Below are 72,089 nucleotides of genomic sequence, written 5' to 3'. Positions count from 1 at the left end.
TATGATGGTAAGTAAAATGTGGCTACAGAAGTGGTGTTATAGTTTGAAATTCATATGTGTTTTTATTCACCCAGCACAAATCAAGAAGTTTAGAAGTTTAAGTTCAAACAAATTCAACATTGTTTAATACGAATGATGCGTATGATCAATTATTTATATAAACTATATCTATAAAAACTTGTATGATATAACTTGTTTTTCATTTAATGTCGTTATTATTAACTGACATGTTTAATGTCAAAATTTCCTTACATAAATCAACATGATTTTCTAAAAAATCGCTTTGTTCAATGTACAGATTTTAATAATTTTTTAGAAAGTTTTGCGTTCATGTATATGCAGGAAGGAAATTACGTCTTTGCCGGTTATTTAAATAAAATTGTTGTTTCAACTTGTTCGGTTGATTTCGATAAGTCTCTCTGTTCGCGTAACCACGATCTAACGAACCCAACAAATGAATTTTCGGAAAACAGCACAAATTACGTTTTATGACTTCTCTTTCTTAAGAAAGTCAATTAAAATCGTGTGAGAAAAAACATGTTACCGAATCTCCATGACAAAAGATCATAAGCCCGTTTGTGTTATATGGTCAGTAAAGCTGATACGTTCTTTGACTCAAAATCTGTATAAAGCAAACGTTAGCAAAGTGGTTATTGTATTTTCTTTAATTATTAATGCATGCATGACATCTTTAACTCATTCATTCATTCGTCCATTCACTAATGACTTCATTCATTCATTCCTTGATAAAGACCTAAACGGCGACCATCCTCAAAACAAAGGCATGAAATGGAGTATTTTTGTGAATTCGTGTTGCTAACTTACCTGCGAATGCACATATATTTTTTATGAATTTCTTCATACTGCGAAAACATCATTCAAATGGTTCTAGATTGTGAAGATACATATTTTCTGATTATTACACGCTCGTATTTACAAAGATGTGTAACTGAGGACGTAAGCTTACGATAACGAAAATGTTTACGGAATCGTAAATAGAACAAACAACTAGCAGACAAACAAACCGATGACGTGGCAAAAATATATGCACGAAAACAATGCCGAATGGACATACAAGTTAATATATTCGGCAAAAATCTTGCAACATATTTAAGAAAGTCTTGCAAACGGTGCTTGATTGCAAATTACATACCGTAATTACTCTATGTTTTCGGACACCCCCTTTTTAAGCAAAAACAATTATTTTTCGTGACCCTTAATTTTCGGACACACGAGTTTTCGTCCATAATCAATGTCACTAAGTTTTCGGACAGTATATTTTACAGCGCTATTTTACCAAATTTCGGTCCTGTTTTCGATATCTATTGACACTTCGATCATGGGGTTTTACAACCATATTAACATCATAAAACATGACAGGTGCAAGCCTGAGGGCAACGGACTATTACCTATTGGGTGAATAACCTTGTAAACCGGTATTAAACAATGGTTTCGCCCGATAGCATAAGCTTTATGACAATTACCAGGGATATTGCCAATTAACAGTTCCATGTTCTACCGCAATGGTACAACCCCATCTCAGTAATATAATTGTGACAAATACTAAACGCTTCAAAGTGTGATGCACCCTATTGCAAGTTTCACGAACAATTGAAGGTGTTAGACAACAAATATCGGAAATGAACACACAAAGAATTCATAGTTTGCTTTTGTATTGCGTTAATTACAGGTTCATACCAGCGTGTATCGGTACATCACATGCTCATCTTTGAACACGTTGGTCAAAGAACAACCTTGTAGTAACTTTCTGTCACATAAATGAAGCATTTAAAATAATTTAAAATGCAGTGCAAACATATATAACTGTAATTTATACTTTGCGGTATGGTATTTTACAAGCACGTGCTATTACCGGTAGTCGTTGATACAATTGATGCTATTTTCGGACACTTCAATTTTGGACTCTAAGTTTTCGGACACCTGTATTTTGTGAATAAATTCGTATCTAAGTTTTCGGACACGAAAATAAATAATTATTTTTACGTGTCCAAAAACATAGAGTAATGACGGTAAGCGCTAATTTACATGATTGCTTCTGAATGTATTAAAATTCTATTGAAACGGTCATTTATACACTGGTTTACTAGTACATTTTTTGGAATCTATCCTCTCTTTTAGGACAAGAAAAGTTACATATAACAATGTTTTACACTTTAGAAAATATTATTTTTAAATGCAAGTCAATCTATTCCTGCATGCATGCCTCGATGTTTGTCCATCTTCAATTTTAATTAACTAATTATTTAAATTGATAAAACTTAAAATTACAATATAGTATGTTAGTGTCATCTGCGTTTATCTATTAACAACATATAAATTCGTCCAATTGTCCAAAGTAAGTACCTTCAATTCAAGAACAAAGTGTATCATTATCTGTTTTTGCGCTCCGAAGTAAGTATTACTTTTTACAGTATGCTGAGACAAAGATTTTAAAGGTAAGGCAAAATAAGGACATGAATTGTACTAAAGCTTTCTTCGACATGAACTTTTTACATTTGTTGCTTACCGATTACTGTTTCCTGTTGATACAATCGTTATGTTTTTAAAATTACCCAATTGATATATTTATATTTCTTGTTTGTGTTTCTGTAATGAAACTGATTTTCCGATGGGCGTTAAATTATGAAATCAAGTTTAAATTCTCAATTCAATTAGATACTTGCAATCATTTGTAAAACCTTTAAAGACATAGTTCATAATGCCCTCAACGAACAAAGCACGCGATAAATGCAAATATGTAGTTAGCTACATTTTGCGTACAAGAAATGAATCAATTTTATCATCGAGCACTGACTTTATCATCAACATGCTGGGTGAATCAATTCGAATGTCTGCAATAATACAACATTGTGACGAAACAGTTAAGGGAGAAACCTTCATTTTCACTTCCGATGTGTAGATCAACTAAATCTGACCTGAGCTCGCTGGGATAACGAAATGCTCGTCGTATGTCTGTGTGTGCGTGTGTTTTTGTCGTAGGTCCGTCCGTTATGTTTACTTCACACGGCATCTCCTATTGAAAGGCTGGGCTGATATTGACCAAACTTCATAGTCATGTTCCTTGTATAAAAACTTGGTTGTTCCTGTATGAAAGCTTTTCAAATGGTTCCGGTTGGTTGATTGACCAGGGGCGTTTTAAAATTGAATAAAAATCGCAAAATAGTCCTGAACCAAGGTTGTTCAAATCATGAATATGGTCAAAATTGGCCCCATCCCGGCGGTTACCTATATAGACTTATTTTGCATATTATGTTTAATGTTTTGTAAGTGATATCCCCCCCTGTCGTCAAAAGTAGACCAAAACCAGAGATCTTGAACATTATATCATTTAGCTACAGGTTCACGGTTGATTTAACAAGGATTCTCGCGGTTCTCTTGTTACTCACTTGTGTTTTTATTTAAGTCATACAGTTCTTCTATTATGCTGTTTATTTAACCCGTCGTTTAATCTTAGAAAATACAGGTGATTATGTTGTCGAGATATTGTTAATATGTAAGGAATTATTTCATCTTCAGACCTACGAAGTTTGCCCTCATTATTACTCTGCTTAAACGTGCGCTGAAACAGTTATTAGAGACAATCAGAATAACTCTCTGCGTTGTACTTAACGTGTATTTATCGGCACTTTGTTTTGACAAGAACTGAAATAATGTCGATTGTAAGAACGTCGTTAATAGCGTAAAAAATATCGTATTGCCAAACACTCGTTATTTAGGTCATAAAGTCGAACCTTATTCGCTAAAAGCTTTCCAAGACGTTAATATTTTTATTGTGAATTTTTGTAATAGAACATGTTGTGAAACATTTAAGTCGGTCATGTTTCCTTAAAGAATATTGCATAGCTGCGGTCAATTATTGATTTAATTGGCTTGTGATAAAACTAAGTTGACCTCAGCTAAAAAGCTTTAAAGTCAAAATAGTTAAGAACTTAACAAATAGCACTGATTGCAGAGCTGTTGCGATGCGGTAAGTCGACATTGCTTTGAACATTGTCACATCGTAACAAACCAAATTTACAGCTGCATCAGCAGAAGAGAGATGCTAGTGACTCTAGAATAAAGAAGTGGACACATAACAACCCGCAGCTTAAACACAAACGAAATAAGCATAGTGTTTAAAACCTCGAATGCAGCTGATGTCAAGTATTAACACGGTTCATGTTCGATAATGGTCATCGAACAGTCTTCAAGAAGCACACATCTATGACTTTTCGATTGGGTCCTCGCTTTACAACGCGTCATCAAGATTGTTTCAATTGTAAACAATCGTTGACAAAATCGTGACATTAGCATCGCCAATGTCCACCGTGTTTTAGCAAAATCATTTAAACTTATGGTTTAAATTTTGGAAGATGTAGTCGTGCGAAGAAAATGAACCACGCATCAACAGCTACTCAAGCATAAGTTGGTGACTAACTCAATGAGAAAACTGAAATAGTTATATCCTTGTAACATGGTATTTTTGTCTTTAAAATCGTTAACAACATATATGCAAATGCATGATACGCAAAAAAGAAATAGTTAATACATATTCGCAAGTCTTTCTCGATATACAATATTCATATTTCAAACGACAAATGTCTTTTGAAACGTTATAATGTGTACATTTATGTACATTATTCAACTTTTACAAAATGTAGAAAATAATGTTTAAAATAACGCGTATTATATGTTTGATTTATAATAATGTCTTGTTTGTACTGAAGAATTTATGTGTAAGTTAACGCGTTTGACAAATGCTACACCTGACAAGGTCCGTGTATAAACTGTCTTTTCCTTTTTCGTTTTGCATTCGACACAATGAAAAACAAGAATCAACGTATATAAGTTCATATTCCGATTTTCTTATAACCGGAACAAAAACAACAACAAAAAATTGAGTTCTTTGTATCGTTTTTCGGTTTACTAATAACAAAACCTTTTCATATTTCGTTTTAATTTTAATTATACAAAAATCAATAGATGACATTTAGAACACAGTGCCTCATCCCAGGAAATCCGAAACCTTGTGATCAGTGTAAAACCTTTAGAGTAGTGTTCGCGGTATTTTACCATGGTATCCATGTTTTTCCATCATGGTCATTAACAACGCAAATTTCTTCACAGGAAATTCTGGAGAAACCCTGCTGAGAGGTTATGGCAGACATGTGTAAGTTGGTTTAAATCCTTTAATAATGGTAGTGACTTGCAAATTAAAGCAGTTTTTCTCCCCTAAATGCCTGAACATGGCCCATTTTGCCACATCATCTACTTCAGGGAGCCATATTTCGCTCATCTTTTAAGAAAATTTGTCAGGATTTTTCTACATGTAGGCCAATACCTTTGTTATCAATGTTAGTACACAGTTGTTTCAAATTGGACTTGGAAAAATTATTTTTTCCAATTTACTTACCCTATGTAAGTTCATGGTAAAATACCGAACACTGCTCCAATGGTTTTACATTGCTCACAAGGTTTCGGGTTTTCTGGTTTGTGCCTTTTTCCATTTACCGTTCTTGAATTGATAAAACGGTATAAGGTAAACGAGGGGCACTCTGCTGTTTTGGTGAGATAAGTCGTGATTGATCTGTTTGCGCAGTTTTCTCCCTTAGGTCTTATTATTTTGAATATATAAATGAAAACAATTATAGAGGAAGAATAGTGGAGTCTTTGGACAGCTATTAATGGCTACTATAATTAGAAAATGAATAGATCTAGTAATATTAAATTATTATAGAAATGTACATGTCTGCTTTTGTTTTAATATTTGAATTTGAGTTCATGTATAACATGCATTTCGATAATCATGGCACAATAAACATCTTTTTTAAGCGTAGCTTTTCCCTTAAAGTATTTAAAACAATTGAATTATTTACTACATTTTATTACAATCTGTTTAACAAATGAAAAAGCCCCACAATATTGCTAAACGTATTAATTAGATTAGAATGGTGAACAATTCCCCTGAGAGCAGAGATTGCCTTGTGAAGCCCTGTCACGGCACTTCGTGTGCCGTCCTGGTGGACTCTCATACCGCGCAGGGCTTGCATCCAACCAGTGATTTACAACAAGTTGCAAAAAATAGGGTGAGACACTGGTCCTTAATTGCACACTAAATAGTGTTATAAAATGCAGAGCATTTGCTTTAATGCCTTCAGCAATGGCTTCATGAACTGTGTTCTTTTAAAAGTGTTTCAGAATGATTGTCTTTGGTGCTTCCTTTATTGGATAAAGAAAATTTGCTTATAACAATTATAAAATTACTTCAAAACTCTTTACAAGACCATTGCATTATAATAATAGAAAAATAAACAATAATTAAAGTCGATAATTCAAAATACCATATCAGTTAAACTATGACATTTAATTGTTACGAATAATTAATTTTTAAATAACGTTTTTGTTTTTGTATGATTTTTCCACTTTTGGAATTACTGTTAAAATAAACCGAATGTGTATAAAAGGAATACAATAAGCTTAGTCCTGTAAAGTTCGCAAACGTGTGCATATTTAATAGCAAGGGTAATTCTCATGTTTTGAAAGTTTATATAATACAGAATTAAAATACCCAAATAAGTTTATTCGGAATCTGATACGTTGTGATCAATCCAATAACTTTATAAACACATGATGCTAAACTACATAATAGTGTCCGAATCATAAAATTAATTTATTTCAACATTGACACATGACGAATAGCAAACAAATTGTTTTTGTCTTTCTTACCCCGTTTTTACACAAATATCAGTAAAACAAGAACCGATTGTAACGACACTGGCACACATTCCTAATTAACCATTACCGTATAACTGGCGCACCACTTACTTGGTTTTATTATTCCTATATTCATTATAATCTTCAGTTGGGACTGATGTTGTTGTCGATTTTTACATTTGTATACCCCACTCTTCAGAAAAGTATAAAACATTAAAGCAACCATAATTTTTAATAACTGAGTTGTATGCAAAAGGTAACAAACAACAGGGACCTATACATAGGTTCCTGGCTTGATTAACCAGATACAACTGAACCTACACAACTTTTCAGAAGACCGTGGACTCGTGTTATTCCCAGAGGCGGCGTAAGCACTGAAAGGGCGACAATAAAGATGACCTTTTGATTTTACACTTACTACTTATCACGAATAACTTTCGCTGATATAAAATTGTAAGCACTGGACTTAATTTCATTGTGACAAGTGGAAATATTGCATAAATGAGAACATTTATTTTGTTCGAAGATATCTCTTTGTTTCCGGAGTATTACTGTTTAAAAGACGAGCAAAAGAATTCCAACTTTCTTAAATAGCAACCGATTAGCCCCGTGGCGTCTCAGGCTGGAGTTATGACACTTGTTTTGCCACGATTTTACCATCTCTATATCGCTCGCCGTCTTTGGCTCGTTGCCTAACGGCTTATGGAACTTCCACATCCATGCCCTTCCAGTTTTTCGAATTTCGTAGTTAATTATATAAAACACAACAGTACACACACATACGTTAAGTAAATGTCTTCTTGACAAAACAATGCCCACGTAGTATAAAAAATTGCACACACACGGGGATAAACGGTGGGAGGGGGGCAAAAGCCTCCGCCCCTAAACTGATCCCAAAACTTATGTCCTGAATATATGTATATACTTTTCAATTTAAACTTTATTTTGAGTATATATTTACCACAAATATGCGGTGCCCATAGTCTGATCAGTATTGCTAGTTCATGCCCAACGCCTAAAGACAATCTTAAGAGTTGGGGAGGATGAAGGTACGCGTGCTTCCAGCTGATTCAAAATGGCATACGTGGACAAGTGTGTTGCTCATTATCTGATCATTAACCAAAAAAGGTATATGCATGGTCCATTGAGCTTAAGGGCAATAGACGGCTTGGAGATTTAAGAATTTCAGTCGACACAGAAAATCAATTAAGAGAATTTGTTAAAGCGCTTTAGAACCGTATCGAGACATTGAAGGCACTAAGGATGCCTGCATCTGGCATTCGTGTATCCCTTTTTCGCATTAATGTTCTGCTTTAGGAAATCCACAGTACTGACGTTTTTGTGATGCATAATTAGGCACTTTAAAATGGTACTATATGCTTATTTACATCAAATGTCGTAAAACCCTAATCCCCAACACAATCACAATGCGCTTACGAAGCCAACATATGTCCTTCAGACATATGCAACCCCATATATTCAACGATTCCTCGCACCATGTTTTCAACGTTCGATAAGGGACACACTTACTTGACAAATAATAATAAACAGTTAACAAATTAAAATATATAGTTATTCTCGAAAGCTCGTCATGCGATTATGGTTAATATTTTTTTAACGAGTTAGAACTCATTTTTATAATTTAAAAAGATTGTTTTAAATTGCCTTTTGGAGTATATCTGGGTCGGCATATGCACAGACAAGACGAAGGATAAAAAAAGACAACGTTTTATGCGTTTGTTTTGATATTGTTCGATATGGCATAATAATGAACGGTAGAACAAATCAAGGCACTACCGTGTGTTGTATGCTAGCATATATGTTTACTTTAACGTTCCACTCCCTCTCTCCAGGGGCCTAAACAAAAATATCTCCCTGTTCCATCCAACTAGTCCCGCCTTCCTCAAAACAGGCACGTCCGGATTCTGCTGATGTACATGCTGTTTGCAGTCAGACACTCGCGCGCATGAATTGAGTTCGTATAACTTTGAGTAACTTACTGATACATATCACTAGACACTAAATTCCATCAGAAAAAAACTGAAACAAAAGTAATATATATATATATATATATTTTTGTTAAACATTTGTTGCACAAATTCAAATAAAGATTATTTTAAACATTTTTAAAAGTGTCTCATAATGGAGCATGTTTGTATGGAATTAATTTGACGTTAGGTTAATGAATCTGCTGTAAAATGTATCTTCGTCATTTAGACTTGCATTTATGTGATGTTTCGGCAAATTGGACAGCTTATTGTAATAGATTGTGTTTCAATAGCATAAATTATTCCACTGTTTTCCAGTAGATATAACAAGGCAATGCGTATTTTTCTGTTTTACTCGGTGGAACAGAGGCGACAACCGCAATTCTTTATTTATAGTGTGGCCTCAACTTAGTAACTTGTGGGAACAAATTACAAAGTTGAGGGAACAACATCATAAGTTGTGGCTTCAACTTAATAACTTGTGGAAACAACTTTTAAAATAACTTGTGTAAAAAACAACTTAATTAGTACGTTGTCCCCACAACTTATTAAGTTGAGACCTCAGCTTAGTAACTTGTGGCAAAAACTTGATAATTTGTTCCCAAAACTTATGAGGTTGTGGCCTCAACTTAGTAATGTGTTCATTTAACCTATTTCGTTATTCCTTCAACTAAATAACTTGTGGGAACAACTTATTAAGTTGAGGCATCAGCTTAGAAAATTGTGGCGACAACTTTATAACTTGTTCTTACAACTTATTAGTTGTTGCCTCAACTAAATAACTTGTGGGACCAACTTACTAAGTTGAGGCCACTAATTTAAGTTTAACCAATAAGATCGGCCGTTTCATCTTTTTCGTTTTATCACAATAAGTACCCCTTATTTTACTAGGTGCTCGGGTTCGAGCACTATCCCGGTTAGCTATAGATCCCCCGTTCGAGCCCTGTCTGAGCATTTGCCATGTAAGCCATGGATTTCAGATTTGAGCCCCTATCTGAGCAATCGCCAAGTTATGAACTTGGTTCAGGGTTCGAACCCTGGTGTGAAAACTAGCCACATAAGCGACGGATTCTGGATGCGAATCCAGGTCTGATACCTCCCTTTTTACAAGATAGGTCTTTGGGTTTTAGCCCCAGTCTAAGGACTTTCCCTGTAAGCGACTTGGACCTCAGTCTGAGCATTCACTACCTACGTAACGGATCCGGTTTGGAGGCCCTGCTTGAGCACTCACCCTGTATGCTATGGGCTCCGGTCTCAAATCCCGGTTTAAGTATTTACCATTTAAGCGAACGGACCATGATCCAAGTCCTAGTCTTAGCGCCGGACCCGAAAAAATGCGGAATTTATACCTTACAGGGCTAGTGCTCAGACCGGTGCTCGAACCCGAACACCCGTAACTTGCGAGGCTATCTCTCATTTCGGGACTCGAAAGCAGAAAATGTTGCTTACGGAGCTAGTGCTCATTTCGGCAACCGGTCGCTTAAAAGGCGATTGTTAGTATGGTATGTTAGCGACGGCTGTTTGGTTCGAGTCCCTGTGTGAACCCGTAGCTTTCGGTGCAAAGGCTCAGACTGAGGTTCGCAACCGGGATCCTTCCCTTACTGGGCAAGTGCTAAGACACAGGCTTGACCTCGGGATCCATAGCTTTCATGGCTAGACTGGGGTTCGAACCCGGGACCTGTCACTGTTGTTGCGAATTCTCACATCGGAATTCGATCCGTCGCTTAAAGGGTAAGTCCTCAAACCGAGGCTCGATCTAGAGACTCAAAGCTCGTACCGTCGAAAACTTAGGCATTTAGCACTCGCCTCGTAAGCAATGGTTCCCGGGATCGAGCCCCGGTCAGAGCAATCGCCCTTTACAAGAAGGGTCCCGGGTTTAAATCCAAAAACCATGGACCACTCTCTTATGAAGCGAGTGCGTCGGGACTCGAAACTGGGATCCGACGCTTATACGTTGCTAGTGCTCAGACTGGGGATGGAACCCTTAACCCAGTCGCTTACAAGGCAAGTGCTCAGACAGGGGCTCAATCCCGGGATTCATAGCTTACAGGGATAGTGTTCAAACCCGAACACACAATAGTAAGAGTATAAGGGTATTTACGGTGATAAAACGGTTAAGATGAAACGGTCTATCTGATTGGTTAAACTATGTTGTGGTCCAAACTTAGTAAGTTGTTCCCACAACTTATTAAGATGTGGTCTTAACTTAGTAACTTGCGGCCAGAAGTTATTAAGTTGAAGGAACAACTTACTATGTTGAGACCTCAACTTAATAAGTTGTAGAAACAATTAAGCTATTAGTTGTGGCCAAAAGTTATTAAGTTAAGACTTCCACATTTTATATTATTTTGATCTCATTTTGCGTTCATCAGTGCTATAAAATGTACATCATTTAATTATTCTATACGCAAAAGTTAACGTTCCGTCAATTTACCTTATAAATACATTGCTATATTGATACTTTAATAAATTAAATAGCGCGCAAAATGCCGAAGTTACAATTTCTTTCAGCTTCGTCATTTTGACTTCAAGCAATTGCGGTTCGTCATTACATCACGTGACTTAATTGAGCTGTTGCGATTGGTTAACTTTTTTGTTTTTTGGGGGTATATATATATATATATATATATATATATATATATATATATATATATATATATATATATATATATATTGTGTGCAATATGACCTCGTGAAGAGGCCGGTAGGACCTGTAAATAAACTCTGATTTAAAAAAAAGCAATAAGTGCCATTTACAAGATATTGACATTTATATAACAACTGTGCATTGTTTCACAGCACCTAATAATATTGTGCGCTGTTTCACAGCACCTAATATTTGCAAAATAAACGAGTTTTCGCAATCGGGTAAAATTCAAATCAAGGCAATACAAGCTTATGCGGCAAATGCACTCTTTCAAAATCAAAAACATGCAGGGAAAAAAAGTCGTGAAAAAAACGAAAGAGATAATTAAGTTAGTTTTTGGTGATCCAACATTTCACTGGATTGTAGCCGCCGAAATTTCTGTTCGGAGTAATTTTTATGTACTCACCGCAAACACATGCCCACGGAAGCGGCCATATTCGCAACGTTACCGGCTGATTTTGTTTCTTGTTGTCTAAAAGAACGTTCGATTAAAAAATAAATTAAGGTAAATTTACTCTTTTTTTTTAATCTGTGATTTCTATGTTGGTAAGGTCTTTTTAGTAACAGCCTTCTCATTTTGATTGTCAGAAACATATGTCAAAATGTTTTGGCTCTGCTCCGGTGGGTGGGGTAAGTATTGTGCAACACCATCAATTAAGAATCTAGAAAAATGAAAAATTATTGATTGAAAGGATTAGCATGATATGTTTAAGTATATAGTACTTATACAGAAGACATTTATTGTAATACTAATTGGATAAATACCATTTGCATGTATTACACCACAAAAATAAGTTAAAAAACAACGGTATCATATGAACTGATAGGTGCATACACGGAGTGTATATTGACAGGAGATGAATCGAGTATTTGACCCTTACTGTAGTAAATTCAATCTTATGCAAAAACTATTCATCCGATTTTATTGGTTTATACGTTATCTTGTTGCTTATTAATTCCACTTAAAAAAAAATATAACTTTTAGTATATTCCCGTTGTTATTAATGGATTTATAGCGAGTTAAACACAAGAAATACACATTTTATGTTTTACCACCGCGCGTTTTAACGTGTTGTGGCTATCGATCTTTTACGATTAGCGTACAGCGAAGCGCCAAGGTTATACATTTTGATGTACCCACTCACGTCTTTTGTTAAATTATAGTTTCATTTCTCGGCCGATTTTGACAAATTATATATCATTAGAAAGCTTACGTTACGTAGTAAACAGATATATCAATATATACAGGGTTTTTTTCCACTTTTTGGGAAGATAGCCCATGGCTTTGGAATTGGGAATTTTATCGGCATTTTCATGAAATTGGGAAAATAAATTCATTAGCCTTTTTTTCCACACAAAAAGTCCACTGATTAGGGAAATGCTAAATTTGATTTAACTCTTTATAATCATTCAAATTACAAGAAAATCATATAATACTTTGTAAATGTAATTGAATTAAAATTGAGATAAAATACACATAAGACTTCTTTCTAAAAAAAAAAAAAATATAAAAAAATTTTTTTTTTTTTTTTTTTTAAATTGGGAATTTTTGGCCACATTTTGGGAAAAAAGTATACTTTTTGGGATTGGGAACATAGCCGAATTTCGGCTATAAAATCGGGCCAAAAAAAACCCTGATATATTAAGTTTTTCTTCTGATTTCAACAGCCCGGCGAGTTATAACTTTAACTTTTGCAAATATCATACCGTTTTGGAGTTTTAGAATCTAGATTTACGGTTGACATGTTCGTACTTAATACCAATTTGTAGCGTTTATATTTGGAGTTCAGTTTTAAAAATTACATCTTGCTTAGGAGAATAGAATTCTGTATACTATAGAAAAAAAAATTGTTTAAAAACGAAAGTAATTAAGGAATGAAGGCGGGAAAATGTAGCGCGCGTTCCTAACGCACTGAACTGATGCTACGGTCTTGGCGATTATGCTTTTGTTTAGAAACCGGCCATTGAATTTCTTTTGCCATCTTATTATATTTTTTATGGAATATATTGTAGTATTTTGTTCACGAAACATATCAATAAAGCTTATTATAAATGAATCTTAATAAATTAACGATTTCAGCTCTTGTTTATAACACAGAAAGGGTGTAAAATTTATGATGAAACAGCGTATATAGCGGACCCTCTCGATATTATTCGGCTTTGCATGCATACTTGAAATAAAATGGGTGTCAAAAACATTCATCGTTTGCTATTTATTATCAACAAGGTAATTATGTATAATTATTTGAAATGTTATTTACCTTAAATTATCAATTTATTAAAGATTCTTGAAAATCACGGTCCGTGTTACGCGGGTCATTTCGTATTTTGACATCAGGGCATCATGTCCAACTATTGAAAATCAGATTTTTTTCACCGGGACGATGACGGCTTGGATTTAGACAGACAGACAGATAGTTTATTCAGACTTAAACAACAGTACATCGTCTTCAACTCAAATATATAAATTATTTTTAGATGAATTGTTAGGTGATTACACATATAGCAGTGATGATTCTGAGAATGTTGCCATGTTTCTTATCCGTGTAATCTAGAGTCCATGGTTTGAGCATTTTTATCGCGGTGTTCAAAAAAAGATATCTCAATAATCTTGTTTATTGATAGATCTGTGGTTTTATTGCCCCTGTGTTCAGCACAAACCAATTATCTCGTTATGATCAGAAACTGTGCCGACCAATACTAAATAACACTATGGTGTCATACGCCACAGCAGGGACCTATACTTGTATATTGGTCCCTAACCACAGGTGGCAATGTCTGGTCAGATTACACTTTTTATGATACCTCCATGTCTTCTCGTGGTATTAGTGGTCATTTCTTGGAGTAATGTAACGCCAAATACTCAATTTTGCGTTTATAAGATATGTAGCGTATTGAAAACATTTATAGTCATCTGCCCATACAGATTGCCATAAACTAAATACTGTATAGATGTCAGCCAGCTAAATCACAATAATTATAAGTGCTTAATACCTATACATGTACATTTTAAACATTTAAAAAATCTAATACTTAACATTTAACGTATTTAGCGGGTACCGGTAAAAAAACTCCGTCATTTCGTAGTCCTATAAAGAGTGTATGGTAGTGTACGGAACAACATAATTAAAAACAGCATTCTCATTTGACCACAACGGGGTTTATATAATCTTTCCGAAAAATACAAATAATACAGAGTTTTAATTTAGAATTCTATATATTTATAACTCTGTTAACTTATAAAGATATTTCAATATACATGCATAGACAGTTGACCGTGATTTTCAAGAATCTTTAAATAATTTTAATTAATTGATAATTTATGGTTAATAACCTTTCATATAATTTTACATAATTACCTTTTTGATAATAAACAACAAACGATGAATGTTTTGACACCCATTATATTTGAAGTATGCAAAGCCGAAAAATATCAAGAGGGTCCGCTATACATTTGTATACGCTGTTTCATCATAAAATTAACACCCTTTCTGTGTTATAATCAAGAGCTGAAATCGTAAATTTATTAAGCTTCATTAATACTTAGCTTTATGGATATGTCTCTAGAACAAAATATTTCAATATATTCCATAAAAAATATAATAATCGTGGCAAAGGAAATTCAATGGCCGGTATCTAAACAAAAGCATAATCGCCATCAGTTCGGTTCGTTAGGACCGCGCGCTACTTATTTCCGCCTTCATTCCTTACTTGCTTTCATTTTTAAACCAATTTTTTTTCTATCATATACAGAATTCTATTCTCCTAAGCAAGATGTTATTTTTTAAACTGAACTCCAAATATAAACGCTACAAATCGGTATAAAGTACGAACATGTCAACCGTAAATCTAGATTCTAAAACTCCAAAACGGTATGATATTTGCAAAAGTTAAAGTTATAACTCGCCGAGCTGCCAAAATCAGAAGAGAAACTTAATATATATTTATATATCTGAAAACTACATTACGTAAGCTTTCTAATGATATATAATTTGTCAAAATCGGCCTAGAAATGAAACTATAATTTAACAAAATACGTGAGTGGGTACATCAAATGTATAACATCGGCGCTTCGATAAAAGATCGACAGATACGACATGGTCACGTGACTTAGACACAACAAGATATTTGGCGTAACGGTCCCGTTTCATATCCGTGTAATCTAGAGTCCGTGGTGCATACAATCACCAAATAGCACCTAAAAGAACCAAAAAGCACTCAATTTCTCTCTATATATATGCAATATATCGTTTCTAGTGCGTGATAATAGGTTTAATTAGTTATTAATGGTTATATGATTGTTAGTCAATATAAATTGCCGCCTAAGAGTCTTTTGATGATTTTTGCTTTGGCAGACTCTTGGCGTCAATAGTCCACTCTATCTTTTTAATAGCGAGAGTTTTCCTTCTTTGTCTATATTGATGCGCAAGGAATTTGGTGCGCAACATTCAAGCCCCGATATCAGACAGTAAATATCAACGGATTGCAATAATATTTACATACCTGTGTAGATAATTCATTTCTCAATAATGTTCCGTAAGAATTATGTAATGACTCTTTCAATTTTGTACGCCTGACCAATTTAAATCAACACACTACTCACATTTTCTATTCCAATCGCTGTGCCCGCTGTATACCGTAGGTAGATTTTAATCGATAACGCAGCCTATCACACCGTAATGCCTTCTTCTGATTGGTTGATATTTAAATATTTCATAACATGGCGAGAGGTCAGTGATTGTATTGCGATTTAAGCAGAAGTTTAACTGAAACAAATTATGCCTGTTAACTTCAATTCGACGCTATTTGAGGTAAAAATGGACTAATTAACTAAAACTTTATGAGTTGTTAATGTTATTTTGCAATTTTAATCATATTGATATAATAATATTATATTTATTTTTCGTTATGGTTTTGACAGACCTGAGTTTCAGCGTTCAGATTTATTCTGAACGCGAATTATTTCAGCTAATATGATTGTATGTCTATGCTACATTTTGCCCAAAATGTTAAATATCTGCAATATACCAACCGAAAAGCATTTCATGTGAAGACCGAAAAGCACTCAATTTCTCTCTATATATATGAAAAATTGCTATTTATTGTGTGTACACAGATTAAATTAGTTTTAAATGGTTATATTTCATGCATATTTATACTAACTTGTGTTTATTATGAGGTATTAATGGCCAAAATTGGATAAATATCGGCAATATACCGACACTTCATGTGAAGACAAAAAAGCACTAAATTTTTTCTGTACAGTCCAACCCCTACTTCCGGTCACCGTCACCCCTCATCGCCGGTCGCCCGGTGTAGGCGGCAGGTCTGTGCCGCGACCGTCGATAAACACTATAAAATGCACCTAAAGCGGTAACCCCGTTTCTCCGGCCAGCGGCCAGCAATTTTGCATCCCAAATGTAAAATTCCCCTCAGTGTTTTTTTTCACTTATAGGGGAATGGTGGCGGGGCCCATCCAAAGGGGAAAAAGTGCGTCATTTTTTAGGAAAAGGGGAAAATTAAAAATTCACTTGTTTATATGTAATGATATTTATTAAATTAATACACATGTTTGTATGAATATAATATTCACAGCTGAATGTCTTTGTCCTGTTGCTTAAAATTAAAATATATTTATCAAGGATATTTTCAACATTAGTTTCAGACAGTTCAGCCTTCATGCACAGTCTCAGTTTTCTTAGCCATTTTGAGTCTAATTGGGATCTTTTAAATCGATAAAATGGCAACTTTGAGCATTTTATATCAATAAATGGACCAAATTGGAATGATTTTATCAACAAATATTGAAACAATATAGATACATCAGGCCTTTTCTTGGCCATTTTGGGAGAAAAATGCAATTAATGTGGAAAGTCCACTGATTTGGGGAAAACTATTTAATACTACTCTTTAAAATAATTCTAAATAATATAAATCATAGTTATATACTTTGTTAGTTTTTTATGAAATAAATTTGAGATATATTTATCATGATTATGAGACAGTTCTTTCTATAAAAAAAATTAAACCTCTGGAGGGGATTATTATACAAAATGGGGCAAAAATATATACTCTTTTTTTAGGGGAATGGGGCCGATATGAATGGGGCCGAATATCGGCCCCGAAATTGCAATGAAAAAAAAAACACTGCCCCCACTCATAAATTTCCCCCATATGAGGGGTCACGCGGGAGTAAGTCAGTCATGTACATTGGCAAAAGTACACCAATGCAACGGCGAAAAAAATCGATACATACTTCCAGTCTGCGGATTAGGCTGTGTAGTACTGAAGCGTATAGTGTGATAAACATTTTGACAGCCAGTTTGCAAATTGCAATTAATTAGCGGCGGATTATCAGGTTATCGAGTTTAAAGCAATATGCGACCGTTTGATCTTTTTGTTTCCGCACGTGCGAATATCACCTATTATAACTGGGAAAGAGATTCTTAATTTATAATTTATTATTTGTAGCTGTTGAATCATACTATTTCAAGCACACATTTATGACAATTATCAGCTAATTAAAAGTTAATAAGAACAATGAAACTTTTAACCGAAATCAACTGATGTACATGTTCTCTGTGCTACAAAGTTTATCCAAAAATCAATACACCCACGCTTTCCATGGGTATGGTGTGCAGGGTTTTTTTTGGCCCGATTTTATGGCCGAAATTCGGCTATGTTCCCAATCCCAAAAAGTATACTTTTTTCCCAAAATGTGGCAAAAAATTCCCAATTTCCAAAAAAAAAAAAAAAAAAATTTTTTTTTTTTTTTTAGAAAGAAGTCTAATGCGTATTTTATCTCAATTTCAATTCAATTACATCTAACAAAGTATTATATGGTTTTGTTATTTTAATTTGAATGATTATAAAGAGTTATATCATATTTAGTATTTCCCTAATCAATGGACTTTTCATGTGGAAAAAAAGGCTAATTAATTTATTTTCCCAATTTCATGAAAATGCCGATAAAATTCCCAATTCCAAAGCCATGGGCTATCTTCCCAAAAAGTGGAAAAAAACCCTGGCGTGATATTGTACATTGGTGCATAATTTTTGCGCGCTTTTGTCGGAACAAAGGAAATACATGAGGACTTGTTTTTGCTAGAATTTGTAAACGTTTCGTTAACATAAAACAATCGGGAGTGTGTTTTGGATTACAAATTATTATTCTCATTTGGGAATTTAAAAAAACATTTATATTTGTTTTATATTTACATTGATTTCCATATTAATTTTGATAAAACCTTTACGTGGCGAAAAAATGTTTTTATAAAATTATGCATGAAAAGCTTGAAAACCTTTTACGTGGCGAAAAAATGTTTTTATAATATTATACATGAAAAGCACAAATAACAGGAGGATTACACCCGGTTTCTATTATCAGTCTCTTAAGTATCTGGCCGCAATTTTATCGTGGAGGAGATCACTGACGGGACCAATTCGTGCGGTAGGTATTACAAAGCCATAAAACTGCAATTAACCAATTAAATTATCGATTGATAGTGACACGGGAGTTATTCACGCATAACTGATTCACAACTGTTCTCATCTTAAGTGCATTGGGGCCATACAACGCGCATGGTGTAAACAATGAATCATGAGAATGATTCTTTTTGGCTCATACATGCCAGTCATGTTTCAGCAAAATGCTGACTGAAAAATAAAGCCAGGCATTGGGACGTTATTTTTCATTGACTTGATTCTGATGATGATGATATTGATGATTATTAGAAAGATGGATATAATATTTTTTTCTAATGATAATGTTGTATTATAGCTGATTTTAGAAAGGAAGAAATAAAATTATTTTAAGTCTATACATTGTTTAGTACATGTACACATATTTACCATTTTTTTCATAAACAAATTGAACAGTTGGCCACTCATCAACTCCAGACTACCTATGACCCAACCCCCTCTTACCCCTCTTAAGAGGCCACCCCGCTTAAGCAGCCAATTTGGCTGTTTCCCTTGACTGGCTGCTTAAGATGGGTTGGACTGTATATATATGAACAATTGCGTTTCTTTTGTGTGTAAACGGATTAAATTAATTATAAATGGTTATATTTCATGCATATTTATACATCCTTTTGTTTATTATGAGGTATTAATGTCCAAAATTGGATAAATCAGGGCCCTCAATCAATTTTAGGGGAAGCTACCCATAGCAGGGGGAATTTTTGCGGCGTTTCCCTTTTTGGGGGATTTTTAACTTACTCTCTAATTATAACATTTGTACATGTTTGCACTATATTCATTGCTTATTTCATAATTTAGTATGTTTGACAAGATTAAATTAAAATAGAATTGAGATATAATAATCATGAGACACCTATCTATAAAAAAAAAAGAAACATCAAAAAGCACTCAATTTATCTTTATATACATGAAAGTAAACTATAAGGGCTGATTTTAATGGATTGAACAGATGTACATATTTAATGACTTCGTTAAATATTGATTTAAGTTTTAAAATAAAGCACAATAGTATTTTTATTGGCCACCGAAAAGCAGTCTCACGCCAGCACAGAATCACCAAAAAGCACTCAATTTCTCTATATATACATGAAAGTAGGCTATAAGGATAGATGTTAATGGATTGAAAAGATGTATACACTGTAACTCCAATATAACGCGCTCCATTATAACGCTGAATCCAATATAACGCGGACGGTACTTGGATCCCATTTTTTCTCCAACCTTCCATTTGATTTCTGATTCAAATCCGTAATATGCAACTTCATGTATTTTCAGACAATTCAAAGATGGCGGCAATCACATGTTGATTGCTTTATTCAACCGTCCGTTGAACCGATTATAATCGCCTCGAGGTTGAACAACACCGACAGCTAATTGGTGTTAATCTGTTGTGTAATGTCAATAAAGGTGTGAAAAACTCGAGTGTCAGTGTTTATTACATGTATTCCTCATCAGAGCGGCTCAGTGCGATAATTTCCATAAGTTAAGTGCAAGCGGGATAGTTATACAATTAAAGTAATTCAAAACGATTGAAACATTCTTACTTTGATAAGGTTGCAGTTTGACAATATTAAATGAGCGGCCGTGAAATATACTGCATACTGTATAAAACAACTTTTTTCTGTCATTTCATTATTATTCTAGTATTATGTCATTTAATCTTTCAGTCCGTGTATAAGAAATTAAATAATGCAGACGATTTATTTACATGCGAACGCAGTGTACCGGTAATTGTTAACAGAGTTTCACTTTCATTTTCGCGCGATATCAGAAAGTCCCCGGGAAACACGTTTTTTGCATGCGTATGACGCAATAAAACAATTTTTGTACATGAGTCGTATTGCATTCAATCTAAATTTAAAGTCGCTCGTCCAATGAAAGCTCTGCCCCATAATGCACTGTACTCTTAACACTTCTGAAAATGGCATATATGCGTACGGTTGTGTTTACGAATTTCTTAAACATATATGGTCATTAATGTTCAAGATTATTATTTTTTAAGTGATGTTGCAGTTTATTGGATTATCAGATAAATGTGCACATAAGAAAAGCGGTATGTATCTTGTTATCGATACGATTCGGTTTATATGCATGTATTTGCGTCAACACAGCATGGCAATATACATGACCTATATTATAGGCTATTCTATACCTGTTTTTGTATAGCCCTGCAGTAAATGAGCTCAAAACCTATAACGCGGATCCGTTATAACGCTGTTTCGCGGCTTGGACCCCATTGACCGCGCTATATTGGAGTTACAGTGTATATGTATTTAGTCAACAATGACTTTGTTAAATAATGATTTAAGTTTAAATATAAAGCTCATACTATTATGTGGCCACCGAAAAGCACTCCCTCGACAGCACAGAATCACCAAAAAGCACTCAATTTCTCCATATTTACATGAAAGTAAGCTAAAAGTGCCGTTTATAATGGATTGAAAAGATGTACATATTTATTTTCACGTGATGTTTTAAAATTTTGTTAAGTGCGCGTGCCATTGAACGTTGAGTTAAGCGAGAGTTGCAAATTAAATTACACATATTTTAAAAAATGATACTATTCCGTCAGGTTGATTTATAAATCATGTTTCATCGCGACAATATGTTCATTGTTTCATTTTTTTTTTAAATTTAAATGATTGAAAAATTATGTCAGAAAACCAGCTTTTGGCATTAAATGACCTTTAACATAACGTCATCAGACCCGAATGAATACCGGTATATGTCATTTATTCCAAGCAGGTAAATGACAAATGCTATAATAAATCAGGGGAAGTCTACACTGTGTATTAGCAACCTGCTGTGGTGATCTTATCAGCTCAATTCACAGGAACATGGCTACTGTACTGGAAAAATTGGATTTACAGCCCAAATAACTGATTTCATTTCAGTCTACACTGTGTATTAGCAACCTGCTGTGGTGATCTTATCAGCTCAATACACAGGAACATGGCTACGGTATTAGAAAAATCGGATTTACAGCCAAAATAACTCATTTCATGTATTGCTAAAGTGGTGTGTACTTTAACAATTAACAACGCGAATTGATCCACCTCACCGTTGCAATTTTTTTAATTAAATTAATTAATTTACTTAGTTAATTATAGATGGCGCTTATAAAGTGTGAAGATGGAAATAAAGAAATAAGATCTATTTTTGCATGACACTGAATACACATGATACATGGATAAAATATAAATAAGACACATTTGAATCTTTCATTTCTCCAACAAAATAGCAGGAAGTCACATATATATACGATAGATTAAAGACCAGAAAACAATATAAGTAAGACAAATTTGCATCTTTCATATCTTAAAAAAAAACATTTGAATCTGGAGCAATACATTTATTACTGACACTACCTATTCTTAAAGTCAACGGGCAACATAAGTTCAAAGAAGGAACCACAATTAAATAAGATCTATTTTCGTATGATACTGATTGTATAGCAAGTAGTCACATATTAATTCAAGCTTGCATAAGTTAAAATAATTTTGTTAATTAAGTTCACATTAATCTGTTCTTCAAATAGAGATAGAACAGATTAAAGACGGCGCTAATAAAGTGTGAAAGTGCGCGTGCCTTTGAACGTTGAGTTAAGTGAGAGGAGCGCAGTGTCCGACAAATCCATTGCCCGGAGCCCGGGGGCTACCAAAATTTTTCATCGGGCTACTGAAATTTTCCAGCTGACGCCCGCCGGGCAACTATAAATCTATAAGAGCGGTAGCCCGTTTTGTTGACAGACATACATAGAATAAACACGCTGACTATGTATTTCTACGCTGTGTTTTGCTTATAATCCGATAACAAAGTGCAATCAATTATCTAATCAGTCACTGATCACTTGCGGTAATGTCGTAAACAGTAACAGTGTATTTTAATCATCCAATCAGAATCAACATTTGTCGTCTGCTAATAATATAATGAGAGCCGGTTGGATAGTTGGCGTACATGATGCAACATCATTTCGCAGTTTGGAATTCTTTGTTAACCGCAACAATGAGTAATAGCGACAGCGTTTTTAATGTCGTTAAATATCAAAGGACGCTGAACAATAAATAAATCAAAACAATGGCGGATTCTTCAAAACGGTAACGAAACCGAAAATGAATATTAATAAAAAAGGTGTGAACGCGGTTAACACCTGCTAATTAGTTTGCATTGTCAATTAATAATTGGATTAATCGACTATTAATCAATAATCACATATATGCCAAATTTATATTTTTTATACCAAATTATGGGTGTGTAATATAGACGATAAGAGTCATAAACACAAACGTTTGAAATTTTCTTAAGTGTCAAATGAATTTCGGCATATGGTTCTATTTAAAGATATGATGAAATAAGCTCCCAAGCAGGACCGTTCAATTGCAACATGCGTAAATCAACTGCCACGGTTTGCACGCGTTGTGTACAGCTATTTCAGGTTACAAAATTCTACATTTAATAAATGAATTTCTTTGTCCTGATAAAAAGTGCGCAAAAATTAGCATGGGTGTATTTATTTGTAAATAAAAATTTCGTAGCGGGTACAACATTGAGGTCATTTAATTTCCATTAAAGTTTCGTTGTGAATTTCAACTAAAGTACCAGGGTATCTCGCGAATTATTTGGCATTGACATTTCCTCTTAATAAAATATAATGTAAACACGCTGTATCGTTACCGTTACACTGTTTTAGTTCCTTCATTATTGAAACAATTATTGTATTGTATACTGACTGCACACTAGTGTCGTAACATACGGATGCAATACGTAAATTCGGACAGTACTTAAAGTCGGACACAAGTTAATAAATGATTTAATACTCTTGATTTCTTGAAACTCGGTATTTGTTGTTAAAAAGGGCAATTGCATTGATTAACACCATATGAGTCAATTGTATTGATCATCTAAACGCTTTATTTACGTTTCCAACTTAACGTGCTGTCCGAATTTAAGTACACATACATGTAATATCTACATGTAGTATATGATTTTCTTTGTTCCATTTTCATTTAAGTACACGGTGCCTGTGCTGTAACATTAATTAATGAAATTGACTGTGTACATCAGACTACTTGCTGTATTATGTATATGTATGTAAACATATTATGTATATGTAAATGAAGAAATAAAATAAAGATGAAAACCTGCCTCTTATCATTTTGTAGGAAAATTTTATGGGCTACCAAATATTTTTACCTGAAAAATAAGAAATTTGTCGGACACTGGGAGCGAATGAAATTACACAGAATTAAAAACTGATACTATTGTGTCAGCTTGAATTGTACTAACATCATTAGCTCAAAAGTGTCAAATAATATAAAATGCGAGTGCAATTGCACATTGAGTAAATACTGCATAGGCGAGACGTGTGAATTAAATCTTACAAATTATTTTGTCAGCTTGAATTGTGCTGACATCTTTAACTCAACAGTATCAACTAATATAAATAAGAACAGCACGATCTAACTGGCAGAACATTTTTCTACAATGGCTTTAGTAGAATTATTTTGCGATAGTTACATCAAACGTCTACGTTTCTTTTGCGACGAAAGAAAAGGACTACATGTGCCTTATACAGGGCTCGAAACTAACACTCGCACACTTGCAAAATGCAAATGAAAAATAACGATTGCGAGTTAAGTTTTAAGCCACTAGAATTTTTTGCGAGTGACGAAATAGTGAAAAAAAAGAGTTATATTGCTAAATGCGCTGCGCTCGACGTTGTGAACGCTAAACCGCAGGTCAATTAATAGAATGTCCGAATACCTAAATGTGGAAGCTTGCAACTTGTATGTAGACTGGTATACTTCTAGTACATATATGCGGATGGTATTGGTACAAAGAACATGAAGCAGTCTATTATCCACACATGTCTACTATTAAAGACAAAAAACCTGAACAGTCATGTTGTCGAAGCGAAAAATAACTAGTTTTTTTTTGCCCACAGATTAAAATAACAATACGAAATACAAAGCAAAGTTAACCGTTGAGTTGCGAGAAAATTAACGGAAATTAAATTCTTCCACGAAAACAGTGAAAAAGTGGGAAAAAGAACTTCATATTTAACACCAAAACTTGTGGTTTATGTCATATTTTTAACCAGGTTTTCCGAAGGAAAAAAACTGGTTATTAGATTGGCGAATGCGGGCGGGCTGGCTGGCGGGCGGGCGGAACAAGCTTGTCCGGGCCATAACTATGTCATTCATTGTCAGATTTTAAAATCATTTGGCACATTTGTTCACCATCATTGGACGGTGTGTTGCGCGAAATAATTACGTCGATATCTCCAAGGTCAAGGTCACACTTTGAGTTCAAAGGTCAAAAATGGCCATAAATGAGCTTGTCCTGGCCATAACTATGTCATTCATTGTGAGATTTTAAAATCATTTGGCACATTTGTTCACCATCATGGGACGGTGTGTGGCAGGAAAGAATCACGTCAATATCTCCAATGTCAAGGTCGCCACGACTGAAAATAGATTTTTTTTAAAGACAAACTTACAAAGGGGGTTAATTTTGTTTGTTCATTTCAAAAGTTCAGTTTCAGTTTTCTCCCTTTATCAGATTTTTCTTCACAATGAAAACCTGGTTTTGTGACAATTTTGTCCCTTGTATTTAGTTTTAATAGTACTATACTAATGTCCAAACTTGCTATATATGTTTCAAGCAAATCTTGCGAGAATGTTTTTGATTTTGTGAGCTGGTATTTAAGTTGTTCGCAATGTTTTGCTAGTAGAAAGAAAAGTTAAATTCGAGCCCTGTTATAATGTACGATGGTATGCCCAAGGCGGGTTGAGAACGGACAGAATGGACACAGATCAATTTACGTATGAGATGATAAACATCATGAAGTGCTTATATTGCCGATATATTTATAACTTGCTATCAGTTGTTTATAAAAAATATATATACTATTCGATATTTTACCTGACTGTCTCAGTCCTCTAAACCGAAATGATCCGTAAAATAAAATAGTGTCTTTGTGTCGTATGAACGAATCTGCACTAGAACTAAATTAAGATTCACATCGTACATCGAATAATTAATTGAGCAAATGTAATTCAACAAAACTGTACATAAATCGACAAGAGCCGCACTTTTCGGACATGAATGAATGTCTTTGTCTTCTTAATTAGGATCGGAGTTAGTGTTCGTGTGTCGTATGAATAGATATCGTTGCAGAAAATTAAAATGATACGTAAATTTAAGTTTAAATCTGAACAGACATTTCCGATTTCAGAATTAAGTATCTGGCTTATTTCGTATTTTTCCACACATGTTCTTCTTCACTTTAATTTAATTAATTTTGAACTATAAGTATAATAAGTGTTTACACATTTTATATAAATTCATAAATATTTAAGAAAATCATTGCCCTTCCCTAAAAAGGCATGGCGGAAGAAACCCACTTTCACATTTTGCATACACATGATTTCATTATGGAAAGGGATTTGATCTGCTATGGAAGGGGTTTATTCCGCATTTGCAAATCTCTTCATAAACAAACGGTAGTATAAATATGCATGAAATATAACCATTAAAAATTAATTAAATCCGTTTACACACAATAGAAACGAAATGCTTCATATACATAGAGAGAAATTGAGTGCTTTTTGGTCTTCACATGAAGTGCTTTTCAGTTGGTATATTGCCAACAGGGAATATATTATTTTCGGTTTTGTCGGTCCTAGACCGATTAGGGTCATGAAAGACCGATTGAAAATCCCAAACAGTCGGTTCGATTCTGTTTGCTATTAAAATTCCCATGTCATGAAATCGATTACACAGTTTACATGCTAACACACCCTAATGACATTCTTATCTCGATTAGGTGTGATAAACCATGCGCTGCAGTCTCTAAACCTGTCAGGACCGGTTTATTGCACGTCAGACCAAGAATCAAAAACTTGTAAACAGCGGATTAAAGACGCATCCGAAAAGACGCGTCTGAATGCACACGCTGTAACTAAACAAAACATGCCGATACATTTTCCACCAGCGTAATAATCCGTTAATATAATTATGAATGAAAGTCGCGGATCTGATCGACAGAACAGCCGAGAGTTATTTTTATGGGCGGAACTTCACATAAAATAGTACACAAGAAAAATAATATACATTGAATAAATCTTTAGTAAAACCGTGTTAGAATCAAAATAATTCGTATACTTTATACTTTGTTGTTGAATAACTCACGACCGGAAAGTGAGATGCGTGGTTTCAAATGCTTCACTCTCGTGATTAAATCCCTACGCATGTAAACTATCGGCCGTGGGTTATTTGACAACAAATTATTTCTTAATTATTTGGTTTGTTGTTGTCAGTAGCCAACCTCCGCACAGACATTTGTTTGGTTCAGTGCATGTTTGTAAGCTATTATCGAGTCGACAACAATTTAAAACATCGGTATAGACTTACACAGATTAATAATATTGACAACGTCGAAAAAAGTCTGATAAAACAGCACACGAAACAACAATGAAATACCAAATGATAAAACCAGTTGAGAAAACTTGTTCCGTTTATATAAAATGCCTAAGGGAATTTTGCTTGTACATGTTGTACCACCTTGAATGGCAAAACCAATGGTATATATTTTAACGTAATTTGTCATGATTTCGGATATACATTTTCGGATACTTTTCCCAATTTATATCCGGACCGATTGATGTTGCGGGAAAATATGATCCCTGATTGCCAATATATATCTAATTTTGGGCATTAATACCTCATAATAAACAAACTGTTGTATAAATATGCATGAAATATAACTATTTAAAATTAATTTAATCCGTTTACACACAATAGAATGAAACGCAATTTTTCATATATATATAGCTAGAAATTGAGTGCTTTTCGGTCTTCACATGAAGTGCTTTTTGGTCGGTATATTGCCGGTATATATCCAATTTTGGGCATTAATAACTCGTAATAAACAAAAGGTAGTATAAATATGCATGAAATATAACCACTTATAACTAATTTAATCCGTTTACACACAATAGAAACACATTTTCATATATATAGAGAAAAATTGAGTGCTTTTCGGTCTTCACATGAAGTGCTTTTCGGTCGTTATATTGCCGATATTTATCCAATTTTGGGCATTAATACATCATAATAAACACAAGGTAGTATAAATATGCATGAAATATAACCATTTTATACTAATTTAATTCGTTTACCCACAATTGAAACAATTTTTTTGATATATATATATAGAGAGAATATTTAGTGTTTTTCGGTCTTCACATGAAGTGCTTTTCGGTCGGTATATTGCCGATATTTACCATTTTGGGCAAAAGTAGTATAGACATACAATTATATAACCATTAATAACTAATTTAACTGTTAACACACACTAGAAACGATATATTGCATATATAGAGAGAGAGAAATTGAGTGCTTTTTGGTGCTTTTCGGTGATTGTATGGACCGTGAACTAACATATGGTATCCTGGTGAGGGGTATTTTCAATTGTGTACGGCTCTAATTAATTTTATTCTCATAACGATGCAAAAACAAAAATAATATTCATAATTATTATATTACCAACAAAAATTTACAAAAATAACAACTGTTAACATGTCATAAATTATGTAAGTTGGTTTACTTTTAAAGAAAACAAATGTCACTCACTGCGCATGTTCTGTACATCATGTAGGGTATTTTCAATGGTCAGAATCAACTTAATTATACTGCAAAACAAAGTTAAGCAACACACTTCACATTTAATGGAAAACTTTTATAATTCAATTTCAACTGGAATATCAATTGTTTGTGTAACCAGGGGCAAGTTAGGAAAGCATATTTTAATATGTTTTATGATGCAAATTCATGTATGTTGGTAGTTATGTAAGTTGTCTTTAATTATATTGGTGTGGTATTACCAGAGACCCTTAGATAATCATCAAAGAGAATTCAGGGACACCTATAGGGAAATGGTTCCACCAGGTTAAGAGGTAGATGGGTAAAACATGTGTGAGATAGTAGGGGGGGAAAGGTTATGTAAAAGGTTGTGAGTGACAGTTGGATGGGTGGAAGATATAAATGTGGCCAATGAATGAAAGATGCTTATTAAGATAATTATATTTGATTGGAAGAAAGGAACTAGGGGTGTGTTAGAATGATGTGAGAAGGGAGTAAGGGATGGATGTGACAGCAGTAAGGTTTTAGGAAGGTTAAGAACAAGAGGTGTAAAAGCAATGTAATATGGACAATTGAGTAGAACGAAAATAAAATATAGAAAGGGAACTTTGAATTATTCATTCTTACACCCACTACAACAATAGCATCAATGGCGTACTGTGACATTTGTGACATTGTGAAGTGTTATATTCATAGTATCCGTTTTCATAGTGGTCTCCTATAATCTTTTAAGATTCTGTTGTGCAATCTCGATAGACAAATTGATCTATCAATCAAACCTTGAGTTTTTATCGTTGTTTAAAATGACAAGTGCAGTTATTAATTAAATCTATAACATAACTTGTTCTCCTTTTATTAAAGCTAGGGGTTTGTTTCGTTTGATTGTATTGCTTTAATTTATTCAGATCCACAAAGGCAACAAGTATTCTTTTACCCAGATTTTGTCCCACGATGTTCTAATTGACTTGTAGACAGTTTGGCTTTGTAATTGCCCAATCCGACCATACATTGCACATTCTGAATAACATAAAAATAAACTTTCTAATCTAAAAAATATTTATTTTAACAATGCGAAAACAGATGAAAAACAGATAAGTCAGTAATAAAAATTAATAAAACATAAATAACTTGAGATTTTGTTTACTAATGAAGAGCTCCAGATAAGGATTTGTGAAATTAGTAACGGTACTGCCACTGATAGAAAGAAAAGGAGTAACGCTGAAAATCAATTAGTACCTGTACTACCATATCCAAAATACAGGTAGTACTGTACTACCCGTGTTCTTGGATATTGAAGGGTGTATAACTAACTTTACAGAAACATTTGCAGCAATTATAATAAATATATTTAGCTTCTTAAACAGTTACTTTATAAGGTTTTCCATTCTGAATTATGATCATTAAAACTCATGACTATTTCTTTTATTTTCTTGACAAAAAATACCAGCCAACTAGTAAGCTAAGTAAATGAATACTAATGTCACTGTCTCATCTCAAAAGAATAATTGCTTTAGCAGTTAACTGTCAAATCATATTTGGTTTTCCAATCTTCCAGTTTTTGTTTGGATCCGTTTCCTGTTGTGTTTTCTTACGTTTTAAGCCACCGATGCAATCAAATCGTTTAATATCGGTGCGACAATGTCTTAATCTGGGTTTCCAGATTGAATGTCAGGATGGTTAAGACGACTGTATGTAGCCATTATATGACAAAAAAGTGTGTGTGTTTTTAACCGCTTTTGGGTTTAGCCGGCCTTCCCATGCGCACAGACATATTGTTTTTGACAGGTTTACGAGTAATCGGAAATCACACGACAGAATAGAAAATAATTCCAGAACCCAGTCTACAACTTTTCGGTAATTAAAATTAACGAAAAGCGCCGTTAGGTTAGAGACTGACAAATCACGCTGCGCTGACGCTGACGTATCGGTACGGCCAGATTGTTTTTGTAAATGCGTAAAAGGAAAATTGAAGTCGTAATTGTACGTCTAGTTTATAAAAATAAATGCGTAAACCTTCACGAAAAAGCCGTATTTACGGCTGTACGGCCCTTATCTGGAGCTCTGCTAATGTGTGATGTTATAGAACATGAATTTCCCTTTTTTAAGTAAAGAGCAATGCAACTCTAAACTTCTTGATAAAACACAGTCACTAATGTTTATAGGTTTCCTTGCAGTGAATTTTTTCACCCAATTGGGAACGGGGCCGGTACCCATGCCATTGGGAATTTTTCGCGTCGTGAAATCACCATATTGGGAAAAAAACTAGTCGCGAAATCTTCCAATAGGGATCAATCAAGTTGTGAATTGAAGAATGGTATTTTAATGACTTTGTTTAACTTTTGTCAACTTTAAATGCCACAGGAAAGCAACATAAACTTTTATTCACAGTCTTGCACAAACAACAACATGCTATCGGAACACAGATTGTTACAGACAGAGTTCTCTGTTTTTATCTGCTTTAAATATATCAAGAATGGCTTCTTTCTTGGCTGATGAGAGACACCCTAGGCTGCATAGCCTTATCAGAGCACTATAAAGTGCTTATTTTTGTTGCAGTGTACTGAGAGGAGTGGGTGGACAAACAGACGCCAGGTTTTTTTTATCTGATTTTGGGGAAAGGGCCTGGTCTTTTTTTGCGGATAGAAAAATCGCGCGAAACGTTGAATTTTTGGGAAAAAATCGTGCGAAAAGCTGGATTTGTGGGAAAATAAGGAATGTCTAAAATAATCAATTTAACATATTTTACTGTTTTTACAACAAATTGAAGGCAATGGATAATTTAATTATGCAATATTTTTTTGCAAATGTCGGTCGGTCCGTCCACCAGGTGGTTTCCGGATGATAACTCAAGAACGCTTGGGCCTAGGATCATGAAACTTCATAGGTACATTGATCATGACTCGCAGATGATCCCTATTGATTTTGAGGTCACTAGGTCAAAGGTCAAGGTCACAGTGACCCGAAATAGTAAAATGGTTTCCTGATGATAACTTAAGAACGCTTATGCCTAGGATCATGAAACTTGATAGGTAGATTGATCATGACTTGCAGTTGACCCCTATTGATTTTCAGGTCACTATATCAAAGGTCAAGGTCACGGTGACCTGAAATAGTAAAATGGTTTCAGGATGATAACTCAAGAACGCTAATGGCTACGACCATGAAACTTCATAAGTACATTGATCACGACTCGCAGATGACCCCTATTGATTTTGAGGTTACTAGGTCAAAGGTCAAGGTCATGGTGACTCGAAATAGTAAAATGGTTTCAGGATGATAACTCAAGAACGCTTATGCCACTCCACCCCTCCCTCCTTTGTGATTGAAAATGAGAGTCCCTTCACCTTTAAAAAGAAAATAGATGAGCGGTCTGCACCCGCAAGGCGGTGCTCTTGTTAAGAAATTGGGACGGGTCCGGTTCATTTTTTGAACGGCAGGGTTTTTAATTTGATTTTGGGGATAGGGCCTGGCTTTTTTTAGGGGAAAAAAATCCCGCAAAGCTCCTGATTTTGGGGAAAAATTTCGTTCGAAATGCCGGATTTTGGGGAAAATAAGGAAAGTCTTAAATAATCAATTTAACATATTTCACTGTTTAAAACAAATTCAAGGTAACAGATAATTCAATTATGCAATATGTTTCTATTTTCTACACTGGATCAGGTTAACTTATATATTAAAACGTTTAGAAAAAAAAACTTTTGGGGGGGGGGGGGGGCGGAAATGAAATCTAGGGGAAAATTTGCCACCTGAGGGGAAAAAAATACGAGGGGAAAGGGCCGATTTTCGGCGGGTCACAAAGAAGGAAAAAAAAACCTGAACGGGTTCGTAGGTCATTGGCAATGGGTCCATTTACCGGACCCGTCAAAAGAAGGAAAAAAAACACTGCCTTGTTTGTTTAAATATGATTGTTTGTATTTAAAAATATGTTTTTACTTACTAGATGTCTCGGAGGAAACCTATGGTGGAGCCAGAAAAAGAATCGTTAACAAGGATAGCCATTGTTAGCAATGACAAATGTAAACCTAAGAAATGTCGGCAAGAATGCAAGAAGTTCTGTCCAGTTGTGCGCATGGGTTTGTAATTTGACTTTTAGTTATAACATTAAAAAGTTTAAAAAAAAAAATTGTTTTAGGACATTTCTAGAAAACAAAAGTGTTATCAGCAGGGATCATATTTTTTCGGTTTTGTCGGTCCTAGACCGATTGCGGTCATGAAAGACCGATTGAAATTCCTAAACAGTCGGTCTGATTCTGTTTGCTAAAATTCCCGTGTCATGAAATCAATTACACAGTGCACATGCTAACACCCCCTTATGACATTCGTTTCTCGATTAGGTGTGATAAACCATTCGCTGCAGTCTTTAAACCAGTCAGGACATGTTTATTGCACGTCAGACCAAGAATCAAAAACTTGTGAACAGCAGATTAAAGACGCGTCCGAAATTAACGAGGGTGGTATAAAATTGTGCACCTTATACACTGAAAGCACGCGCTGTAACTAAACAAAACATTTTTCACCAGCGTAATAATCCGGTAATATAATTTTGAATAAAAGTCGCGGATCTGATCGACAGAACAGCCGAAAGTTATTTTTATGGGCGAAACTGCAAACAGTACACAAGAAAAATAATATACATTGTATAAATCTTTAGTAAAAACCGCGTTAGAATCGAAATAATTCGTGTACTTTATAGTTTATTCCGTTAAAATAAATGACTAAGGGAATTTTACTGGTATATTGATTATACCACCTTCATGAATGGCAAAATCAATGGTATATATTGTAACGTAATTTGTCTTAATTTCGCACACAAATTTTCGGATACTTTATCCCCATTTATATCCAGACCGATTGATGTTGCGGGAAAATATGATCCCTGGTTATCAGGGTTCACCAAACTTGAAAAATCTGTCAGTCATTCGGACTGACAGACTTGAAATTTTTGTCAGTCCGAATCAGTTTTTGTCAGTCCCACTGTCCGACTATAATAGCAAAACACAACACAAGAGAGTGTTTTTTAGGTGAGTATTGGTATGGATCACATTAAAATACAATAAAACGTGTCTAAAGTCTATATTATTTTTAGCTCATCTATTTTTTGAAAAAAAATTATGAGCTATTGTCATCACCTTGGCGTCGGCGTTGGCGTTGGCGTCCGGTTAAGTTTTGCGTTTAGGTCCACTTTTCTCAGAAAGTATCAATGCTATTGCATTCAAACTTGATACACTTACTTACTATCATGAGGGGACTGGGCAGGCAAAGTAAGATAACTCTGGCGTGCATTTTGACAGAATTATGTGCCCTTTTTATACTTAGAAAATTGAAAATTTTGGTTAAGTTTTGCGTTTAGGTCCACTTTTCTCAGAAAGTATCAATGCTATTGCATTCAAACTTGGTACACTTACTTACTATCATGAGGGGACTGGGCCGGCAAAGTTAGATAACTCTGGCGTGCATTTTGACAGAATTATGTGCCCTTTTTATACTTAGAAAATTGAAAATTTTGGTTAAGTTTTGCGTTTAGGTCCACTTTTCTCAGAAAGTATCAATGCTATTGCATTCAAACTTGGTACACTTACTTAATATCATGAGGGGACTGGGCCGGCAAAGTTAGATAACTCTGGCGTGCATTTTGACAGAATTATGTGCCCTTTTTATACTTAGAAAATTGAAAATTTTGGTTAAGTTTTGTGTTTAGGTCAATTTTATTCCTTAAGTATCAAAGCTATTGCTTTCATACTTGCAACACTTACTAACTATCATAAGGGGACTGTGCAGGCAAAGTAATGTAACTCTGACTGGCATTTTGACAGAATTATGTGCCCTTTTTATACTTAGAAAATTGAAAATTTGGTTAAGTTTTGTGTTTAGGTCCACTTTATTCCTACAGTATCAAAGCTATTGCTTTCATACTTGCAACACTTATTAACTATCATAAGGGGACTGTGCAGGCAAAGTTATGTAACTCTGACTGGCATTATGGGCCCTTTTTACTTAGAAAATTGAAAATTTGGTTAAGATTTGTGTTTTGGTCCACTTTACCCCTAAAGTATCATAGACATTGCTTTCATACTTGGAACACTCACAAACTATCATAAGGGTACAGTAAAAGGACAAGTTGCATAACTCTGGTTGTCATTGTTACGGAATTATGGCCCTTTTTTGACTTAGTAACTTTGAATATATGGTTAAATTTTGTGTTTCGATCCACTTTACTTCTTAAGTATCAAGGCTATTGCTTTCAAACTTCAAATACTTTCATGCTATCATGAGGTTACTGTACCTGGCAAGTTGAATTTTACCTTGACCTTTGAATGACCTTGACTCTCAAGGTCAAATTATTAAATTTTGCTAAAATTGCCATAACTTCTTTATTTATGATTAGATTTGATTGATACTTTGACAAAACTACTCTTACCTGACATACCACAATAGACTCCACCCAAACCATCCCCAATGCCCTCCCCCTCCCCCCCTCGCCCCCTCCCCCCCCCTTTTTTTTTTTTTTTTTAAGATCATCTCACAAATGACCACCACACCCTCACACTACCCCCACCCCACCACACTCCCACCCCCAATTTTTTTTTTTTAATTTTTTTTTTTTTTTTTTTTTTTTTAAGATCATCTCACAAATTACCACCACACCCTCACACTATACCCCCCCCCCCCCCCCCAATTATTTTTTTTTAAATGGTTATGTTTGAAATACCGTCCAACCATCGCACCCAAAAACTTATATATATATATTTGGAACAAACACTTTGCAAATAAAAATATAGAATAAATAAATTAACATAAAAATATAAACAATTATTTTGAGTGACTGCGAAATGATCTTTGATTTCACATATATGTCTACACAGTTTTATTCTATGATGAACTGCAACATAATTATTTATTGTAATTTCATTTGTTTATTTTTTGAATATCATATGTTATGTTTTAATATTTTAGGAAAGCTTTGTATTGAAGTGTGTGCAACTGACAAGATTGCATATATATCAGAAGACTTATGCATTGGTTGTGGTATATGTTCAAAGGTAAAAAAATATTCGTATTGTCTGACAAGTTTCTTGATTTAAATATTTGTTCAATAAATGTTTTTTTTATTCAAATCAAATCAGGTATTTGGCCCCGTTCACAATTGAAAAGTATATTTTTGCCCAAAAAATTCCCAATTGAAGGTTTCACAAAAGTTTAGATCTGAGCTTTTAATGCCCCCTTTCGAAGAAAAGGTGGCATATAGTGATCGGACTGTCCGTCTGTCTGTCTGTCTGTCCGTCTTTCTGTTACACTTTGCGTTTAGGTTTTGAAAAATGCTCATAACTTCTATGTCCCTTGAGATATAACCTTCATATTTTGTATGCATGTGTATATGGACAAGGCCTTTCCATATGCACAAATTTTGTTACCCCTGTTACCTTGACCTTGAACTTAGGGTCCGCGTTTAGGTTTCGAAATCTGCGTTAAGTTTCGAAAAATGCTCATAACTTCTATGTCCCTTGAGATATAACCTTCATATTTGGTATGCATGTGTATATGGACAAGGCCTTTCCATACGCACAAAAAAAATTACCCCTGTGACCTTGACCTTGAACTTAGGGTCCGCGTTTAGGTTTCGAAATCTGCATTTTGGTTTGATAAATGCTCATAACTTCTATATGTCCCTTGAGATATAACCTTCATATTTGGTATGCATGTGTATATGGACAAGGCCTTTCCATACTCACAAAAATTTGACCCCTGTGACCTTTACCTTGAAGTTAGGGTCCGCGTTTAGGTTTCAAAATCTGCGTTTAGGTTTTTAAAAATGCTTATAACTTCTATGTCCCTTGAGATATAACCTTCATATTTGGTATGCATGTGTATGTGGACAAGGCCTTTCCATGAGCACACAAATTTTGACCCATGTGACCTTGACCTTGAACTTAGGGTCCGCGTTTAGGTTTCAAAATCAAGTGTTTATGGGGGGCATAAGTCATCCTATGGTGACAGCTCTTGTTTTATCTCCCTTCCAGCTATATATATGTAAGTTCAACCTTTGTAATTGAAGTACTGAAACAGCCTTTTCTTCCCAGTGGGAAATGTACCGGTACCAGCCCAATTGGGAAAAATGTGCGCCATAAACCCTGTATGTGGAAAATTCACGTCGTGAAGTCTTCATATTAAGAAATTGGTGTACATGTGCATGTGTATTTGATTTTTTTCTCCCAAATACTTTAAAATTGATAACTAAGTTTTGTCTGTTTGTCAATATTATATTTACATAAGTTGAAGAAATAGAGCTGCATAGGGAAACTAACTTAATGTTGAATTTTATTTATAAAAAAAATTAATAAATAAATTTTCAATTGGGAATTGTTTGACAGCAATTGGATTTTTAGTTTTTTCTAATTGATAAAGTGCTGTTTTCCGGTACTTTATATAGAAGGTAATATTTTGCTGTGAAAACACCTGAATTCTCGATTTTGAAACATTTTTCAGCAAAACAATAACAAAGCTAATTTTCCAATTTTAGTAAAAACGCTGCAAATTTTCCCAATCCAAAGGGACTCAAACCCATTAAAGGTTTCCAAAAGATAATAATTAAGTCCAGCTCTATAGTTTCAACATTTTAACATTTAATTTTGACTTGTAACACTTGTATTCCTAATGTTTTAGAGTATTTTTCAACTAACAAAACCCCACCTAATTTTTTAATTTTGGTAAAAATGATGCAATTTTTTCCTTTCCTAAGGGAACCATCCCATTCCCAAAATTGTTAAATATGTTAAAATATTGTTTGTTATAAATTGCAAAAAATGTTTGTGATAATATACTGGAATCAACCGTTTGGTCTGTCTGTAGATCTGACACAATGCACTCATTGGTTTCACGTTGCTGATTTGTATGTTGACTTGTGTTTCTACTTGTCTCAGTGTTCTGCCTTTCAACATCAATCTTCAATAAATGCAAGACACATTTTTCTATTAAGACAAATTTTTCAATTAATCGAAGTGTAGCTTTTTTGTCTAAGCATGTTATAAATTTTTGCACATGCTTGAAATGACCTATAGCGGAGGTATTTGTTGCCTTTAATGACTGTTCTAATTTTCTTTCAGAAATGTCCTTTTGAGGCGATAAGCATCATCAATTTGCCGAGTAACTTGGCAAAAGATACAACACATAGATACAGCGCCAACAGCTTTAAGTTGCATAGGTAAGTTTGCCACTTCATCTTTTTACCTGTTTACTATTGAACAATCCAGACTTGAATAATCGAGGCTTGTTCTAAGAGACTGATGATGGGCCTTGAATGCCAACGCATCGGTCTGTAAGTAGGATCCTTATGTTTTGTTGATTGGTATTGCAAACTTACAAGCCTGCTGGGCTTGCAGCAATTTTTTTTCCTTTATAAAGTAACTGTATACATTACTATGATGACTACTATCCCAATTTAAGAAAAACTACAAAATTCCCAATTATCTGAAGCATTCCCAGAATGAAGGAAAATTTTGTCAATTTTGCTTCAAAAGTGCACTATCTGCAAGTGAACATTTAAAATAAGCACTAAAAAATGGCCAAAATGCATGTTAAGGAATATTTTAATTAGTTTCTCAAAGCCAATTTTCCCAATTTCAGGGTTTTGCCAGCTGATTATTCCCATTCGGTTCGGAACCTGTACTTTTCCCAATTGGGAAAATAAAATCACTAGTTTGGTAGAGTTTCTACTACACCATATTACTATACTACACCAAACTTACACAACTTTTTATGCCCCCGAAGGAGAGCATATAGTGATCGCATTGTCCATCTTTCTGTCTGTCACACTTTGCGTTTAGGTTTCGAAAAAAAGCTCATAACTGCTATGTCCCTTCAGATGTAACATTCATATTTGGTATGCATGTGTATATGGACAAGGCCTTTCCAAAAGCACACAAATTTTGATCCCTTTGACCTTGGCCTTGAACTAAGGGTCCACGTTTAAGTTTCGAAAAATGCGTTCAGGTTTCAAAAAATGCTCATAATTTCTATCAAAGCGTTTATCGTGGGCATATGTCATCCTATGGGGACGGCTCTTGCTTTAATTTGTTTGCGATTGAATGAGTGACAGGGCCCTCATTTTGCAGTTTTTACCGCCGAATATCGGCGGCTTCCCCCATGAAAAAGTATACTTTTTTCCCCTATTTCAGCTAAAAATTCCCCCCTTTAATTTTTTTTTTTTTTTTTTTTTTTACTTTTAAACCTATGTAGCTAGCTGGTATTGTGCTATTAACCTTTGATTAAATGTATATTTATGTAAATCACATTAAAATATAGCAATTTTAAGTGTTGAATGGTTGGTGAAAAGATCTTCTAAAATGCCACTTTTCACCCAAATCGCTGCGAAATTCCCCCCTCTAAGGGCCTTTGCCCCAATCCCCCAAAGTGTAGCAAGGGCCCTGAGTGATAACATTTTCTTGATTATTCAAAAATATGGTTTAAGTGAATGCTTTTGGATGCTGTTGACATTTAAAGAAATAGATCTTATTATTGATTAAAAAAATGTAATACTTTTGAATCATAGGTTTGTGGCCATAACACTTCACAAGTCAGGCGGAGAATTCACATAAAATTGTCAACATACTTTATATTAAACTCTGACAACCGGTTGGTGCAATGTTTTATGACTGCTGTTAGCTTAATGCATATGTTGACTCAAAGCTTCACACGGATATAACTGACGTTAACATTTGATCTTTATTCTCCAGACTGCCCACCCCTCGTCCTGGTGAAGTGCTTGGACTGGTTGGCACCAATGGAATTGGGAAGTCAACTGCACTGAAGATCCTGGCTGGCAAACAGAAACCAAACCTAGGCAGGTTCAATGTGAGTGCGAGCCTTTGAATGTTTTGGTGAACGTGTTCTGTTGTAATACTGATTTGAGTCTGGCCTTTTCCTGGTATATCTACAGGTCTGTTTAACAGACTCATTCACAAACCAAAATTGTAAAAAAATTGTTTATTTGATTTATGTTCTTATTTCCAAATTTTTTTTTATAGAAAGATTCAGAGTATCTCACCCTTGAGTTAATATATTATATATGCATAATATATATACCAGAAATGGGGTTGTTTACATTGTTCCCAATTTTGAATGAAAAAAAACACTGCTTTTACCACTTGTTCACTGTTGTACACAAGTTGCACTATATTTGGTTAACATCAAATAAAGATTTATTTTATCATCAGGGATCAAGCTAGACTCCATATATTGGGAGAAGTCGCTTCTCCCTCAGCTCTGGAAAGGGAGAAGTGAGGCAGTTTTAGGGAGAAGTGGATCTTTTGCGATCACCAATGGACCATTGTGAACCATGACCCAGGTGTTTCACTGGCCCAAAAAAAGTTGTTGCCTCTTTTTCGCAGTCTCAGGGCTCGAATTTAACTTTTTTTCTACTAGCAAAAAATTTCTACTAGCAAAAAATTGCGAGCAGCTTTAATGCCAACTCGCAAAATCAAAAACATTCTCGCAAATTTTGTTGGATACATAAATAAAAGCAAGTTTGGACATTAGTTTAGCACTATTAAAACAAGTTATTGTATGACATCAACAACAAGTTTTAGTGTTATATATTACGTTCTTTTTCCCACTTTTCACTGTTTTCGTAGAAGGATTTAATTTCTGTTTTTTTTACCTAATTCAATGGTTAACTTTGCTTTATATTTCGTATTTTTATTTCCATCAGTGGGCAAATAGAAACTAGTTATTTTTCGCTTCAACACCATGACTGTTTAAGTTTTATGTCTCTTATAATGAACATGAGTGGATAATCGACTGTTTCACGTTCCTTGTACCAATACCATCCGCATATATGTACTATAAGTATACCAGTCTATATACAAGGTGAGAGCTTCCACATACAGGTATTCGGACGTTCTATAAAGTGACCTGCGGTTTAGCGTTCACAATGTCGAGCGCATTTAGCAATATTACTCTTTTTTTCACTATTTCTTTACTCGCAAAAAAGTTCTAGTTGCTTAAAACTTAACTCGTAATCTGTATTTTTAACTCGCATTTTGCGAGTATGCGAGTGTTAATTTCGAGCCCTGGCAGTGTGAAAACTGTCTGTTATTCCAACCTTAATAATATGAACAATCATTTAGGACAATTATTAAAAGAAACCTTACTACATTACATTCATGTCATTGACTATATTATCACTTGAGAAAAAGTATGGTAATACATGAAAAACTATAAGTACCTACATAAGTTTTATACCTTCATAAGACTTAATAAGCTTTATTTGTATTAAAATAACTTTTTTTTTATCTTGATAAACAACACAGATAACCAAAATAATATAATAATGTTAACATCAATGAAACAGTATGCTGCATAAATGTTTCAAAATGTTTCAAAATTAACTATTTAATTTTAAACATAGAATCACACCAATTTACATCATTTAAAAGGGAAAAAGAAAACATCAGAAAATAAAGCATTTCACTTCATATTGTTAAACAGTTATATTTGGTCATTTTGACATGATATACCGTAAAACGCTGTGTATAACGCGCATTTATGTATAACGCGCATCTACTTTTTTAAGCTAAAAAATCGGAAAAAAGTTTTTGAAGCAAAAAAATTGGGGGGAAAATTCCGTACCACAGGCTAACTGAAAAACGTTATATTTACATTGCCGATCTTCCGTGTTCTTTTATTGCTTCAATTATAAATTATTTTAAAGACGATAACGACACAACTAGTTTGTGTGTTTTTTTAAAATCATATTATGCGTAAAAATAAATGTTTGGATTTAAATGAATTATGCATGAAATGCACACTTTCCACGAGGATACCATCAATGTTTTCATCATTTATGTCTCCGAAGTAACTGTCCATGATTTTATTGTGGAGGAATACACATAAAGGATGGATTAGTTATAACTAAGAAACTGACATTATCGATTGGCATTGTCACATGGTTATTCATGCATGACTTATTCACAACAGCGCGTTTATTTACATTGCTGATATCATGTGTTCTTTTCGAGTGTCTATAATTGACAGGAGACTTTAACGACTCAAACTTCTCAACACCATTACAACATAATCGGCGATAAACAAACAATGGAAGTGTGAAGCCGTTTGCCGGTTTGCATGTTTTGATAATAGCCCAGCTACACAAAACTTGACAGGTGACACAAATTGCTCGATAACCACATCCTCAATCTTGACAAGACGTATGAAAACGTGTAAACAAACACAACATCAATTTTATTAACACATTTGAAAAGCAAGAAAAATAATCATAAATATATCGGGAAAGACCTTGCAGACATACGATTGTAAATTGTGTAACCCTAGTACAATAGTGTATAATATTGTGAGAAAACAATAACATTTCAATAAAAATGGCTTCCTTGTTTTTCATTCTCTTCTTCTAATTTATTTGATTTCAATGCTCTGTACGTATCCATCTTATTCAGATCGTAAATATAACACTATTATTAACATAGTTACAGTTTAAACACCGGGAAACAGAATGATACGAATTACCGCAACTGGGTTACTGACAGGGAATAAATGTCTTGGCATGGCTGTAGTTGTGCATAACGCGCATCAAGTTTTTAAAATGAAATTTTGGGGTAAAAAAGTGCGCCTTATACACAACTTTTTATGGTACATCAGCTTTGACAGCTTCTGTTGTTAAAACGTTTTCTGTAAGTGGTTGATAATTTCTAGGCTCAAATAAATAAATGTTTTTCACGTATATTTCTTGACAGAAAGGCCCAGATAATTGCCACCATCCATTCTAGTTGCCTGAAATATCATAAATCATAGTTCTACAAACTATCAACAACAAACCAACACATAAATGCCCCTATCTTGCAATGTCCGAATTTTTAACATATCCGAAATATAGTATAACGAGTGAATGGTACACTTTTTAGTTCCGAAATTGTTGGTTTCTTATAAATCAAACTTTATCTTTCCCAAAATATTTTAATAATGAAACTATTAAACAGAAATGCTCACAAATTCCTGTTGAAACAAGATTTCATATGTTTTTGTGGAGAATTTTTTTTGTTAAATGCTTTTGCCAGGCCCGTGTGGTATTGACAGTCACTATTGATTAAATGGTAAAGAAATAGGGGCCCTAATAATCGTTATAATTTTTTATCGTGGTGAGAGTTTGTCACAGTTTTACTTTATTTATTGCTCACTATCATAAAGGCGCCATTCATCCGATAATAACCCCCATAAAACTTGACAATAGCAGTTAAAACACCGTTTGTAACACTTACACGCTTCAGTGATTTCACTCTGCTTGGTCAAGAGATTCCTGCCAAATACCCGAATGACGAGCGCTGTGAATGGTTGCTTATCAATTTTCAATAGGTTATTTACTACGCCAGGGGGCGGAGTTTCGTCGAATCGGTCAGTTGATTGACTTTGGCGTGTATTTGGTAATAAACAGAAGCCACTTAGAAAGCGCTGCAGATGTGATAATTGCCAGATTTTTTGGCGAAGTGGTATCGTCGGTGCTTTTGATCCGGGCGATTAAAGGGAAGCCACAGCGATATAATCGCCCAAATCGCCCAGTTGCTTGATCCCTGATCATTGTTCACATGTGTTGACAGATTTTGCTATGACCTTAAATCATTGCTATCTGCAGTTGATTTTACTGGCCAGAATCATTATACTCTTACCTGAGACAAATTTAATCATGGCTCTGTTATCTGAATGCTTCCTGTTCATTGTGCAGGACCCTCCAGACTGGACTGAGATTTTGACGTATTTCCGAGGCTCTGAGCTACAGAACTTCTTCACAAAGATTCTAGAGGATGACTTGAAGGCAATCATCAAACCTCAGTATGTCGACCAAATACCACGTGCTGTCAAGGTATGTATTGTATATAGCGCTCCAGCCGGGCTTTAATGGATGTGCATATCACCCTAACGACTCAAGGTTCCATCCTACCCTCTTCAGCCTCTTCCATGTGTACTTTTTATTATCCCCCGCCATTGGCAGAGGGATATTGTTTTGGCGTTGTCTGTCCGTCCTTCCTTCTCTCCGTCTTTCCGTCCGTCCGGAGCCATATCTTGAAAGTGCTTTGGCGGATTTCATATAAACTTGGTATGAGTATATATATGGATAAGGGGATGATGCACGCCAAATGGCATTGTACATCATCTGTTAATAACGGAGTTATGGCCTGTTTTATCTTGAAAAAATGCTTTTTTTGTGTGTCCGGAGCCATATCTTGGAAGTGCTTTAGCGGATTTCATTGAAACTTGGTATGAGTATATATATATATATATAAGAGGATGATGCACACCAAATGGCATTATACACCATCTGTTAACAACAGAGTTATGGCCCTTTGTATCTTGAAAATTGCTTTTTGAGTGTCAAATATAACACTTGTGTGTCCAGAAGCATATTGGGGGGGGGGGATATCAATTCAACGAATTTGCTTGTTTAATGACATTTTTGTTTGGCATGTTATATTTAAAGGTTTAGTAACAAGGAAACTGATCAGATTTCATGGCAATTTGTTTTGCACTGCAAGCTTTTTGTAAGAAGTAGTTTTCTCTGTCAAAACTGTTTGTAAATTATTTTTTCATTGATCAAAAGTTACCTAACCTATTGATATGATCTCAAATGTTCCTTTTATAAGCTGGACTATCATTGCACTTCTTTGACCAAGAATCGAAGATAAATTGTTTTTTCATTTGCATAATAATTTTCTGTATGATTCATTATTTATTTCAATTTGTTTCCTCTGAAATACAAATAGTTAAAATGATCAAATGATCCATATCTGTTGCACTGTAATAAGTTTTTCACTGTGAAAATAATTTTGTTTATTTTAGAAAACATGTTTTAAATGAAAATAAATATAATTATGCCCCCCTTTGAAGAAGAGGGGGTATATTGCTTTGCTCATGTCGGTCTGTCGGTCGGTCCGTCCACCAGGTGGTTGTCAGACGATAACTCAAGAACGCTTGGGCCTAGGATCATGAAACTTCATAGGTACATTGATCATGACTCGCAGATGACCCCTATTGATTTTGAGGTCACTAGGTCAAAGGTCAAGGTCACGGTGACCAGAAATAGTAAAATGGTTTTTGAATGATAATTCAAGAACGCATACGCCTAGGATCATGAAACTTCATGGGTAGATTGATCATGACTTGCAGATGACCCCTAATGATTTTGAGGTCACTAGGTCAAAGGTCAAGGTCACAGTGACCCGAAATAGTAAAATGGTTTCCGGATGATAACTCAAGAACGCATACGCCTAGATTCATGAAACTTCATGGGTAGATTGATCATGACTCGTAGATGACCCCTATTGATTTTGAGGTCACTAGGTCAAAGGTCAAGGTCACGGTGACCCGAAATAGTAAAATGGTTTTCGGATGATAACTCAAGAACGCATACGCCTAGGATCATGAAACTTCATAGGTAGATTTATCATGACTTGCAGATTACCCCTATTGATTTTGAGGTCACAAGGTCAAAGGTCAAGGTCACGGTGACCCGAAATAGTAAAACGATTTTCGGATGATAACTCAAAAGAACGCTTTTGCCTAGGATCATGACACTTCATAGGTACATTGATCGTGACCCGCAGATGACCCCTATTGATTTTCAGGTCACTAGGTCAAAGGTCAAGGTCACAGTGACAAAAATCGTATTCACACAATGGCTGCCACTACAACGGACAGCCCATATGGGGGGCATGCATGTTTTACAAACAGCCCTTGTTAAAATAAATAAAAAATTTTTATATCACATGGTATATATATATATTATATTTAAAATATGTTTATATATTATATTTAAAATCTGTTTAAAGGATCATTTAATTGTAAGCACTTACATTAAATTTTGTATGTGCCCTTTATTACAAAAGATCATTCTGCCTTATCAAATCCTGGCTGGAGCACTGTTAAAAAGTGACTTAACTGTTCATAGCTTCCCACATCAAATATATTGAAATTCAAATATTCTGTTGTAACTATACTATAACATTTTTTAACCTGATTCTTGTCGTACAGTATTAAATCTCAAACAGATTCAAATGTACTTTCAGCATTAAACACTCTTCAAAGTAGTAGTCTTTTTATATATAGTTTTTGCACTGTCCGTCTGTCTGTCTGTCAGTCTGTCACACTTTTGTGTCCGCTCTCTAATTCAAATAGTTTTCATCTGATCTTTACCAAATTTGGTCAGAAGTTGTATCCAGACAATATCTAGGTCAAGTTCAAATATGGGTCATGCCAGGTCAAAAACTAGGTTATTGGGTCACTTAGTGCATTTCAAGGATTTAGTATTTAGGTTTCGAAAAATGCTCATAACTTCTATCAAAGCGTTTATTGGGGGCATATGTCATCCTATGGTGACAGCTCTTGTTGTAAGAATACTCAGCACAATGAGATGGCACATATGAAGCTAAATGTTTGACAACAAAAATATCTAGCTATGAAAAATTGTTCACACTGTTTAAGAACATCACATTTTTGAGTATTATTTATTGTCAATATTGAACAACCCAGTTTAAATGGTGTACAAACCCTAACCCATTAATTGCAACTTTGTCTTCCATAGACAATACATAAAGGCCTTGTTCTTAGAAAACTGGGTTCAGTTCATGTGTGATTAAGGTCCCCCCAGATATGCCTGTTCTGTTCACACAGTCTAATAAGGGATAAACCTTTGTGCTTTTATGGCATTTGTTCAAAAGAGGCGGGATTAAATGCAAGAAAACTGAATGTTTGTCATATTTGGTCATTGACGGATTTTAATGCTGATTACATCTCAGGTGCTCATAGTCCAGGGGTGTGATTTTTACGGATTTCCGCGGATCGGCTTGTCCAGGGTCATTTCCGCAATTCCCGTAAATTCGAAAAAAAATGGTTCAAAGTACGACCGAATCCGCAGTTATATTTCATAAGTGGTTCTAAAATCTGCGGCCTGCAAAACCTCTCCGCATATTCCACTGTAATTCTGTCTTAGCATTTTTTGAAACGAGCGATGTCATTGGCTGTCGTTTCCCAATCTTCCAATTAAAACAGGTCTTTTAAAATGTGTTTCATATTTCTTTTCTGATTCGATTGCAAATGGCAACTTTGTGAAGCGTTAATGAAGACGAACGAACGAATCTCACAAAATCTCGGAGATTTAGCAATTATTGAAAAACAAATTTAAATGGGAAAGGGAAGAAACAACAGTGGATATAAATCAGAAAGTGATACCACTTTCTGAATGGGTACGGAAGATCTACTGTCTTGGTAAGGCTGAAGTCATATTGAAAAAATATTGAACTGCATAAACTGTGGTAAATTGTAGTTAGTTGAACCCTGTGACATTGTTGACCTTATGTAGAATTTAAAGGCATTGAGCTCAAATGTTAAAAGATTGCCGTCATCGTTCACAGGTATCAGAACACTCGTTGATTTTGATCACAATTAATACTGGTGACTTTGCAAAACATGTTTAGTGATTTTAAAAAGATTTTCATAAAAAATATTGCTGATAAGTTTAAGATGGTGTTTATTAGCTCATCTATTTTTTGAAAAAAAATTATGAGCTATTGTCACCACCTTGGCGTCGGCGTTGGCGTTGGCGTTGGCGTTGGCGTCGGCGTCCGGTTAAGTTTTGCGTTTAGGTCCACTTTTCTCAGAAAGTATCAATGCTATTGCATTCAAACTTGGTACACTTACTTACTATCATGAGGGGACTGGACAGGCAAAGTTAGATAACTCTGGCGTGCATTTTGACAGAATTATGTGCCCTTTTTATACTTAAAAAATTGAAAATTTTGGTTAAGTTTTGCGTTTAGTTCCACTTTTCTCAGTAAGTATCAATGCTATTGCATTCAAACTTGGTACACTTACTTACTATCATGAGGGGACTGGGCAGGCAAAGTTAGATAACTCTGGCATGCATTTTGACAGAATTATGTGCCCTTTTTATACTTGGAAAATTGACAATTTTGGTTAAGTTTTGTGTTTAGGTCCATTTTATTCCTTAAGCATCAAAGCTATTGCTTTCATACTTGCAACACTTACTAACTTTCATAAGGGGACTGTGCAGGCAAAGTAATGTAACTCTGACTGGCATTTTGACAGAATTATGTGCCCTTTTTATACTTAGAAAATTGAAAATTTGATAAAGTTTTGTGTTTAGGTCCACTTAATTCCTACAGTATCAAAGCTATTGCTTTCATACTTGCAACACTTATTTACTATCATAAGGGGACCGTGCAGGCAAAGTTATGTAACTCTGACTGGCATTTGGACGGAATTATGGGCCCTTTATACTTAGAAAATTGAAAATTTGGTTAAGATTTATGTTTTGGTCCACTTTACCCCTAAAGTATCATAGATATTGCTTTCATACTTGGAACACTCAAAAACTATCATAAGGGTACAGTAAAAGGACAAGTTGCATAACTCTGGTTGTCATTGTTACGGAATTATGGCCCTTTTTTGACTTAGTAACTTTTAATATATGGTTAAATTTTGTGTTTCGATCCACTTTACTTCTTAAGTATCAAGGCTATTGCTTTCAAACTTCAAATACTTTCATGCTATCATGAGGTTACTGTACCTGGCAAGTTGAATTTTACCTTGACCTTTGAATGACCTTGACTCTCAAGGTCAAATTATTAAATTTTGCTAAAATTGCCATAACTTCTTTATTTATGATTAGATTTGATTGATACTTTGACGAAACTACTCTTGCCTGACATACCACAATAGACTCCACCCAAACCGTCCCCCGTGCCCTTCCCCCCCTCCCCCCCTCCCCCCCCACCTCCCCCCTGCCCCCCTGCCCCCCCCTATTTTTTTTTTTTTTTTTTTTTAAGATCATCTCACAAATTACCACCACACCCTCCCCCCCCCCCAATTTTTTTTTTTAAACGGTTATGTTTGAAATACCGTCCAACCATCGCACCCAAAAAATCCCCCCCCCCCCCCCCCCATCGCCCTTCCCCCCCCCCCCCCCCCCCCCCCCCCCCCCCCCGCCCCCCGATTTTTTTTTTTTTTTTTTTTTTTTTTTTTTTTTCGCTTTTTTGGAAGATTATGTAATAAATGTCCACAACTCCACACTATACACCCCTCTTCACTCCACCCCTCCCTCCTTTGTGATTGAAAATGAGAGTCCCTTCACCTTTAAAAAGAAAATAGATGAGCGGTCTGCACCCGCAAGGCGGTGCTCTTGTTTAAAAATCTGTTTTAAGGTTTGTCATTGCGTAATGCACGCAATTAGGGTAGTCAAAATCAGTCTTCAGAATATTCCTCCCCTCAGACTTCACCTCAATCACACCCCTGCATACTCTTCCATTTCAAGGGCTCAGTACAGCAGCTGCTTGACAAGAAGGATGAGCTCAAGAACCAGGATGATGTCTGCACACAGCTCGGTAAATATCTGGACCCTACGTCGTAAATTAGAAGCAAATGGACCCCACGTTATTTATCTCTCTGCTGGGAATTCGGGCCTAGTGTTTTTATTTGTTAAGTGTTATCCCATTTTGTGAAGTGTTATCCAATTAGCGCGTGCAGTCCACTTATACATAATTTTTGGTTTTAATGCAGTTTCTTCCAAAAGACCATGCAAGTGTAGGTGAACAGTTTGGTCCTAGGTTAAGCTTAACCGACTTCACAGTCTATAAACTTGGACAAAATTGCATGAACATGCATTAAACCCCTTTTTCCAAGAGTGTGGCTCCTTTGTGTTATGTTTGATTGAAGATAAAAACACATTTATATATGGAAACAAAATTACTTTCCCCAATTTTACTTCTCAATGCTGAAAAATCGCCTTTCTTTTAATAATGCTATAATTGGTATTGCATGAAATTATATTTTAAGTAAAACATGGCGACATAAGGATAGCATGCTATTCATTTCAAAAATTAAGATTAACAAGAACAATTTCAGACTTGATGCATGTGAAAGGTCGTGATGTGGAGGAATTATCTGGTGGAGAGCTGCAGAGGTTTGCCTGCGCCATGGTATGCATACAGAAGGCGGATATGTAAGTAATGGTTCTGGGAAACTTATTGTCAGTGCAAGTTATCTCCTATTATAACCATGTTTAAAAATTAAAAAAAAATGTATGCCATTATTTAACATTTAAAACTATCATTTATATTCGTTTTATATCATAAAGATACTAGTTTAAAGTTTAACAGTGCGAAATGTATAGTCTTTGTCAGGTTTCAATATGTTCTATCTTGTTATTACAGTACATTTAAAATGTCTAGTTCCTTTGTTCCTTAGTGCATATATTACACATTAGTTATGAAATTTGCAGGTCGAGTAAAACTGTGAGCATCAATATTAAGGTATTTGGTAATTGCTTGATTTAGCTACATGTATGTTGTTCATTTCTCCAGCTTCATGTTTGACGAGCCTTCAAGCTACCTCGATGTGAAACAGCGTCTGAATGCTGCCATTGCTATACGCAACCTGATTGCGGCGGATAAGTACATCATTGTAGTTGAGCACGATCTCTCTGTGCTGGACTACCTCTCAGACTTCATCTGCTGTCTGTATGGGGTGCCGGGAGCCTATGGAGTTGTCACTATGCCCTTTGGAGTCAGGGAAGGTATAAAGCTTTGCTTATACAAAGCATCTTCTAGTTTTGGTAGTTTCAGGTTTCCAAACCCCCAAGACCCAATTTAGCTGTAGCATTGAAAATTCTGACATTATATGAGCAACATAATTTAAACATGGGTTTTATATCCGTATGAGGCCAGCTTAGCACAAGACCAGCGTTCCCATGTGAACAGTGGTGAGGAACCTAATTTTTTTATGAGACTGCAAAACCTTGCATGATTTTTGAGCACAGCACAGCAGTCTGACCAGACTGTGCATACATGTGGGCAGGCTGGTCTGGAGCTATGCAGGCCCTATTTACCATAAGACCCATTTTTGTATGATGCGGGTCATTTATGATTGCATGAATCAGACAAACAAGTTTGTCTAAAAAGATATTACATTTCTATAGGTTTTGAACAGTTTTGAATTTGGCAATTTAACTTTTAATATGCAAAAAATCATATTTTGAATTTCAGGCATCAACATTTTTTTGGATGGGTTTGTGCCAACAGAGAACCTGCGTTTCCGCGAAGTTTCTCTCACCTTCAAAGTATCTGAGACGGCATTGGAGGAAGAGATAGAGAGGATGTGTAGATATGAGTACCCCCTCATGACCAAAAACCTAGGTAATGTGACGTTATTTTCCTGAACTGTCCTATCATTTAAGTTATGTCCTTATATTGTTGATGAGCTCACTTGAGGAAAGCTTGATATAGCTTTCACAATGGTCAAGCGCATGGGCTTTTGTTAAGTGTAGGCCACAAAGGTTCACTATAAGCCTTGATCATGGTCGCACTTTGAGGTGAACGGTAAAACTACGAAATGGGGCTGTTTGTTAAATAATTATTCTTCAATATGGACTCTACATATTGCAGAAAGAATAAAATCTTCTGACCTGATGTCCATTATATTGGTCTCTCAAAGACACTTAGATTGCAAGCCTCCTTTGTAACAGCCATTGGAACTAGTGATCTGGGTATTTTTTCATGGTCCTTTGGACAGTTTTATTTGCTGTGTCCGAGGTTGATCAGATTGGCAGGGAGTAATCAAGTGAATGAAAAGTATAGCATTTGTGTTATCCGTAAGTAATCTTTGCTTTCGTCTGTGAAATGTTTCTTATTCTTAGAATTTAATGTAATGCCATCATAATTTTTATGTTACAGTTGAGGTCAAACGTTCTGATCACCAAAAACCAAGTAACTTTCTTAGATTTGTAACATTGGAATTGTTTGTGAGAGTATAATGTACAGTTTCTTTTTTCAGTTGAATTGTTTTGTACGAGTAGATTTTGCTTTGAATTTTTTTAGTTTAAGCTTAATATCACCATCTGCATCTTATTGATGCACTTTAATGTATGTTTTCCTGCTTCAAGCAGTACTTGTCTATGGAGAAGATCTTGAAACAGCTTCCAGAATGGGGATTGAATTTAGAAGGATTGCTTGGTGGACACTGGCCCCTTCAACTCTTGTGATGTATTTGATGTGCCACAGGATAGCACTTAAATACAGTCAAAACTCGCTAAACTGGAAATAACTGGCAGCATTCGAAATTTTTTTGCACTTGCCCCTTTACTGATTCCAGTTAATTTAAATTTGGCAAGTGAAAGATAACATTCATTTATTAATAAATAAGCTACTTAGAAAACGTCAACTACTTGGATTGGATTAAGTCATCCTGCACCTGTTCTGACTTCCAATTGAAATTTCCAATCATGTTTTCACATACCAGAGATAAATGATTTTCTTGAGAATGATTGCATGAGGGTTTACCTATCTATGTTATGAAACATTTTACTTGTTTATGACAACTTGTTATACGCTTAGGGTTGTATGAATGCAAATTATGTCAGTTTACAAAAAAGTTTGCAAAGCTTTTGGTGTGTGTATCTTGAATGAACATGATACCCACAGATGACATAACCAGTCAGTCTGGAAAGTAGTCACCTTACTGTAGCAGCCACCTGTCTACAGCAGCCACTTAGCTGGCTGCTGTACACTGGTTGGTCTGTATTTACTTGTTTACAGACCTGGTCAGTCAGGCAAGCTCTTTTATACCCCCTCTTTCTGTTACACTGTGTAACTCTGGTACATGGTTACAGGTTCATTCAGTTTGACAGTGAAGCCAGGCCAGTTCACAGACTCTGAGATTATTGTCATGCTGGGAGAGAACGGCACTGGAAAGACGACCTTCATTCGTATGTTGGCTGGAAAACTGGCCCCTGACTCGGGAGGTATGTGGGAGTTAATAAACACTGATGTTATAACTAGTTACATGTATTAAGATATAATTAACATGTTGATCCAGGAATGGCCTGATTACGCAAATAAAGTGCCAAAAAGAACAAAGGTTGTTAATTCATGCTTTTTTTGGCATTTGATTGTCTTTTTCTAGTCGTCATTCCCAGAAGAAATAATGCAACATAGATATCTCAAATTTAATTCTCCAATGTGTACAGGCATGTGCATGCTTTTTTTGTACAAATCAAAATGTATAAAAATGTATAAAACCTTTATATTCTGTTTAAGTTAAAATTATCAGGCTTTTAGGTATTATAGTTTTTTAGCTGGGCTGTTTTTGGAGAAAACCCCGAGGTATTTTTTAATAGCCAGCTTGTTGTCCGATGTCCGTGTCGTGCTAAAACCTTTACAGTTGCTCTAAAATCAAAGTACTTCCAACTACAACTTTGAAACTTCATATGTAGATGCACCTTGATGAGTTCTACATGTCACACCCATTTTGGGGTCACTACATCAAAGGTCAAGGTCACTGTGACCTCTTAAAAAAACCTGACGAGCTTCTTTTTTCAAAACTGCACCTGCAGCCGAGCGTTGGCATCCGTTTGGTGCTCTTGTTTAAACTGCTCTTAAATTATTCACATTTGAATTATTCACACTACCAGCAGAACTAATGATCGTGAACATGTGTCGTTCACATCTTGGTAGGAAACAGCGATGGAAAGAGTACTTGTTCAATGTAAAATAACTCGCTGTACTTAATATATACACTTGTTTTATTCTACTTGTAAACTCCTAGTGATTTACTTGTGCATAATGAGCCCTAGAAACTCCTAGGTGGTAGACATTCTATAGTAGATTAATTCTGTTTAACATTACCACATTAGAGTACGTAAATGCTCACACTTGGGCCGGCAGGTTAGTATCACAAAGAATCATTGGAATGTTTGATTAGTGTAAGTCATGGGCCCGGTTGTTCAAACTCTAACATCCAGTTATGCTAACAGCTATTAATTATTATGGCCCCAGATCGAATGATTGGGGGTGTATTGTCTGTCTGTCATTGTATGTGTGTGTCTGTCTGTCATTGTATGTGTGTGTCTGTCTGTCATTGTATGTGTGTGTCTGTCTGTCATTGTATGTGTGTGTCTGTCTATCATTGTATGTGTGTGTCTGTCTGTCATTGTATGTGTGTGTCTGTCTCTTGGCCATAACTTTTGCAATATTGAATATAGCAACTTGATATTTGGCATGAGTGTGTATCTTATGGATATGCACATTTTGAATGGTGAAAGGTCTTTATGTGACATAGTTGTTTTTCCTTTAAGATATGTGTTCAGTGTATACAAATTTGTTCGTTCTAATAACTTGAAAATGTTTGATAATTACATTGGCTTTGTTAATTTTCTTTGGGTCTTAAATTAACTGGCTGTGAAAATAATGAGCAACCCGGCCCAGTTTACCTGAACGCACCCTACATACTTCTGGCATGCCCCCAGGTCAATGCCCTATCCTTAACGTGAGCTACAAGCCTCAGAAGATCAGCCCCAAGTCTGAGGGCACTGTGCGACAGCTGCTACATGACAGGATCAGAGACGCCTATGTCCACCCACAGTTCGTGGCTGACGTGATGAGGCCCATGTTGATCGACAACATCATCGACCAGGAGGTGATAATTCTCCAGATGTTTTATTGTTATTTGATTCCGTTTATCATCCCCCGCCATAGGTGGAGGGATATTGTTTTGGCGTTATTGGTCCGTCCGTCTTTCCGGCCAGCCGGCACTTTTGTGTCTGGAGCCATATCTTGGAAGTGCTTTGGCGGATTTCATTGAAACCTGGTATGAGTAAATATATATGGATAAGAGGATGATGCAAGCCAAATGGCATTGTACACCATCTGTTAATAACGGAGTTATGGCCACGTGTATCTTGAAAAATGCTTTTTTGAGTGTAAAATATAACACTTTTGTGTCTAGAAGCATATTGGCGGGGGATATCAATTCAACGAATTTGCTTGTTTATCATAATTATTGTATTTGTTTTTTTTCAAATATGTCGGATTCAGCTGATTAAACATATTATTTTTAGTGTTTTTGAAAAAAAAAATCCATCAAAGCTCAATTTCACTGTTGTTTAATGAAAATGTTTTTGAATTAGGTAAAAAAAATTGTACCACTTGATAAATGCAATAAATGTTGATAACATTTTTTGGTGCCATTATATCTGGGGCTTAGCTTAAAGTTTGTGCAGACAATCAGTTTTATGTGTATGAAATTTTTGTGAAAATGATAAGCCTGGTAATTACTTTTGTAACTTTAACCAATAAGGAAATAACCTACTTTCTGCAGTCAGTACCCTACAGTTGTTTATGCTCTGAAGATTAAGATACGTTATTCATATACTGACAAAGAGTTCGGTTATCTGTTTTGTGCCAACTTTCTTTTAGAATAAATAACATTTTATCACATCATCTTGGGAATTATAAACTTAAAATAGTTGCCGTCTTCGATAATAATAATAATAAGTTATTTGATTATCAGAGCCAATTAGTCTGGATATAAATGACAATATATCTATCAAAAATACAAAACTCAATTATCTGAATCATTTGCACCTATAGTCTGCATAATATTATGCTGTTACATTGCCCAGCTGCTAGTCTGGCTTGCTCTTACAGTGCTCGATTATTTATCTGATAATAGTGATTGAAACCCCTGCCTAGCCATATAACTTGTGTGGTGAAAGGTCATGAAAGTAAATTCTACAGTCATTCTATCCCTATGTCTTATTTAAACCTGTGTGTGTTATTTACTGGCATACGTATCTGCATTAAGTTCTGGTAAACCAGCTTAGCTTAGAAAAGTGTGAGAAGGTTAACTGATGACCAGATATGACTGAAACACTGTTGACAATGGCAAAACATCAAAATAACAATAATAAAAACTAAAAGTTACATTTATGAATATGAGGGGTGTTCCAGAAAAACTGGGCTAACTACACATGGGTGAAGTGTTATCCCACATAAGCATGTGGGGACATGGTTGACACCTTTCATTTTAGCTCGACTATTATATAAGAAATATATATAGTGGAGCTATCCTACTCGCCCCGGCGTCTGCGTTGCCGTTCCCGTGTCCGTTTGCATGCAAATGTTAAAGTTTGCGTACTAACCCAAATATTTTCAATGTCCTTTGACATATTGCTTTCATATTTTGCATACTTGTTCACCATCATGACCCCAACCTATAAACAAGAGCAGACAACTGTATCAAGTATTTTGACAGAATTATGGCCCCTTTTATACTTAGAATATGCATATTATTGGTAAATCTATGTTAAAGTTTGCGTACTACCCCAAATATTTCCTGTGTCCCTTGACATATTGCTTTCATATTTTGCATACTTGTTAACCATCATGACCCCAACCTATAAACAAGAGCAGACAACTGTATCAAGCATTTTGACAGAATTATTGCCCCTTTTATACTTAGAATATGCATATTATTGATAAATCTATGTTAAAGTTTGCGTACTACCCCAAATATTTCCTGTGTCCCTTGACATATTGCTTTCATATTTTGCATACTTGTTTACCAACATGACCCCAACCTATAAACAAGAGCAGACAACTGTATCAAGCATTTTGACATATTATGGCCCCTTTTATACTTAGAATATGCATATTATTGATAAATCTATGTTAAAGTTTGACAAAACAACACTTACCTTACATACCACAATGCACTCCACCCAGACCATCCCCCCAACCCCCCCCCCCCCCCAATTTTTTTTTCTTCTTATTTTTGAAATATCATCTATTAAATGATCACACACCCACATTATACCCTCCTCTCTCCCCACCCAACAACCCCCCCCCCCAAAATAATTTTGTTTTCTTATTTTTGAAATATCATTATTAAATGATCACACACCCACATTATACCCCCCCTCCCTCTCCATGATGGCTTACGTTATACTGTCAAGCACTCGAATAGTCGAGCGCGCTGTCCTCTGACAGCTCTTGCTATGCCCCCCTTCGAAGAAGAGGGGGGTATATTGTTTTGCTCATGTCGCTCGGTCCACCAGATGGTTTCCGGATGATAACTCAAGAACGCTTAGGCCTAGGATCATGAAACTTCATAGGTACATTGATCATGACTGTCAGATGACCCCTATTGATTTTCAGGTCACTAGGTCAAAGGTCAAGGTCACAGTGAATCGAAATAGTAAAATGGTTTTCGGATGATAACTCAAGAATGCTTAGGCCAGGGATCATGAAACTTCAAAGGTACATTGATCATGACTGGCAGATGACCCCTATTGATTTTCAGGTCACTAGGTCAAAGGTCAAGGCCACAGTGACAAAAAACATATTCACACAATGGCTGACACTACAACTGACAAGCCGATATGGGGGGCATACATGTTTTACAAACAGCCCTTGTTATGGAATTTTTGTTTAAAAGAAAATCTCTTCTAAAAAAAAAATGAGTCAAGATGGATAGTGGCTTCCCTGATTAGGCTGTTCGGACTGCACAGGCTAATCTGAGAAGGCACTTTAGGCGCATGCATAAAGCCCTGTTTTCCCAATGCTTTGACACATAATACTGCATACAGGTACAAAACCTGTCTGGAGGAGAGCTGCAGCGTGTGGCGCTGACCCTGTGCCTTGGCAAGCCTGCTGACGTGTACCTGATAGATGAACCCTCCGCATATCTGGACTCAGAACAGCGTCTCCATGCTGCAAAGGTCATCAAGAGGTCAGATGGATTGTAACAATTACTTTGGTACTTAAACATGTTGAAATAAACCAAGAGATGGAAATTAAATCAATATTTTTGCTCCCTTGACGCAAAAACCGGCTTACTTAATCCCTTTCCAATACTTGCCAAATATTTAGATTCTCTATCTATTATAATCAAGCATTGAAATAAGCAATTCCAGCAAGCAAGCATATAGTTTTTGAAAGAAAAAGAACAAGTAAGTCTACATAAACAAGTGTAACAATAGAATTTTTTGTTACACACACTTTTGAGACAGACTTTGTCCATAGAAGACTTTGTTCATAGATAGGTTGTTTCCATATAGCTGTATAACATTTTGCTATTCAGGGTCCTCGAACAGTGTAATGTTTTTCTACTCTTGATCCTCATTCTGTATAGTATTTCTATTCATGATGCTCATTGTTTTGTATTATTTTCTTATGCATGGTCAGTAGGTCCTCATGCATGATGCTGTGTATTCAGTGTTTTTTCACTATTCTGGGAATGGAGCCAGTTCCCTTTGGATTGAGAAAAAATTTGCAGCATTTTTACTACAATTTGGAAATTTGTTTCGTTTTGCTAAAAAATGCTTCAAAATTGAGAATACAAGAGTTTTCAGTATTAAATTTTAAAAGGTTGAACTTGGATGGGAGTTGAACACAATATTGAGATCTAAAAAAAAAAAAATCTTTTTGGTGGAAAGCTTCCATTGGGAATTTTTAGCTACCATTTGGGAAAAATATATACTTTTTTCAATTGGGAATGGGCGGCCGATTACTGGACCCGATTTTGAATGAAAAAAAAACACTGGTATTCTTTTCCTATTCCCAACGCTCTCTGTTCTTTTCCTGTTCACAAAGCTCCGTGTTCTTTTCCTTTCAGGGTCATCATATCATTATGTTTATTCTTAATTTATTCAGTCTCCTCATTGATGTATATTCTTTTCCAAACTGTGTATTCTTCTGTATTCTTTACTCTATTCAGGGTCTTCATAGGTGTGTCATCATTTACTATTCCGTATTCAGGGTCATCAAAGATGTGTATTTTCCTATTCAGGTTCATTCTTCATGCCAAGAAGACAGCCTTCGTAGTGGAGCACGATTTCATCATGGCCACCTACCTGGCAGACAGAGTGGTTGTGTTTGAAGGATCACCTGGTGTCAACTCTACAGCCAACTCGTAAGTCGCCACATGGCTATATTTGCATACCTGTGTGTTGCTGCATTATACTGGTAGATTTTGAAGCAAAAGTAAATTTCATTTGTTCCAGAACTGCTGGTGTTATATTTAAAACTCTTACTTAGAAGCATTCTCTAATAACCCACATTGTAGTATGTTTATTCCTCCTTTCAGTGGAATTTCTATTTTAATATACCTGCTATTAATAATTTTACAGAATGCAGTTTTTGATAGTGTATGAAAAGTGTAAGGTGCTCTTTTTTCAAAAGGGGCACTTCAGCATGCAGGGTCATATAATCCTTTATCAATTGTTCGATGAATTGCATGTTATTTAAATTTTATATTATATGTTTTTTCAATTAAAACATAACTGACAAAACAAAACTTGTTTAAGAATTAATTGATTTAAATAATTATGTGATCAGATCAATAAAAAGAATAGGACTTGTTCAGCAGGATGATACACCCTTCTGTTTCTAGCTGAAGACTGTAAATTGAACTGTTTGGAAATTCTTTTTGGTATAGCTGTTTAGTTTAATGTAATTTATTTTGGCTGTCTAGTAATAACAAACATCTGTTAACATGTTTCCTGTTTTATCTATTGCTGATTGTTTTCTTTGTTCTTTTAGGCCCATGACGCTGCTTCATGGCATGAACATGTTCTTGGAGTCCTTGGACATCACATTCCGCCGTGATCCTAATAACTACAGACCACGCATCAACAAGCTCAACTCTGTCAAGGTGAGTTGTCACAGAGTGTAAGGTTTGTCTCTCCTAGATTCGTCTTGGAAAGTGTTTGTTTGTTGGCAATGCTAAGTTATATAATCTTAAATAATATGGTAACTTGTTTTGTTACCATAATGAAAAGAATTTTGAGTGTTCCAGACATTATATAAGGTATATTGTCAAACTTGCTGTGTGAAGACTTTAAATGTATTTATCTAATAAAAACAATGAAAACTATTGCTTTTCTCTAAGAAAGTTGATTTGCAAGATAAACATGTAAACACATGTGTTTATGTTTAAGCTTTTAATAATGTATTATGTGCACACATTAAAACAATCTTAATGACTAGTGTACACAAATATTTATACCGGTAATTAATATTGCAATTTTATTAGTAATTAAGATTTTTTGTATTTTCAGGATACTGAGCAGAAAAAAAGTGGGAACTTTTTCTTCCTCGAAGACTAAGGCACCCCACGGGTGCCATCAAAACCACTTGCTTTGGGGCCCAGCCTGCAGTATGGGTTAGAGTGCTATGTCAAGGTCATTTTAACAATCTCAAACAGGGCAAAGAAATTCTTGGTTGTTTTTAACACTTCTAAACTGAATACAATCCAAACTATACATAGAGAAGACTATTTGGAGATTGTTATGAAGGTATACAAGAAGAATCACATGCATCAATATACGGATGACTACATGAATAACTCAAACAAACCAACAGAGGTCATTACACAAACATACATCGCGGCTTTGTTCTTGAAGATTTGCTTCCAGAATGTATTGAATATTGGACAGTTTATTGATGAAAATAACTTAGAGCAAAATGATGACTATGACAAATATTGGTTATGGATTTGTCCTTGTTGTTCCAGCATACGACCTTTGCCCCTTGCTTGTACAGGTCAAGGTCAAACTAAGGAATTGTTGATGTATTGCAGGCTGAACGAGTGGTTAATCTGGATTAGTTTCACAGTGGCAGTGACCTATCTATCTGTGTCAGTCCATGTTCTAGTTGCTATGGTCTCTGGTACTATGAAAACTTTACAGGCCTATGTATTTTCTTTCATTTTCTTTCTTTCAATTTTGGGTATGAGGGTTTATTTCTTTAAAAGCATTTTTTTCATAATGTGTAATTCTCTTATATTATTTGTTTTAATGAACTTTCATCTCACAAATTAATGTTTTTTATGCCCCCTTTTCACACTGTCCGTCTGTAAGTCTGTCTGTCAGTCTGTCTGTCACACTTTTCGTGTCAGCTCTCTAAATCAAATAGTTTTCTTCCCATCTTCACCAAACTTGGTAAGAAGTTGTATCTAGACAATATCTAGGTCAAGTTCGAATATGGGTCATGCTGGGTCAAAAACTAGGACACGGGATCACTTAGTGCATTTCAAGGATTTAGCATGGTAAAATGCTCATAACTTCTATCAAAGCATTTATAGGGGGCATTTGTCATCCTATGGTGACAGCTCTTGTTAATAGTCAAAAAAAGCTTTTTTAATTACCAAGTCTTATAATTAACTCAGCTAAAAACAAGCAATTAATTTTCAATTTAGTGATTGACGATATTTAAACTTCATATCTGTTTTTCTGTTTTCAAAGTTTATTTCTTTGAATACTTGTGAATATAATCATTTTGAACTTGTCCATTAGACCATAGCATCCAGAACATAGGCAGCAGAAGAAGTTATTACATCTAACCTTTCTCCTTACTACAATCCTTGGCTGTGCAGAAAAACTTTTGTTTTAAATGCATTAATAAATAGTTGATGTATTAACTGTCGCAAAATATTTAAAAAAGTGTTTGAATCTCATTCTATAAATTCTAACAGTATGCAAGATCTGTATTCAAGTTAATATTTATACACTCGGGACAGTTTTAGCTATCACTTTGATTCCAACTGTTTTCTATTTATAAGCTTCTTTTTTTTCCCAATTTCATTAAATACTATTTTTGTTTAATTAACTGCACAAAAATCACACAATTGAAATACATATACTTTGTTTAATCTCACATTCAATTTCTTAAAAAAATAATTTGGTAAGAAATTTCAGATGTTAATAGAAAACAATTTGATGGCGAAACATCAACCAAATGTCAGATCATGGCATTGCTGCTGTGAAACTAATACAGATGTAACTGAGGTGTGGTGCTAGTGGTCATGTTATAGAAGGTCCAATGAAAGTGATTTCATTGATATGTACAAAGAGAACTCTCGTTATTTATTATTGCAGTACAAAATGATATTTTTAGCTACCTATGTCAAGTATTATTGCATTTCACAAGTGCAGGACGACATATTGTGTTTGAAATGTTTTAATTCAGTTGGTCTGACTCCCAGTACGAGCCCACAATTTAGTCAGAAAAAGTCGCTAAAATTATTGGTTAGCTTTTAATATATATGAAATATATGCTTTTGAAAAGTTTAAAATTGTACATTGGCAATAGCAAATTCAAGCAACCGAGTTTATTTGTTGAATACAATATATGGTATGCTTTAAATATTCCACAATGATAATTCTTTGTTTCCACATCTATAAGATATGATGGAATAACAAATTGCCACATATTTTTGAAATGATGGAATATACATTGCAATATACATTGGATACGATGGACTTTTGCATTGCCACATATAATTGATATGTTTCAAGATTTTAGTATTTTAGGCAGGTTGTTATAACGTGATAGATTTCGAATTATAACTTTTTGTGACAACTAAAATTCTGAGAAATATTTACTTTTTGGGACAAACAAAATACTGTTCATTCTAATTAGTTTTCTAGTTCTATACTTGCTGGTTGTTCTCACTCAGGTCTTATCAATGATATAAATGATCTTATTACAAATTTAATAAATGTTTGAGCGTTAAACACACATCAAGTGTACATTTATGACAACATGCTGCTAAAATATTAGACCTGTGAAAGATTATAAAGAAATGTGATAAATCAACTTCAATCAAATCATCAAAGAGTTTGTTATTTAGCAATCATGTTTCTTCAAAAATGGTGATATTAAATAAAAAAAATTGCAGTCTTTGATATAGGATAGGCTCCAGAATAGTGTATTTTTTAGCAAATCAAAGACCCGCTGATATGGGCGTGCTTGTGATTAAGTACCAAGTGATTATGTTTTCAAGTAAATAAACTCTGAACTTTATTTATTCTTGTCTATTATGTGTTTCAAGTTATGTAGAGGATAAACTTTCTTCAACAGTGCTCTCTATTTATTTTACTTATATGAACGCAACTGCGTGTTCAAGAAAAACATGGATTTACATTTCAAAATGATTGATATGTTGTCTGGCCTGGGTATATATTTCTCGTGTCGTACTCATTTGAGAATGCTATTATAGGACATATAATACTGTCTGGATCATTATCTGGTAAGAAGCACTGATGTTACTGTCTGTCAGACTACTTCGTTTAATGTAAAAGATTCTTGATTTTTCTCGGGATTATATCGTCAAGTTTGCGTCCGCAAATATTGCCACTTTACAATTTACCAGGACTTGAAAAGAACCGTTTCAATGAAATATGTCAAATCTTCAAACATCTAGGCATTGCCTCACTACGCCAGTTTATTCCTTTTAAAAGCAAGGCATACTCTAGTAGGTGCGTGCAACATTCAGACATACAAATGAGCCATATGTATAGACTTTTCTTCAAACATAAACAGAATCAAAATTCGTTGCATCAACAGGAGATTCATTTATCATCGACTTTAGCTAGTGACAACTTGATGAAAATGTATAGATTGGGACAAAAGCATTAGGCAAACGCCATCACAAGTGTAAAAAGTGCGATCACCGCCTTGCAAATCGTAGAATTGTGGATTCCTCCATCGATACTAAACAGTATTTTTGTATTATTTATATTTAAAAACAATAAATTATCATTGGGCTGCACACATACGTATGTTTGAACACATTGCCATGTGAACGTTTTTAACAACGTAGCTGAACATGCATAAGAATTTGAAAGTGGTTGCAGATCTTTGTAAGTGGAATCTCTAAGGCATAAAGTAGTTCCCAAAATTCCAAATTATGCACTCGGTTTATGTAACACGAAGGATAATAACACCGAACAGTCCCAAAGTATGATCAACAAATCCGTGGGGTTTTATCTTGCGATAGATTTAACCTGATCATTCGTTTTTGCTGGCAAGCAGGATCTTTGATGTAACGGCAAAAATTCTGCAAAATGAGTGAAATCTCATTTTTTACAAAATTATTCACACACAAATCGAAAACTCCATTCGCAAAAAAACGTTCGTCAGGTTTGTTTCACGAACTAGGCAACAACAACTGAATCGCGATAAAGAACCAATTCTTAACTGTTTGTGTACGAAAAGTTTTCTGGTCTCTTCCAAGTCCGTATTAATCGTCACGGATCGTGCTTTGCAATCATTACGTAAAATACAAATCGACAACAATTTCAACGGAATAATTGCGAGGGCCCTATTAAGACTGGCCCTATCGAGTATATTGCATAATAATATTTTCCAACTTCTATACAACTGTATGCAGTCATTGGATTAAATGTCAAGATTGCATTCATGAAAAGACACATACATTTAATAACTGTAACGGTTTTGCAATGGTCAAGGAGTCTTAGTAGTGTATGAACGCAGATTCGGCTAAATAAGAACTGCCATTACAGAGTTCGCGAGTTAACTAACTCCAAAGCCCTAACACATATTGTGTGGAGGTTGGTCTTGTAGAATTTTCGCTCGATTATTCACCGAATAGTTCGAGCTATAGCACTCACCAAGTATTAGCGTCTGCGTAATGTTCTGATTATGGTCAACGGACAATATCCCTATGTCGCTTTGTCTTCTTCAGATATTCAAGTTAAACTTCACACAATGTGGGTCATTGTATTACTGTAGGTCACTCAAAAAGTTCCATAAAGCTTACATGCAATTTAGCAGAATTGTGTCACTTTTTGTACTGAGCAAATGCTGGTTAACGTTTGTGTGCTCTTTATTAACTGCAGAGGTTTAAATAAAACGTAAATATGTGTTCATCTGCTTTATGAATATCTATAGCAGTGACCAGCATTTTGGCAGGATTATTCCCCTTGTGTACGTATAAAAGTCTCTTGCACTATCCCCCGTAACCAACTAACACGTCTTTCTGGGGGCGATGGCCTTATGGGAGACAATCCCGGTGCACTCGATAAAAAAGAAAAACAACAACAACAGCGTGCAAGTTGAAGTTTGCCTGAAACACGTGCATCTGTAACTACTTCGGCTGTTCAATCGAAACGTCTTACGTGTCTTTGTGATCATCTTGCCAGGTCACTCACCAAGGTTTTTAACTCACACATCTTATTTAGCATAATTATGCTTATTTTGAATTTGGAAAAGTCAGGTTAACTTTTGCGTGCATTAAGTCAATATCTGTATGTATAATACGTAATTGAAATAAATTGTATATATGAACTCAGGGTCTTGATAAACTGTCACTGACCAAGACCTATGACTTTGACCAATAATTTGAAATGATTATGCTTCGCTTGGTATTCAATGCAGGTTAAGGTTTGCGTGCAAGTTGAAATTCGTGTATAAAGATTTCAAGCAACGAGTACGTATCTCTATTCACGATTTCGACATTGTTAAATCACGCGTAACGAGACCGCCGAGATAACGCGAGATTAAGGGTTCGGGATGGGGGAGTTCTGACAGTATTCGCTCTAAAGTAGACACCTTACCTATCCGCTATATTGACTTTATAAATAAAATAAAAGCGATAAATTGCCAATTTATTACTAATAAATACAATCATAATTTTTATTATAACGTTGAACGACCATCTGCTCGATAATAGTTCAGTATCATTGTAATTAACGGCTCCGTAATTAACTACCGGTTCTGACAAAAATAACAAGATCATACCTTACTCATGTTACTGTACTGTGTGCTGAAGTGTCATAAATTAAAACAACCCAGACTTATACTTTTTGATTGCAAGTTAATTTAAACCCACCCACTAATTAAAAATAAACATTTTTTATTATATTAGCTAATTTTTCTTAATTTTCAGAAATAAAAACCAATTGCTACATGTATTTGCACATTTCAGTAAACATAAGACTACTTAATTGCTAAATTTGTAAATTGTATAATAATCTATATATTTTTATGACTTCTGTTGCATGCCTAACTTGTTGTGCATTTAAAATACAAAAAAAATCTATTGTTAACAACTATAATATTATTTAAGATCATTATTAAGCAAAAGTAAGTCCCCAATTCCAAGCATACCCCGGCCAGTTAAACCGGTAGAGTGCTGATCTCTGACTCACTCATGGGTTGGTAAGTTTAAGACTCAACTCGGGTTCATCTCTTAGAACTAATTACACCTTAGGCTACCCTGTCTGTTACCAAAATTGCAGTTGAGGTTCACCGGCATACATATCAAATACATTGTAACTACGTGCTGATGTTAACATTTCCTGAAGATTCAACCACTGAGCAGGATTACTAAGTTAACCCCACTTTAGTAATGAAAAAAAACAACAATACTATAAGATGTATTCAAAAAGACAAACCAACTAGTACCTACTAGTACTATCATAAGAAACATCACCCATTAACCATCTATACTTCTGGCTCTGCTACATCAACAGGAATAAGCTTTCGGTTAATGTTTTCTTTGTTAATCATAGGGATTACAGTTTATAATATTTCATACCAACAACAAAATCTTTACAATGATAGTATTCATTTTTCAGTCAGGTTTTACTTCTATAAGATTAAAAACTAAATAGTGAATCAGATTTTTAGATGAGCTTGTACCAAACACACACACACAAGCTCCTGCACATACACACACTTTAATGAGAAAGTATTTGGACTGTCACAGTTATTGCTTGTTGGTTGGAATGTCTCAGACTAACCAGCATATGCAAGCAGTCTTCACTTTAGCATTTTTGAACAACTAACGGCAGCCTGAATCTTTATGCTTTAATAGAACAGATTAAAATACCCATTAGCCCGACTATATGAATCAGGAAATTTTAATAGCCCAATAGCGAATGATTATAACCATTATAGTTGCACTGTTATTGAAAAGCAATGCATGTCCCTGTGAAATTTTAGATTTTTCGTTAATATTTTAACAGTTCACATCCAATATCCCGATAAGTTGAAATACGAAGCCTATATACTCGTGATACCTACCCGAATGGGAGACAACTTCTTAGTTACGAAAAGACCGAATGACTGTTCACGTAGTCGTTCAATACAATGATCTTAAGACAATGTTAGTGATTCATATTGATCTTGCATGACATGCGGTCTAGTGTCCTAAGTCTACACAGAAGGCATACAAACAATACGTATGTCATAAAACTTGTATCCGATGCTTGGTTATTGAAATGGTTGGTATTAGGATATTTATGTCTGCGTACACTGAGTGCTCTTATATACAGTTATCACTCAAACTAAGAATCCAAAATGTTTGTGAATTTTGTCTTACTTTACAATTGGACCTAAGTCGTTAAATATAAAATTTAGTCGATTGTTAAACCGTTAATTAACGCTTTCAGATAAAAGTTTATTTTTATGAACATTGTCATTTATTACTTGCAATCCATGCGATGACTTACCGAGAATATAAAATGATAAGATTGAGGAAAAATAAGTATGTAAAACCGCATTCACATGTATCGCGAGAATCTTAACTTCAAGGCAATGTGTTGGGCACTTTGCTGGGTAGTTCAATAGTTTATTTCAAACATACCCTCGCCCAATGGATTATTGTCATAGACACATTTACATTCTCTCCACACGTACTCGATAATATGTTTCCTGACAAATTAAAACCTTACATTTCGATAGATGTACACGTTGTAGACGTTACATACGTAATAATAATGGTAGATACCGCTTAGAAGTAGATGAAGCGAGTTTTCACTCACTGGCAGGGCTTCGGTATTGCTAGACTTAGTGATTAAGTTCAGACAATAAAACACGATGTAATTATCAAACGATGGATGTGGCAGTTTTAGAATTAACCATTTACTTAACTGAATTGGATGCTTGCGCACTTTTGAATACTATACTTCCTTAATTTTACACTAATTTGTTCAGTTTTTAGAAATATTGTCATTATTAAATCCAAATCGCTATGTACGTCATTCATACGTTCAAAGTAGATTAGGAAACGCAAACAATATATTGCATCAGTCATTCGTTCGAACGATTAGAAAACAAACAACAAACTTATTAGCGATAGCAATTAGATATATGATACGAAATATATCTTGGGTAATTATCTCAACATTAAAATGCTTGAGCTTAAGTGTTTGAGTAAACGGTAAAATTAATATCATTGTTAATATTTCTTAAGGAAAATGAAACAAATACACGAACAAGCTTGTATCAGCAGGATATCATCCTTATTATCACTTCAAGGTCTTACACTTTTGTTATTTTGGCTGCCATGCTATATATGGTTGACACGTTCTACATGTGCAAAAGAATGTATGCGAAATTAAATGACTATCGTTTGGGTTGTATTCTTTTTATACGAGCATTATGATATAAAACAAAAAATACTTTCTCAAATATTTTATAAATAGCAGGAATGTGCAATTAAACTATTTGAAACTGGTCGATTGTAAAAGAAGACATGTAGTTTCACACAAATGTATACCGCACACGCAGCGCATGTAGTAAACAATTTCCATATTACAGATAACGAATTTTTTCATACCGATTATGGTCCTTTTATGTCTTAATATTAATAAATGTCCGGGGATTTTAGTATCACACATGCATGAAACTCGGCTTCATGGTTTAATATTGCCGCCATAGCTAAAATAGAAATACGTTTATATACCATTTGTTTTTAAACACATGTTTAGATTTTTTTATAAATTCACACAAGTATACATAAGGTGGTCCTCTTTCAAACGCTTCTTTATCATAACTGTGTACAGGGAGGCAACTCATACATACTATCATCTATAAACACCATTTTGACACCATTGTTAATGTTAAGACATATTAAAGAGGCAGTCCTCTGTAAAAGTTATTAAAACGTTACGCTTCATTGCACAAGAAAACAGTTTGAGATAAAAAAAAGAATTATCGTTTAAATATTGGTATAATTAAAATATTTAAAAAAAAATATTTCAATTCGTAATGAAAATGCACGCAAATCTGCTTTCGGAGGGCCCTCTACAAAACTCAAAGTCCACATGATTTCGCTTCAACTAACAAAATGGCTGTTTGCAAAAACAGAAATACGTCTGAAAGCCCCTTTCGTCTTCTCAAACAACTTAGCATTCTTTTTCTTCAGATTAACCTCAACCAAAAGTATTAAAAACCTGAAAATAAACATGAGCAGTAAAAGGACAGGTTTTACACATAACATGCACATACATATTGGACTTTTATATAAACAAACCGGATAAAAGGCAACACAGCAATATATTTTTTTCACTTCAAAATAGTAATACATAATTTGTAAAACTGATTCGCATTTGCGTCGTTCTTCTTGATTTTCGTTCGTGCAAAGTAACGTGTTTGAATTTTGAAAATCATATTCGAATACAGTGGTGAAATTTGAGTAAATGGTGAAGGCTTTGTGTCTATACTATGGCCAATCCAAGTGAATGTGAATCGGAAATATTAAACAGGTCCGAATACACGTCGAAGGAAGATTTGTTCGATAGAGCACGGGAAAACATGACAGCTCCCAGTGCAAACACAGACATACACACGGATGAACAGAGGACATCCGTTGGACACAAGTGAGGCAACACACAGGCTTTCGCGTGAAAACTTGGATTTAAATGCGAAGTTGATACATTTTGTTCGGAAAATTGCAGAAACTCGAACGAAGACAGCTATCATTAACAACCTCACATTATTATTTCTAGGCCATGGTACGTGTCGTCAAACATGTTTACAGAATTAAATGCATCCAATATAAACAACTAAACATAGAAAACACAGAGCAAAAGCAAATTCAGGGGAAGTGCAAATTCTCATTACTTGAAATTTGCCATGCTGAGTGTTAAATGATACAATACAAAATGGGAACAGTAAATTCGGATATTTTGAAATAATATCAGTATGTACATATAATGATATTGTTTGTTTTGGCGCGGCACATGATCTTGAATGTTAGTGAGTATAAAGGAATGCTGGTAAATTGGTCAACACATTCAATTCATGAATCCTTTTCTTAGATGTGTTTTCAGAGAATATGCTTACAATCAAATTATTTAACATTGCTAAATGTTTAGACATATATCAATAGTTTATTCAAAAAGCATTGTATATTCCTCGGTGACCTGGGATTGTGCCGTATATTTCTTTTACATTCGTCACACAAAATGCGATTACGGGACTGATCAAACTGTCCAGATAATTATCTCGTATAAGTTTTTTTTCTCTACCAGATTTCTTTTAAGATACAATTCATTACAATGTGCTGAAGTATATTGTTAGGGTTTTCCAAACAAATTGATGAATTATTATTAGTCATGGTCGTTTGTCATACAGATATATTAGTCACAACAAGCTACAATTCTCTTTAACAGCAAAGCGTTATTTATGTAAAGGAGTTCTGTGAGATAATCATAGGGGATCGATTTAAGCCCGATTCATCCATCAATGTTAATGTTTATTACATGTCAATGTTATAATACAATACTTTGTTGCGAATAGCTGTAAGTTAAACTTTACTTCAAAACAGTACTTATACGGAGTGATTTTCCTAGCAATATGCCAGTTTTAACGGCATGGGATTACTCTTTAAGATTGACAAATATTTAATTTATTCTTTAAATAAATTGAATTCCGCCTCCAAATTTACCTAATGTATATTTCAACATATTATATGTTTCGTTATCAAAAAAGTGAAGCAGACACTGTTGTTACAGATAAATTATTTTAAGCGCTACAGACGTATTATACGGTCAATGCGTTAAAATAACTGACGACGATGAATATATTGTCATACTTTAAAAACTGCTCATTAATGTTACTGGTTTGTCCTTTGCATAACATTATGATGTGTATGTACTTAACGTTATTTCATATATCAATCAAACGTAAAACTTGTAATAAATGATGAAGAACAATATATTTTCAGAAACGTCTGTATAAATCTTATTTCGAATGTTGCTACACATTTTTGGATCTACCGACGAACAATATTATATCTGATTTCACTCTTCTATCTGCAATATTGTTGACGATAATATAGACCGTTTATATAAATAGATTATTTGAAGTGTGCAAGAATTACATTACAAAAAGGAATAAAATAGCGGCCGACAACAAAAAGATATTGAATATGCAATGACTGCGCATGTACGAAACGCTTGTATATATAGATTTTCCGGGGACGTCTGATCTGGAAACTTCCCCTTTATTATTAAACTAAGTATGTGTTTAATTAGTTCAAATAACGATGTTGCCTAGGATTAATCCTGTATTTTTCACAAATTAAAAATCAATTTTTTAATACTGTCAATTATGACAGTAACCTTTGTGAAGCATAAATACATGCTGTTAAGACTGTATCAAAATGTAATTATACACATTGAAATAAAGTACATGTTGACAATTGCAATACAATCGAGTAAAAACAAAGCAACTTGTCTGTTATTATATTTTATTTATAAATCACTATATGATTGGTTGTAGAGCAATGGACATTATGCAAACGTGTATGCAGGGGCTAATAATTTATAATCACATGTGAACAATGTAAAACTTTTCAGATTATAAATAGTATTGACAGTATAGTTAAACAACGCAAATTACAAAAAGAACTGTGCCTCGTCCGGAAATTCCGTGTGGTGTGGTTCCGTAAACACAATCTCCTAAGATGATCTTTTCAGTAGTCCAACTTGTTGCCGCTGTCAAATATTAAGCTACTTTTTATATTGGTAATATTTGGAGTTCCAAAGAATTTAACCCATATAAAGAGTCTCTTTAAATTCTGTGCGCGTCTTATAAATGAGACTAATCTTTTCAGTTGCAAAACCTACTCGTGTCCGCATGTTCAGCAGACAATGACACTATCGAGTATCGATCAATCTGAATGCGATTAAATGTCTTGTATCCCGAGAGAATGCCTACACAAATATCTAAACTGCCATTAAGCAATATCCTTGAACATCCTCTTCATTATAACGTTTTGTTATTGGCCGCCATAAAAAGAGACAGACGCTATAAATTTAGTTGTATCGCCGATGATTGATCATGTTATTGTTTTATATGTAAGCATAGCTAGTACTACTAAGAATAAATAAAAATTAAATAATTATAGGAAGCGACATTCAGGAATGTCGTATGCAAGGTTAACACAAAAATTTCCCTATGTACGTGAACAAGAACATCTGTCTCGCATTCTTATCTCCTGTTAATTAAAGTTTATTAAAATAACATATAGTTCAAACAAAACTGTATAAAGAAAGCTAGCCATGTTTATTTCAAAACGCTTAAAAATAAGGGAAAATATAGTATATACGTAGTGTTTAATAGTAATACATTTTTTTACAAAGAAAATAAGGTCAGAATTATGTAATAATGGCTATCTTTGTAAAACTATACGCATAACATTGTGTGATCACTGTTTATTAACCCCATTCATGTGCCATTCTCACAAATATGTTCAGGAAATATGTTTATTACGTTTTTATTTTGATTAACTGTTCTTGAAATTTAGTGTGTTTGTGTGTGTACTCCAACCCATGCTGTAATTTATTTATATGTATGTTTACGACGATGAGCTTCATGTTCTTAAGTAAAAAATAAACTATTATGTTCTGTTTCGTTCTGTTAATATTACAAATATGATTTACAGAACTTGTGTATGAGCATCATGACAACAATATGTATTTGCTCAAATGAACGGCTATTTACACGTTCTTTAGAATGGGCCATATTTATCATGTATTGATATCGTCCTTTACAAGATGCTATTATGTCGGCGTTTGTTTATAAACCTGTCATCACATCATTGATAATCGGAATGTTTGCTAATATTTTTATCTATAAGTAAAATACACTTGCACAGAACGCATGTTAAGGTTTAATGCCTCAACTAGGCCGACCAATGCCTCGCTGAAACTCCCGGAATTAAATGCC

At 34.8% G+C, this 72,089-nt stretch overlaps 1 protein-coding gene across 2 annotated transcripts; it reads left to right on the top strand.

The window, feature by feature from the left end:
- The first annotated feature begins 11,714 nt into the window (after positions 1-11,714).
- LOC127877335 (ATP-binding cassette sub-family E member 1-like) lies at positions 11,715-59,671 on the top strand. 2 transcript variants are annotated; one of them, XM_052423072.1, is made up of 17 exons: positions 11,715-11,854; positions 32,417-32,549; positions 35,431-35,516; positions 37,578-37,675; positions 39,207-39,324; positions 43,205-43,342; positions 48,806-48,875; positions 49,396-49,492; positions 49,854-50,065; positions 50,535-50,684; positions 51,222-51,254; positions 52,157-52,288; positions 53,792-53,961; positions 56,912-57,054; positions 58,114-58,236; positions 58,866-58,977; positions 59,384-59,671. In XM_052423072.1, the coding sequence occupies exons 2-17, from the start codon at positions 32,417-32,419 to the stop codon at positions 59,429-59,431; spliced, it is 1,863 nt and encodes a 620-aa protein (XP_052279032.1). In that variant the 5' UTR covers positions 11,715-11,854; the 3' UTR covers positions 59,432-59,671. The 2 variants fall into 2 exon arrangements, with proteins under 2 accessions (XP_052279032.1, XP_052279033.1); XM_052423073.1 differs by lacking the exon at positions 51,222-51,254.
- The last annotated feature ends 12,418 nt before the right edge of the window (positions 59,672-72,089 follow it).

The sequence above is a fragment of the Dreissena polymorpha genome, chromosome 4, assembly GCF_020536995.1.
Source record: "Dreissena polymorpha isolate Duluth1 chromosome 4, UMN_Dpol_1.0, whole genome shotgun sequence".
Classification (NCBI taxonomy): Eukaryota; Metazoa; Mollusca; class Bivalvia; order Myida; family Dreissenidae; genus Dreissena; species Dreissena polymorpha.
This window is presented reverse-complemented; position numbering and strand designations above follow the sequence as displayed.

Coding starts and splice junctions, on each gene's coding strand:
- LOC127877335 (XM_052423072.1), top strand. CDS start 32,417: ATGTCTCGGAGGAAACCTATGGTGGAGCCAGAAAAAGAATCGTTAACA. Junction 43,343..48,805: donor AAATACCACGTGCTGTCAAG/GTATGTATTGTA, acceptor TTCCATTTCAAG/GGCTCAGTACAGCAGCTGCT. Junction 48,876..49,395: donor TGATGTCTGCACACAGCTCG/GTAAATATCTGG, acceptor GAACAATTTCAG/ACTTGATGCATGTGAAAGGT.